Genomic DNA, 60001 nt, shown 5'->3' on the forward strand with positions numbered 1-60001 from the left:
GATGTATATTTCAATTGCCTAAGTTTCTTAAGTTAAACAACAAAACATACTACGACGATGAGATTTTATCGTGAGAACTTAGCGTCAAAAGACATTAAGTGGAAATACCAAAAAGTAAATAGTTTTTTTCTACAACAATCGCATGTCATCATCATCATCATCATCATCAGCCTATATTTACGTCCACTGCAGGACGAAGGCCTCTCCCTGCGATCTACAATTGCCCCTGTCTTGCGCTAGCTGACTCCAACTTGCGCCTGCAAATTTTCTAACTTCATCACCCCACCTAGTTTTCTGCCGTCGTCGACTGCGCTTCCCTTCTCTTGGTATCCATTCTGTAACCCTAATGGTCCACCGGTTATCCATCCTACGCATTACATGGCCTGCGCAGCTCCATTCTTTCCGCTTAATGTCAACTAGAATAACGGCTATCCCCGTTTTCTGTCTGATCCACACCGCTCTCTTTCTGTCTCTTAACGTTAGGCCAAACATTTTTCAGTACATCGCTCTTTGTGCGGTCCTTAACTTGCTCTCAAGCTTCTTCGTTAACGTCCAAGTTTCTGCCCCATATGTTAGCACCGGTAGAATGCAATGATTAAATGAATGAATGAATGAATGAATGAATGAATGAATGAATGAATCTTTATTTTTCCACAACACGTGTACAATACAGTTTTGTGGTGGGAAAGTGGGAAAAAAGCGGCTCGTGGCAGCTTGACTGGTCCCAAGAACCCAGAAACATCCGAGCAGCAGGGTGGAGCAACATATCTCGTAATGACTGTATAAAAAATTGCGACTATATAAATACAAAAACATTGATCATCTAGTCAATAAAGAAAGGCATATTTGAATCATAACTGAATCAGACATGGTTTAAACACAAAGAAAGACATAACTGAATCATTTAGAGGCGTGAAAAAAGTTAAAAAGATCAACTGGTGAACCCAACAGTACATCAATTTCATTATTCAACAGTTCATTGAGTAGGCTAGGCAGTCTTGAACATAGCATTTGCTTGACGTAATGGGTACGTGAGTGAGGTGTGTACCAGCATTCCGGAAATCTGGTTGCATAGATTGCTTTACGCTTGTTGAGTTGTGCTATTGACTGTATAAGGCTTATATTGCTTTTGTGTTCGTTTTTATAGGCTATTGCCAGATGGTATTCCATAAGATTAGTAATTTTCCAAGTTTTAAGCTCTTGAAATAAGCAGGCAGATGGCAAGTCGTACAGCTTGTTACATATAGCACGAACTGCTGTCTTTTGCAGTACGTACAACTTCTTAATGTTAGTTGCAGAAGTCGTACCCCATACAAGGCAACAGTAGTTTAAGTGGCTCATGAATAAAGAATTATATATCAACTGTGTAATGGAACGGGGCAGGAAGTTCAGTGAGTAGATCAAAGCAGCAATTTGGATAGTTGGCCTGCAAACAAATCTGTATGATTATTCCAGGTCATGTGTTGGTCAAAGTGTACACCTAGAGATTTTACAGATTCAGCGACTTCAATCGTAGAGAAATAAATCCTGAGGTCTTCTTGCAAAGTGCCTTGCATATTTTTAGCCCGAAAAAGCGCTCCTTTAGTTTTTGAGGAATTCCTACATAAGGCATTTTCTACTGACAACTTATTTAATTTCTGCAGTACGATATTTGCCCTTCAGACTTAATCATTTGGATTTTAGACGTAAAAAATAACGTGGTATCTTCAGCATAGATTATAAAATGTGAGTCTCCATCATTGCTCAGTAAATAGTTAACATAAATATTAAATAGAAGGGGCCCTAGAATGCTGCCCTGTGGAACACCAATATTAACTGGACGAGTTTGAGATGCCCTATTGTTCAACCTTACAAACTGTTTTCTGTGATTTAGGTAGGATTTAATGAGGTCAAGGGCACTGCCACGAATGCCCCAACATGTCAATTTGGAAAACAAGAGCTCATGGTTAACAGAATCAAAAGCTTTCGAGAAATCTATAAAGACCCCCAGTGTAACCAAACCTTTTTCAATATTATTTAAGATAAATTATTTTTGTTCTAGTGAGCGAGGTGAGTCGATCTATACTTGCGAAAAGCATACTGCTTGTTCGTTAACAGATTATGTTTGTCCAAGAAGTTAATTATCCTGCCAGATATAATCTTTTCTAGGCCTTTAGGAAGATCCCAGACAAGACGTCCAACTCCTGGCTGTCCAGAGGGCCCGTGAACGAGCGGAGAGGCACGGCCTCTCTGTTCCGACATGGGACTAGCCAACGGCTAGCAGGCCCCCCTGCCTAGCTTCTCAGGACCCAAATAAAGTGTTTACTACTACTACCGACACCGGCCTGTAATTGGACAACATGGTTACATCACCCTTTTTAAATATTGCGGTTACTTTCGCCATCTGCATTTCGCGTGGGAATGCTCCTGATAAGAGGCAGATATTATAAATATTGTTACGGTGAAGGGAAGGAAGAAGGGGACACTAACAAGAGGAAGACGAAGACTCTGGTCGTTGCCTGAACGCCATATACTTCGCTTGCAAATTGTCACAAAAAAACGCGTAATCCAAGCACGCGCCGCGTGTCACGCAAGCCAGCGAAAGAACACGCCGGCCCCGCGGCAACTTCAACAGAGCGAGAGCGCATACGCCTCAGACAGCAACGCGAACAACGGCGCCTAGACGTCTAGAAGAGCATCCACGAAGCGACGTTAACCGGGGGCAGAGAGAGAACGCGGGCGCCGAGACACCTTCTCACTCGGCGAGTCGAGAGAGATTGCTAGAGCGTGAGCGTGCGCCAACGGGATGAGCCATCACCCCCCCCCCCCCCTCGACGACGCTCCGACGGCGGTGGTCGAAGGTACGAGAAAAGACTCGAAGATTCCCAGGCTTTGGCCATGCTACGAGATCACGAGTCCGATAGGAAGGTTCGAGAACGCTTGTGGAAGCTATATAACCACCGTGCGAGAATCATCAGGGGAGTTCAGTCCGCCCCGGTGAAGTGATGCAACGAGAAGACCGAGTGTCTGCGGAAGAAGGGGATTCCCCGGCAAGCTAGTCGACGAATTCATCGAGCATCTGAATTTCCGGAAGAAGTTCCTTCTTCGAGATTTGCCGCGAGCTACGACGAGATCGTCTGACTCCAGGACCAGCACGGTGAATACGATTGGACACTTAGTGTTCCTATTCATTTTGTAATTTACGTGTTGGACTCTTAGTGCTTGTCGTGAATTATTTTCTTTTGTTTGTTAATACCCATCAGAATTGTATTGTGTTGTGTCTAGCCTAAGTGTGCAAGTGTGTGTGTAACAGCCTTGCGTGAAGATTATATTTTGTTGTGTTTTGACAACTCTGGGCTCTGACTCGGTCTTTGGACAGCAACCGGCGTTCGCTGGCGCACCAGAGGGCCCATTCTTAATTGTCCTTGCTTTCGTGGGATTATTTTCGGAAGCTGATAAATCGGCTTTGGAATTTGGTCCGGCGTCTGCGCCTTGTTCACGGGGTCTGTGACACAAATATACACTCTTCGACACTCGTGGGCCAGCTTTCTTCCTGCAACATTTTGGTGGAAGGGGCGGGCAACAATCATGGAACTTCACAGCGGACGTCATCTACCTGCCGCCACAATATCAGATCAACCGACCCAACCGACAACGCCTCAGCAGTCCAATGCCAACGGTCATCCTCACTCATCCGCGGGACCCGGGGACATTTTGTGGCACGGACAACGCCGACGTCGAGGACAGGCTGGCGATGTACGAGCGAGTGTGGGATCCAACAATAATGCTGACAAACCTGATGTTTTATCTGAGAGGAACTGCGAAGCAATGGCACGAAACGCATGAAGCTGACCTAACAAGCTGGGATGTCTACAGAGAAAAAATGCGAGACCTGTTTGGCAGACCTGTCGGTCGTCAGTTGGCAGCAAAAAACAAACTTGCATGCCGCGCTCAGACGTCCACAGAATCCTATGTCATGTACATACAGGATATGCTGGCTTTCTGCCGCAAGACTGATAAGACCGAAGCAGACAAGATTGGTCACATACTAAAAGGTATTGCAGACGATGCCTTCAATCTCCTGATGTGCAAGAATTGTGCCACTGTGGATGCAATTATAAAGGAGTGCCAGCGCTTCGAACAAGCGAAAGGCCGCCGCGTCCCTCAAAATTTCGAGAGATTGCCCAATACCGCCGCGACGTCTTCGTGCGAAGACCCACCGCGATTCGTTCAGCCGACAGGACCGCAAGATATAACGCGTATCGTTCGCCGTGAGCTTGAGGCCATGGCTCCGGCTCCAGTTCATTCCGACTGTCGGGAAAGCATGCCCGCTATCTCGCTTATAGAAGCGGTCGTTCGGGAAAAAATAGCGAGTTTGGGCATTCCATCTCTCTGCTCGGTCACCTAACACGAACGAACACCTACCAGATTTCTCCGGCCGCTCGCTCCCAGATGCAAAGCCTTCCGCCACTCCGTCGCAACCCAGCTGACTGGCGCACAGCGGATGACAGACCCATCTGTTTTAATTGTTCTGGTATTGGCCACATCGCCCGTCATTGCCGTAACCGCTGGACGTAACATCCTTGGTGGTCGTCTCCGAGTCACTACCGCCAAGTACCAGACAATCGCACTTTCTCGCCCTACTCGCCACCTAGGAACATCAACGCCGACAGTGCTCCACCAAGATCCAGCCGCACCCCGTCTCCGCAAGGCCGTCGGTCCCGTTCGTCTCTCGTTCACCGCTCTTCGTCCCCATCTGCAACCGGTTGCTTTCCTTCGGGAAACTAGGCGGTGCAGCTCCCGGAGGTGAAGCTGCAACTCCAACCCAACCCACAAATCCTCTGTTAACCCTGCCTACACGTGAAAACCGACCGTACAGTGAAGTTGATGGTGTTCCTGTTACATCTCTCGTTGACACAGGAGCGCAGCTTTCAGTTATGAGCGCTGCTCTCCGCGGAAGGCTCAAAAAGGTTCTGACGCCCGCCGTATACCGTGCACTGTGCGAGTCGCCGATGAGAGTACTTCACCTGTTCTTGGAATGTGCACAGCACGTGTGACCATTGCGGGCCATTATAGCGTTGTTTTATTGATCGTCCTTGAGCACTGTACACACGACCTAATTCTCGGCCTCGACTTTCTTTCGAAACACTCTGCCCAAATTGACTGCTCCGCAGGTGTTGTACAGCTGGATCTGCCAATTACTGCCGACACAACAACTTGTGCTTCACCCTGCTTATGTTCTGCTGAGTTTGCAAGGCTGTCTCCACAGGCGGCTACAAATGTCCTGCTGACGCCCTGTCCTCCCGTACCTGATGGCGAGTACGTCGTGTCGCCGCTTACTGACGTGGTTTGGTCACGCAATATTGCCCTACCGAGCACTTAACCCGGATCCTCGAAAACTGCGCTCGCGTGCCCATCCTCAATTTTGTATTTTCGACGCATGTGCTGCCACACGGTATTGCCATAGCACTTATCACTCCTTTGGAAGAATTTGAGATTTCTTCTTTGGCCTCTGAATCCTTCCTCAGTACCAACGGACCTTTGTCACCCACTCCTTCGTGCTCGACGCCTGCGGACGATATTTGTAAGATGATTGCCCTTGACCTTCCTTCCGAGCAAACAACAGCTCTTCGTCACCTCGTGTCATCTTATCGGGATATCTTTGATTTGGACGACCGTCCACTTGGTCAGACATCTGTTGTCACGCATCGCATAAACACCGGTGACGCCAGCGCCATTCATAGGCGGCCATATCGTGTCACCGCAACAGAAAAGGCCATCATACAGAAAGAGGTCGACAAGATGATGGACAAAGACATCACTGAACCTTCCAGTAGTCCGTGGGCATCACCGGTTGTCTTAGTAAAGAAAAAAGACAACTAGTGGCGCTTCTGCGCTGGCTACCGTCACCTCAACAAGATAACAAAGAAGGATGTTTATCCCCTGCCTCGCATTCACGACGCTGTTGACTGCCTTCAGGGATGTCAGTATTTTTCATCAATTGACCTCCGCTCCGGCTATTGGCAGATTAGCGTCGATGAGATGGACCGCGAGAAAACCGCCTTCGTCACACCGGACGGTCTGTACCAACTTAAAGTCATGCCCTTTGAATTATGCAATGCACCAGCTACACTCGAGGGCATGATAGACTCTCTCCTGCGCGGCTTGAAGTTGTCGACATGCCTCTGTTACCTCAACGATGTGATTGTGTTTTCGTCGAACTTTGAGAGCCACCTGAGGCGCCTCACGACCGTAATCTCCGTGTTTCGCAGGGATGGCCTTCAGCTAAACTTCTCCAAGTGCCATTTCGGTCGCTGTGAAATTACCATGCTCGGCCATCTCGTAAACGCCGCCGGAATCCCACCTGATCCACAGAAAGTTCACACAGTGCGAAATTTTCCTGTACTTTGTTCAAGAAACGATGTCCGTAGTTTTCTGGGCTTATGCTCTTATTTGTGAAAAATTTACCGACATCGCTCGCCCTTTCACTGACCTTAAGAAAAGTGTCTCTTTCTCTTGGGGACCACTGCAGGAGAAAGCCTTCTCTACCCTGATCGAGCGGCTTACAACTTCCCCCATTCTGTCCCACTTTTACCCTTCTGCGCCCACTGAAGTACGAACTGACGCGAGTGGTTATGGCATCGGCGCTGTCCTTGTTCAACGTCAACGGGGCCAAGACCGTGTCATCGCTTACGCCAGCCGCCTTCTTTCCATGCACACCCGAGCGAAATTACTCCATCACTGAGAGGGAATGTCTCGCCCTCGTATGGGCGGTCGCGAAATTTCGGCCGTACCTTTTCGGTCGGAGCTACTGCGTCGTAACCGATCATCACGCCCTCTGCTGGCTCTCCTCTTTGAAGGACGACTAACTGGACTAACTGGACGACTTGCACGTTGGGCATTGCGTCAACAAGAATATATATTTTCTATTATGTATAAGTCAGGGCGCCTGCATAAAGACGCCGACTGCCTGTCCCGTAATCCCGTGGATCAACCGGACTATACCGATGCAGACTCGGACATCAGTATTCTGTCCCTCCCCGGCTTTCTCCATATTGGCGACGAGCAACGCCAAGGTCCTGTTCTTCGAACGCTTATAGAACGCCTAAGCTCCTCGCCTAATGACCGACCTTGCGCGATGGAACTTTCTACCGTCTTAGCGTTCGTCCTGATGGCCCAGAGCTCCTCCTAGTCGTTCCAAAGCACCTTCGACTGGCCATGCTCCAGAAACTTCACGACGCTCCTACTGCTGGACATCTGGGCATAACTCGTACTTACGACCGCCTACCGCGCCGCTTCTTCTGGCGCGGCATTTATCGCTCTGTGCGCCGTTATGTCACTTCTTGCGACCTGTGTCAGCGCCGGACGACGCCTGCTATGCCTCCTGCTGGTTTGCTCCAACCAACTGATATCCCTACAGAGCCCTTCTTCCGTGTGGGCCTCGACCTTCTTGGCCCCTTAATTTCCATGAAATGAAACAAATGGATACCTGTAGCAACAGATTATGCCATGAGATATGCAATTGCACGAGTGATGCCAACCAACTGCGCTACAGATGTCGCCGACTTCTTACTATACGACGTCATCCTGCACCATCCTCGCCAGTTACTCGCGGATCGCGGCCGCTACTTTCTATCGAAGGTCGTCGATTATCTGCTCCGCTCCTGTTCTACAGAACACGAGCTCGCTACCCCATACCACCCTCAAATGAACGGCCTCACCGAACGACTCAACCGGACACTAACTGAAATGCTGGCAATGTACGTTTCCGACGATCACCGCGACTGGGACGTCTCTTTACCATACATCACATTCTCATACAACTCGTCCCGTCACGACGCGGCCGGATTCTCCCCATTTTACCTTTTGTAAGGCCGCGACCCCACCTTGCCCTTCGACACGTTGCTACCTTCCGCAGTTCAAACACCCAGGACTGGTTACGCTCGCGAGGCTAATGCCTTAGCCGCCTAGGCCCGAGAAGTCGCCCGTCATCGCCTGATAGTCTCGCAAGCTTCTCAAAACCGATGCTGCTATCTTCGGCACCGAGACAACCATTTTATTGCGATAGCAATTATATGGACACTTTAACCGGATTTCTGCCGTCGCCGTCGCCGTGAGGTTCCCTATAGATAAAATCATCGCCGCGCGCCGTACGCCCGAGCGGAAGCGTGCGGGGACGCGCGCTATCACGGAGAGCGAACGCACTCAATCTCCCACGCGCAAGCAAGGAAGCGGGAAGCCAGCGCTGGAGGGAGCGCGGGGGAGGGGGGGGGGGCGCATTTCTACTCTGCCAACAACCGCGCTCGTCGCTCGTCCGCACCGTCTCTTATCTCCACACGGCTCTGACCTTTATGCGCCGTGCATTCGCCGCTCAGTTTCCGTTGAAGTGATAGACCGCACGTACCTTCGCCCGCTGCGGCGTATGGGCTCGCTGCCAGCGTTTTGACAGTCGTTGTCTGCAGTCATTCAGTGTGATCTATTCATGTTTGTTTGTGCGCGCTCACACCACGCTTGTTCATTCAGTTCGTAATTGTTGGGCCACATTTTCCAACGCACGCTACACATGCAATGCTGCCCGGATCGGCAGTGCAGCACTACAGATGTGTCCCTTCGCACGCGCTGCCCACGGGAAGCGCTTCTCATCAACACCACCGTTTCACACGCGCCTTCTCGTGGTCATCGAGTCTCTCTTCATGTCGGTCTACTTACGCCGCAGCACACCTGCTTACTTAATCAGCTCATGTTTACTACAATTCATATTGCTACCAAAGCCACTTCGTATGACATTGCTGTATTGCTATCGCATTCATTGCTTCGCCCTTAGGGTGAAACTGTGACATTTTTTTCACCTGGTTTCCTTGTACTTCTCTGAACGCCTTCACGTCGCGTCGGCTTGTCGGAAAAACTACTTTCCCGTTATTCTGGTCCATACCAGATCTTACGACAACTGTCCGACGTGACATACGAGATCGCCCCAGTCGTTCAGCCTTCAGCGCCTGCCAACGTCACCAGCGATGTTGTTCATGTCGCCAGGCTCAAGCCCTATATGTCCCCACATTAAGCGACGCTCTATAACCTGCACCGGGACGGAGCTCACCCCACCGGGAGGGTGATGTTACGGTGAAGGCAAAGAAGAAGGGGACACTAACGAGAGGAAGACGAAGACCCTGGTCGTTGCCTGAACGCCATATACTTCGCTTGTAAATATACATTCTTCTACACTCGTGGGCCTGCTTTCTTCCTGAAACAATATGGACTAATGCTGGTGGAAATATTTTATATGTATCGTGACAAAAAATGCGCAGTTCCTTTCAACTGCATGCATCTTTATTTGATACTTAGGCCACATATTCGAGCGCTCTACTGATTGGGGGCTTAGCCAGCGATTTGAAACTCACTTTGCCATTACGTCTGGGCCCTGTGTGTCACATTGTGCTGGAAGTTAAGACAGTAAAATGTGCTTCACGGCACCATAAAGGGCGGTGAATCTCGGCGTTCAAAGCTAACACAGCGAGCATTCTTCTTCCTGGGGTTTTACGTGCCAAAACCAGGAGTGCTATGCAGGATGCGCCGAGTTTGTCGAAACTCGGGATCTTCACGAGCTCTGTCGACGCCCCAATATGAAAGAACTAATGGTAACAAGACAAAATTTGTCCGTCGGCACGACTCCAGTTTCATTGGTTTATCTAGATTCACTCTGTGTGGCTATAAACCCTTGGGCGTTGCCATATGGGCGGTCGAGAAACTGGGGCTCACGTGATCATATGGTCGGTGCATGGTTGGGCCTTCTTTCACTTGTTTGTCGTTCCACCGAGTGCATTACAGGCACAAGCAAGTTATAAAATATATGCATTTAGTACAATAATAATAGTGACATTAATGTGGGTTATAAGCATTTTAAAGTTTACAAGATGTACACTGACTGTGTATTAGACTAATTTGTAGTATAATACGTTTCGCGTTATACCACGAGGGAACGCTCATGTTCCTCTTTTTTTCTTTGGATTGGACTGGCGCGGCCCGCTACGTACTTGCGCTAGCATTTCCGAGCACCGATTGGTGTGCGCTTGGTTTTCTCACTGGGGTTTCAACAGATTGCTCGTCGCTCTTCTCTTTCATCTGGATTGGATTGGTGCGGCTCGCTACGTGCTTGCGCTCCCATTTCCGAGCACAAATTGGTGTGCGCCTGGTTTTCACACTGGGCTTTTAACAGATCGCTCGTTGCTCGCGCTAAAGTATGGATGCGAGACGAAGTGAGTGAGCGCCGGCTAGCGCAGAAGTGGTTTGCCGCGAGCTTAGCGTGTAAGCACTCAGGTACGCCGGAAAGCACTCATACAAGGGTCAGAAAACTACGCTTTATTTTCTTTTACTTTTCGATGCACCTTCATACTGACAAGCGTAGAGCGATGGCTTCTAACAACCGCAGGAAAGAGTCTTTATACTGGGTAGCCCGAGCGGTCTGTGGCTTCTAACAAACGCAAGAGAGGGTCTTTGCAGCGCACGTGGCCGTTGAGTGCCACCACATCCATCCCAAGTGGGACAGCATCGGTGCAGTTACCCTGTACGCATCGCTGACGAGGTGGCTCTTTACTTTTTGACAATAGCTTTCTATTTTCTTTTTTTTTTGCGTGTGAACGCCCGTGATGGGGTCCGCAAAGTTCACGCTGTGGTTGACAATTTCCCAATGCAGATTGAGGCATAGCCCCGTCAGCATCCACTAAATTTGTGATATATTTGTATGCGGCCAATTCGTCACTATGCATGATGGTCCCCGGTTGAACATTGGCTGCAATAATGGCGCCTAGCATCGCCGCCTTTCGTCGGTCGACCTTGAAAGTCGCAGCACCCCTCTGGTCGCGCAGCACATGTCGCAGACCCATGGGCCACCATCTTTAACACCGCCGTAATTTTGGCGGCTCGGCGGAAAGTTGTCGCCCCACATTAGGCGGCCTCGATTGTACTTTTGCTCGCCGCGAAGAAGGCACTCGTCTCCCCGGGGACACCGAGTGGAGGTTGCACCAGCAGCTCGTTTCTCGCGAACTTACGGGGGTAGTTCCTCTAGTCAGCGATGGCGCGCTCCGATAGAGGAAACAAGTCGCCGGTCATCTCCTTCAACAGCCATATGTCTACGCTTTGGCTCAGGCAGTACGTGAGCCAAATCATTTGCCGCCTGGAGAGGTGGTCGTTCGGACGGCCCAGGCGGTCCGTGTTGGCGAAGTAACTTCCTTCGCCTCTCCGCCCGTGCAGTGCAGCGGTACCGTGTAACTGCGAAAACTGATTTCGGCAGCTGTGGCACCGGAAGGCAGCCCAGCGTCCATTCTGAGCATTCCAATATAATGTGACCGCTTCGCCTGCGCAGGTTGGTTGGTCCGGGTTGAATCCCAGGGGGTCGCAGGTGCCCCAGTACTCCGATGATGACGCCGGACTTGGCCTGGGGCTGGGGCGCGGTGGACGAGCAGTGCTTGAAACAGGAGAGAGCTGAAGCGATCGGACGAAGTTTTCCTCCGTAGCCTAGTCGCACCACTCTGCGCTCGGAAAGCACAATTTGCCCGCCACGCTGTCTCCGCAGACGACGGCCTTCGCCTAACACGTCACACAGCCAGCGCACTGACGTTTTGGAAAGGCAAAAATGACGCGGAACTCTACGTCGGTCATGTAGGTGAACGGGTCCAGACGGTCATATTGACGCTTACTACCGCTGAATGCGATGACACAGGCTGCTGCTGCCGCCGCCATGTTCATGAGTTCAACTCGAGGGGGGTTTCGCGATATACGAGTTTGGCACGAGTTCGCCTGTCAATCAAAACCATAGGTCACGCCCCACGCGAGGCATGTAACTCTTGTGCGCGCCCACCACGGTTGGGCCACGCCCAACTTATTTTTCGGCAACAGCGACGTCGTGCGGAACTGAGAGGTGTTAAAAATCTTGACCGGCGAAATAAAACCCGCACAACGCACTGTCGTCGATGATGTACTGAGCACCGCTATAAAAAAAAGAGCGTCGACTTTCGCGGGCTCATGCATATATCTTCTTGGGCTGTGATGGCCCCACAACACGGTTCATTGCCTGCATTGTGGCGATGTAGCGCACAGCAAATAATTATCGGCAGGTCACTGTAGCTGCTTGCAAGGTGTCGATGCGCCGCGGTGGACGACGATCCTGAGCAGCGCGTAGTGTTCTCCAACGACAACGTGTCGCAGCTGTCATTTGAGATGGCTGCTCTGTCATCAGTGATGTATCTGACCCGCAGTGTCACAAACACGGTCAGCGGTCAGCGCAAACGCACCCAGTGCGATGGCATTTCTTCATCACAAGCACGACACACTAAACAATTGCAACACCTTAGTGCGTTCGAAGTCTAATTTTCTAACTGCACCCAAGAGCCCTCACCCGCCAAAATGCGATAACTGCGCTGTCGTTACGATATCCATCTGCGATCGCTGTTAGCTCAGCAGCAGAGACAATCGGCAAGCACATTGGAGTGAACAACACATTCTGCGTACATGCGCACGGAGGCACCTTCACTAGGCAAGCGGTGACAAGCGATGCATCACACGCAGATAAACTGGTGCATTTTCACTGTGCTGCGTCACTACGGACCCTACAATACCGCACAGCAATTTTGCAGCGACAGCCGTTGCCCCCGTCTCTATGGCTAGAGTGTCGTTTCAGTTGGTAAAGCGGTGGCCTTAATAGCCACCTCAGTGAAAGCGCCTGCGGTGAACAGCCATGCCGCAGCGCTGCGTTGCCATTCCGCTAATAGACAGGGAATGGACAGATCATTGCCATGACTGACTTCATGTGTCATTGTCGCATCGATTTTATCGATAATGGCACTGCAGCGCCCCTGGCGACTGCTCCCCGTATGAACTCCCTCGTGCGTGCGACCCTCTAGAATGTATCCGCTTGTAAGCTTTCGCCTCACTGTCGCCACTCGGGGCAAAAAAGTGCAAAATTTAATCATTCGCTCGATTTCTGTTTGTCATCAAACATTTATAGCATTCGAAACGAAAAACAAATACTTCAAGAAATAAAGTGTTTCTTATTTTATTTGTTTTATTTTAACGTAATCGATTGAGGGAAAGTGTAGGCGCAACAATGCACCGCATGTGCCCTGTTCGCGTTCGACGGAGGATAGAAAGATAATACTCGAAAGTGGAGGCACGCCCTTGACGCGCCCGAGAAAGGCGTGGCAAGTGGCTCACGGCAAGTGTACACATAGACAGCGGGACAGTGACGGTATTGCTCAATTGCGATACGTTGATAACAATACGCGCCGCTGGCGCGTTTTGTTGCGCAGTCCTCTGTGCTTGAAGCACGGAACACTGTGCAGCGCAAGGTGCGATCATGTTGTCATACGCGGCTTGATCTCGACATTTCTTTTTGTCTGCTGTTATTGCACGTTCCTTGCTATCTCCGTTCACTGACTGCCATCGAGCAAACTCGGGTAAAACTCGGGCGAACAAGAAACTCGGCGCATCCAGGGCCGCTATTTTGTAGCGATGACTTTAAAGTAATAATGCCTTTCCGAGTTATCGCGCTTTGTTAGTGGTCAGAGCGACGGTCCGCTCTCGTTATCAACGTTGATATCGTGAGCGGACCGTAGCTCTGATCACTGACAAAGCGCGATAATCGCTAAAAGGCATTATTACTTTAAAGGCATCGCTACAAAATAGCGGCCCGCATAGCACCCCAGTTCTGATTATGAGGCACGCCGTAGTGGAGGGCTCCTGATTCATTTTGACCACCTGGGGTTCTTTAAATTGCACTACAACGCAAGCACACGGGCGTTTTTGTATTTCTCATCCATCGAAATGCGGCCGCCGCGGCCGGGCTTCGATCCCGCGACCTCGTGCACAGCAGCGCAACGCCTTATAGCCGACTGAGCCAACCCGGCGGGTAACACAGTGAGCAGCTTGAGGGGCTCACTGTCCATGTTGGATGGCTATTACGCGCGCGTTCCGTACATCAGTGGCCTATTCGTGCAAAGGGGCTCACAACAGATTTGTATGCCGTTGCACGTAACGAATGTGTTTAAACGCATATAGTGGGCATTCTCAAGTGATGAACGCCAGGCCTCCTGCTATTCTTTAAAAGAAAGCACACGTTGAGTGCACTCTGCCTGCGGAAACCTTCGGTTCCAAAACCTGAAGAATACTTACAAGCTTTAGAATCGCGCAAAGAGTGATTGTATGAATGAATGAATGAATAAACCTTTATTTGAAGCAGTGAGTTGGCAGTCGAGGTGGGAGGGTCCCTTATTCCAGGAACCCTCTGGCTTGGATCGCCCTCCGGGCCCGGGCGATGAGTTCGCGCTGGTCGACCAGGTCCGGCTTGGAGATCGCAGCCTCCCACGTCTCAGCGAGAAGGCTGGGGCTGCGTCTGTTGCTATTGGTTGTGTCGTTGTGATGCTTGCTCAGGTGTGCTTGCATTGTAGTAGGAGGTGCGCCAGGGTGTCTGGCACGTTGCAGTGTGGACAGGTGTAGCTGTATAGCGTCGGGTGGAAATGATGCAGTAAGCTTCCATGGGTGAAGGTATTGCGCTGGAATCGCCTGTAGTCGGTGCCTTCGTTTCTCGTTAGTTTTGGATGTGGTGGAGGGTATACCCTGCGTCCAAGCCGATAGTGCTGTAGTAGTGCTTGATAAGTTAGCGGTATTGTTTCCGTGTCCTCTGCTGATTTGGGTGGGTGGGACATGTCGAGGATCTCGTGCGGGTAGGCCTTGTTGACGCTTGCGCGGGCCGCGGTGTGTGCCGCTTCATTCCCCTCGAGTCCCTCATGTCTCGGAACCCATATGATGCAGGTCTAGGGGGGAGGAGTGTCGCCACGTTTCAGTATGTTTATCGCTTTGACGGATATCCTGCCCTTCATGTAGTTGCGTGCCGCTGTGTGAGAGTCAGTGAAGACCACTATGGCATCCTCGCTTGTATGGGTGGCGAGTGCTAAGCGGCCTCCTCTGCTGTGCCTGCGTGTTTGGCGAGAATGGTCGCCAACGCCAGTGTCGTTCTTCTGTAGTCTCTGACGCTGATGGCGAAGGCGTTTCGGCCCGGATTCTTGGCTGCGTCCACGTAGCGCGCCTGCGGGTCGTTACGGTGCTTGTGTCTGATGGCGTTTACCCTGGCGAGCCGTCTGCCTCGATGGTGTTCTGGATGCATGTTCCGAGGGATCTGATGAACTTGTAGACAATCTCGGAGCTTCGACATGATCTTTTCCTTACGTTCGCCATCAAGTTCTAGGTTGGTTGCGTATCCTGTGCGTCGGAGGACTGCTCGGCCTGTGGTTGTGAGCTTGAGTCTATCGATCTGGTTGATGAAGTGCGCTTCCGCGAGTTCTTCCCAGGAGTAGTGAACTCCCATGCGAAGCATTCGGTCAGTGGAGGCGGTTGTTGGCAGTCCTAGGGCGAGCTTCGTGGCCTTTAGTATTAGGAGGTTTAGCTTTTGTTTCGCGGCTGTCTTCAGGTTGAGGTAAGGAGTTCCGCATGTAATGCGGCTGTAAAGGAGGGCTTGTACCATTCGCAAGGTGTCGTGCTCTTTGAGGCTATTGCGGCGATTTGCCACCCGTCGTATCAGATGAGTCAGCTGTGCCACAGTGTTCTGTAGTCTAGGAAGTGTGGCGGAGCCGACCCGTCCTTGTGTATATGGAGTCCGAGGATTCGAAGTGAGTCGACCTTCGGTATCGGGACTCCCTGAAGAAGGACTTGTGGGTCTGGTGCGTCGTGGCTTGGGGGCCGGCCCCGCGTGCGTGCCGCGTGTACTAATAGCTCGGATTTATCCGGGGCACAGTGGAGGCCGCAGGTGTTCAGGTACCGTTCGATGATGTTGACCGCCTCCTGAAGACGGTCCTCCTGTTCGAGTGATGGTAGTGAAAAAAATTTCAGCAGAACCGATCTCACGATGAATGGTGACGTTAATTCGATTGGTATTGAAGCAATGTATGGACACAAGGTAGCGTCAAATCCTTGACTTGTTTAATTTTCTATCACCTACACCTTCTTCACTTCTCTGTCGCTCAGTGCTACTCGCTTAAAGCACGTTCTGGTCACACTCTCTTCACCTCTTTCTCCGCATTTGGATGCTTCGAGGCCGGGTTTTGGTCTTCGCTGTAGCCAGAGAGAGAGAGAGAAATAAACTTTATTGCTAGACCAGGCTTCTTGAGCCCAAAGGTGGGTGGCCTCCTCAGTCCAGCTAGCCATGGCTCACTGCAGCCGCCCGATCCCTGTTCACCAACCCTAGTTGGTTGTCAGGGTTTTGCGTCACCAGCAGAGCCTCCCACTGGTCTTCCGATTCTTCCTTGGAATCTGCTTCTTCCTGCATGTTATCGCCTGGTTGTGATGATGGTGGTGGTACTTCTTGGTTATTCCTGCACCCCAGTAGCCAACGTCTTCAATTTTGTGTTGTCGACTTCTTCACTGCTTCTTGCATCTTGTTCCGCTTGTCTGTACGGACACCCACCCACTGGCATGTATGCGTTCGCGAGCATTGGCCGAGAACGTTCGCAACCTAGTGTCACGTGCCCAGTTGCACACACCCAATGGTCTAAGTTGTCTATTCAGGCACGCACACAACGTCACATACGCAGCGGCCCACGGCACACCGAAAAGTTGGTTGTTACCAAAGATTGCTAATCGCAGTAAATTGATAGGCGCAGCAACATTAACGTAACAGTCGACAGCTATGTTGTTAGAAAGCAAACATGTTGAGATGAAGTGGAAAGAATGGAGCTTTGCAGTCCTACAAAATGTAAAATCCGCGTCGTCTGTATATATGGTACCCACTGCCACATCGAAACGATAGGTGCAGATCTTATCGCATAGTATTTATGAATTGGACCAACTATTGAGCGGTAGCTTTGTGTCCAAACTTTACTCGCAATAATTCTTGCGTTTCACCACCTCAAACGAGAACTTAGCGGCTCTCGGGATCCACAACACCTTCGCTGAGTTGTCGGACGCGGTAATGGCCTCGCAAAAAGCCAGACTACAGAACACGGTGGCGAGCAGAGCCACCCTCCACCGGACGGGAACGGCAACGGAGCTTCGTGCCCTCGATGGGCAGCGATCACTCCCGCCCGAGGTCAGGAGCAAGATCAAGACGAACCCCATACCAAAGCACAAGAGTCATAAATTCCACGAAGGACGACAAGGCTCGCGTCGACAGACAGCGCCGACAATTCAAGGGTGACCCCTACGTAACGTACGTGGACGTGGCGGCGTACCCTGCAGGGGGCCTCTTCGCGGTAGCCGCCGTGAACGGGAGAGACAACTCCTTGAACCTTGCGGCCTCCGTCAGGGCAGAGACCCCAGCTGCGGCTGAGACCATAGCCGCCGGGGCGCTAGTAATAAAACAACATGACAGGGTAGGCAGGGAAGTTCATCTCGTTACCGACTCGCAAGAGGCCTGCCGTAATTTTACGAATGGACGAACACCGCTGCTAGCGGCTCAGATTCTAGGCCCGAGGCTGCAAGAATCCCATCAAATCACGTGGACGCCGGGTCACACGGGAATGGAGGGGAACGACAGGGCAAACGCCTTAGCTCGAGCGCTAATCAACCGAGCTGGGCAAAACCAATCGTCTCATCAATCCCCACCCTTTACCTTCGTGCCCTTTCCATCCAATTACTGCGACCGACTCGAGATCCAGCGACTCAACCGCAGGATTTATCCTCCCCCTCACAAAAAGCTCAGCACTGAAAGAGGCAGGAGCTCTCAGGCTTATACAAACGAACACATTCCCAAACCTACACAAATACAGCAATATATACCCACAAACATATCGTGGCATCTGCCCCTGGTGCGGCGACACACGCCACACACTCTTTCACATCTCGTCGGGGTGCGGGGGCAAACCTCAACACTTAAAGACGCCTAGCACGTCATTTCAGCGGTGGGAAGTACAGCTGACCGGCGATACCCTGGCGGGACAAGAAGCTCTCATCTTGCAAGTACGTCGAGCAGCCATGGCCAGTGGAGTGCTGGAATGAGGACTCCACCCACTCGTCCTCAAGATCAACGACCTAGATGATCCAAATAAATGTTTTTTCTCTCTCTCTTGCGTTTCATCGTTTCATAAATCATTTCATCAATTCAAATTACCCCTCATACTGAATAATTTGGTTTATGCCAATGTTAGTCTACACAATATCAGTTATTCCGTTTTGGGGACTAGTTTATATCTACACATAATGTGGACCTCACCTAACCATGCTTCTAATTATTATCTTTTTTTATCTGCACTTGATTGCTTTTTTTTTTCTTTCGGCGCCACAGGTTGTAAAGGTGTTTTGTTTGTATGATCCTGTAGCCGGGCTTTGTGCTCCACTAGCATACTCAATCATTTTGTATGTACATAAGATGGTCCTCATATTTATTTCACTATAACAGCGGCAGCTTTCTGTACATATATGCCTGTTTTTATTATTATTACCTATATTTAGCACGTATGATGTAAGGTTATATATGCGCCTAGTTGCATGTTCCCCTTTTTTGTGAGCACTGGCTTTGCCACCCGTCGTCACCCCCTGCCACTGTCTCCTCTGAGAAACGGGTGGGAACCTTGTGAAATGTTTTCTCGCTTTTATTCCTGCCTCCTTTGCCAATATGTATGGCTTGATGTAAATAGGCATAATAGTTATTATATGGTGGCATTCCGCTTCGACGCCATGTAGGAGCAACAAAAACGACTTCATGAACGCTTCGAATGGGCAAGGTGGTCAATTACGATGATATTGAGCTGCGAGAGAGTTACTGCATTGGAACCTATGAACTCCTTGTTTTCATCTCTTTATTCTCCTGTTACAACACCCTCTTCAGTGTATTCAGAGTTTTCTGAATGAGACGTGTGATGTCAGTCAGAAAAATAAATTTGCTTTATGCTTTCATCAGGAAAGAATGACATTCTAGTCGTTTCCTTTGAAATAAGTAGTAACCAAGCATTTGAATACTTCTACGGTTATGTTTCCTTATTACAATTGACATATACTTGGTTCGAGTTCAACTGAGTGCAAAAAAACGTAACCCTGTTTCTTGTTTCTCAGAAGGGAATGTTTTTGCCACCTTGTTTTAGCAGAATTAATAACGCTGCAGAAAGTGTTGTTACTGACAAAGTATGACATTGCTGCCAGCTATTCAGATCAAATTTATAAGCACCAATGATTAAGCTTTTTCCAAAACGATAGCAAGATTGTTATACGATTCACATAGGAATATTTGCGTTAACATCTTTGGGTAACTTGAAAACGTAAGCGCCACGATTTACAGCAGATTTAAAACTCACTTTCTAAGTCTCACCAATGGATAGTTGTTATTAACGTTGTTACTATGACGTTGACATGGTTGCTTTCCGCAAGTGTATCGTCATCAAGCGCAGTAGAAAAGGCATACATCCGCCCGGGCAATGTTATTTTATTACTGGCGCGATTCAATCAGCGTGTCTCTTCCCGAGCTTTATATTTAACGCCAACGATATCGCTGCCTTCTTACAACACTACATAAAAGAAACTCAAGAGCAACTCGAAATAGGAAAGCAGCGCTCTCAAATGTGCGTCTTACTTTTCCGGCCTCTCAAGAGAAAAAGACGGCTCAGGGACCGCTACTTATGACCTCCCTTTTCATTTCTTAAACCTTTTTAGGTCATCAATTGGCAGTAAAAACTTTTGCCCCAATAAAAAGCACACAGAGATGAAAATGTGTGAAAGATTGTGGGTAACTCGAGAAACTCAAGCGGAAGTAGATTGGCTCCTTTCACGATCATGGAAAACCTCTTCGGTTTTCTTCTTTCCCACCAATTTGCATGTGTTCTACCTCCGTTACGAAAGTCTCCGCTCTTTTGGGGCTGAGTTTTTGCAGTCTGCAAATCAAGCGAATCGAGCGAGTGCTTTGCAGAATAGGCGCATTCTTGTTCCTTCTATCACTGCTCCTTTTATACTCGACTGAAGACTAACCTCCCAAACAGCTTCTTGTGATTGTCGTACCTCTATTCGTTTGCGGCCTTTCATTTTTCCACTTCGGGGCCAAGCAGGAATTCCCCTTCCTCATCATTATTCCTGGTCGATTCTTTTTTCACCAAGCTTATACTCCTTTCCATCTTACTCGCTTTTACATCTTTCATGCTTTTCGTTTTATTTGCCTTATTTGTTCTTCTCATTTTCAGACGCAGTTCAAGCCCACAAAAATACGCCATTCAGGGTTCCGGCATTGAGTATGGAATGACAACGCAGAATGCTGGAAACACTTGAGAATACATTTGCCGCAGAAGTGCAATGAGCCAGATGGATATCGCCTTTTTTGTGACAACACTGGGAAGTAGGGTAACCTTTCTCCAGCATATTTCATCAACAGCTGACGGGAGGAGACCGTGCATGGCGCATTACGTTATGCCACCTGTAAAGCTGTCGGGTCTGCCTAGAATAGCGAGGAAATGGCCACCGTTATACGAGTATACTGACATGACGTTTTTTATGTCTCACTTCATGCGCTACATGAACTGTCAAAATAAACCATTCAAACGCTAGAAAAAATACAAGTGTCAGAGCCCCCTAAATATTTCACTGTATTAGTCGTTTCGGTGCCCAGGTACTTGATGCGTCTTGGCGTCATGGTACATTGACGCACTCCGTTTCTGTGATCGCTGTGGCGGCCAATCGCGAGCGCAGCCAGGAGAAGTGCATCAAACACTGTTCTTCAGTTTCAACGAACAACGTCATCATACGTAGCGCCAGTGTTACACAATGTGAGCAAAATTAGATCCGCGTCGATCGGCCACCAATAATGAAATTCGACGAAGTATTTATTCTGCCGTTGTAAGTGCCATATCTCAAACTCGCAATCTTGTGATAACTGTTTTTTAATCTGATATATTTACTGTTAGCCTTCGGTGCTAACGCCAACAGCACGCGCCCTTTGCACCAGTGCATTCGTATCGGCGACGAATATTCGACCACGGCACCACCAGCCACGAAAATGGGTGACAGGACCAAACAAAAGCTAATCGCATTGATATTTATTGTAAGGAAATAATAATGAGACGGTCTGTTTAGTCCGCCATTTTAATTAACTTCTTCTTCCTCCGTGCCTCCAGCCCTAGTCTAGGTCTTCTTCTTCCTTATCTTCAGGGAGGTTCCACTTCAGGCTCTTCACACCCTCCGCGGCTTTGATTGTCTCCCCTCCTGGGGTAATATGGAATCACGTTGCCGATCGCGCTGGAATCAATCATCTCCCCTGGTGCTTCATAATAAATGGCCTTCAGAACGCCTTGCTGTTTCACGGTTTTGGTCACCATGTAGAGGCCGATGAATGGCGACATCGAGCAGTCCAGTCCTTTGCGTACAAGGACTAAGTGCTCTGCTTCGATGTCTGGAATTTTAAACCGATGTTTAGTGTCGTAACATTTTTTCATTGATAGCTTGGACTCCTGCTGTTGGTATTTTGTTTTGGCACGTTCTTGTAGAATTATCTTGCCTGCTATTCCCAGGCGATGATCCGCAGGTAGCCATGGGCTGGTTCCGCAGGCAGCAAAATGAGGTGTGCAACCAAGGCCAGCCGTATAGGAGCGGTTGTGATGCTGGACAGCAGCTTCCAGAGCGCATTTCCAGCCGCCAGGAAAATTTGGATAAAGTGTAATGTATGTCTTCAAATCGTGAATTAATCGCTCGGCCAGAGCGTCACCCTCAGGCTGGTAGGGTGTAGTGAACTGTAGGGTGATCCCCCTTTCTTCTGCCCAAGCCCTTAGCCTATCGCAATGCTGGACCGTTGTCGCTGACAATGACTTTAGTATTATTAAACATTTCCCGTTGCATAAGAGAAATGATAGCGTTGGAGTCTTCGTTCCCTGGTTTCGCGGCTGCCATCCATGTACCTTTATTAGTAGTCCTTCTCAGAAGACTATGCGCCGGTCGTGCGACGGTGGTGCGCTTCTGTTAAACTTCATAGAAGCGGTTTCAATGGGGGACGGTATTGAGCCTGGAATGACAACGCAGAATGCTGGAAGCAACGGCTATAGGGTGAAGGCATTAGTCTTGCCAAGCAGTATTTACGTCTCTGCCGTCAATCGCCGATGATACTGTCTTTGTAGTGTCACAATTTTTTGGTGCACTCTACGCTAGCCATAAATAGTGCCAAGTTAACGACTGCTACTTTTATGTGATATGTTTCGTCGATCTTGTAGTATGATTCGGTTGTTCCGGCATTTTATTTAACCGATGAATAGTAAGAAGGGAAGGTTAAATGTAGTTCTTGTCATTCAATACTGAATTTACTACAAAGAAATTCACCGACGATTAAGATACTCCCTAATGCGAAATTTGAGCGCAGCTGTATGCGTGTTTTCATTTCGCGATATATTGACTGGCGCGGACAATATGTCTCGTGCGGCACGTTGCGAAGGGAGAGAAATGTGGGCGATGCACAGCAGCAGCCGCAGGCAGACCTCCGCTCATGCAGCGTTTTGTTTCTATGTACGAGTATGGTATCGGTTGACGCGCTGGCCGCATGCCTTATCGTTGGCGTCGTCGGTGAACAGACGAGGTGCGCTACTGTGGCGCCACCTCGTAGTCATCGTCGCCGCCGAGCCCGTCTTGCGCGGCACTACGCTTTTCTTCTCACGCTTTCGCGATACCCTCCTCCTCCGCTTACCTCCTTGCGCTCTCTTCGCTATCGCCGTCTTTATCCCTCGCTGCGCTCCGCGTTCGCTCTTTCATCCTTCGCAGTGCTCGTTCGCTCGGTTACCCTCCAGGGATGCCTAGCTCGCTGCTGGAGCGGGCGCCTAAGAGCTGCGCTGTAATAATTACAACGTGACTTATTGCAGAGAGCGCCATGCATAAAAATGGTTGAGTGCGGGGCAGAAACATAGAAGGTGCCCCAGTGTTTCGTCTGCGCCGCACTGTGTGCAGGCTGGTGAGTTAGTTCTACCCAGGCGGAAGATCCGGGCGGTTGTCCAATAACGAAGACGACGACGCTCCTCTTCACAACCACAATCTCTCTCTCTCTTTCTCTCTCGCACAGCACGAGCGTACGAACGCGCCAGCTGTGGCCGAAGACGACGATGCTCGAACGCAATCATATGTTTCGCATAAATGCATGTTCTGCAAGCATGGCTGTATAAGAAGAATGTCAACCAGCTTGGTATCCACTTTTGATAAGGTGTTTAACTTCCCCTTACAAGTTTTTGCTGTGAAGGACGGTGTTGCTGTGTGTGACGTTATCTTCATATGGACTTCTCGTTGACGTTTGATTACTTATGTCCACCTGGTGCTCATATTATTGTAAATAGTTCCTGTACATACATCATTTCATTCATTGTAATCAATACCATGTTAAAAAATGGCTGTATAGCCTAGTGGTTACGACGTTCGCCTTGGGACTGGGGGTACGCGTGCTCGAATCCCGCTTCGCCAAGAAAGTTTATTTTCTTTCTTGGTAGTTTCTTGATACGCACCACGAACCACAAATTACGGCTGGCTTAAACAGCTTCGCTGTTAATAAAGGGGAGTTCGATAACAGCCTACACTACGGCGAGACATTCCTTCTCCGTAGCTGAGTAGTTTTCCTCAATGCACGAGAGGTGCTCTTGAAATGCAGCTTAAACACACGATCACGTCATCTAGGTGCACCAAGCACGTTTGCCACTTTAGACCTAATAGCACGCTGCCCATTAGACAATGAAAAGTGGCTGGCGCAGAACACAAACCGAAAGTCAGCATTCTAAATTCTTAAAGACGGTCGGGCGTCACGAAGGCGCTTTTTTTCACGATCTCTTAGAGACATCGACTTCAATCTGCCAATACAAGCTGCCTAGGCCTAAAAATAACGTGCGTGGCGCAACTTCTCTAGTTAATCGTCTATGCGTGATAATGAGTGCACGCCCTTCTATGTTACCTAATTTAACTCTCGGTAGTCAATACAGAAGCGCAAGCTGCCGTATTTTTTCTTGACCAACATCATGAAGGGTCGCCCAAGGACTCTTCGAAGGCTGTGTCACATCATCCGTCAGCATATTCTTCACATGCTTCTGAATTTCTTCGCGTTCATTCGGGGCCACGCTGTAGGAGTTCTGTCGAATCGGTCTCGTGGAACCTTCCGTTGCTTGGTCAGTGGTGTTTGCTTGACCTTGTACGTGGACGAAAAGCAATCATCCAACTGCTGTATCAGTTGTAGTAGGCGCTGCCTCTCGGAGGGCAACAGGCTAGCGTCGACACAGTTGCCGGGGCCGGAACTGTCGTTTTATTCATTCCATGATGCTGCCCAGCGAAACAGCACTTTACTCGTGCTATTTCGTCACAGTGCGCAATTGCAGTGCCCTTCGGAGTGTGGTTAAGTTCGTCGCTAAAGTTCCTAAGAACATGTCCCCGTTTTAATGCCAGAATACCCCTTTTAATCGAAAGGCTTTGTTTGAGCAGTAGGACATTTATGTATTCCGCTATCGCATCAACATGGAAAGGTGTCTCGCTAGAGACAGACACAAGGCAGCAGGTTCGCGGTGGTATCGTCACGTCATCGGCTAGTCGTAAACGCCCGCGCTGTCCCTGATTGTTGCCGTTACATGTGGGCTTGCGGAAAATGTGACCAGACACTCCGGGACTTTCATTGCTGCGTCATAATCTCGCAGAAAATACATCCCTAAGATGAGTTCCTTGCAGCGCTCGGGGAGCATAACGAACGTGGCAACAAAGCTGGAATCACCGAGGCGGAGTCTGGCGGTACATTTACCCGTAGGCGTCATTAGCTGAGTTCCGGCACTTCACATGTGTGGCCCTGTTCATGGTGTTTTCACCTAAGGCGGGCCACGGACACTTGATGCATAATCGAGAAATCGGCGCCGGTGTCCACAAGGGCTGTCACGGGATGTACATCGATAAAAATTTACGTAGAATCAACTCAGGGATCTGAATGATGCGTAAACATTTCGTAGTAACGATGTGGTCTTGAGTGCGCACACTCAACACTGCCGGTAATCCTAGCACTGCTCAGCGGCTGCGGTCATGTTCCCGCCATTACGGAAAATGTGACAGCGCTGCGGTGACACGAACTGCTGTGGAAGGCGCCGCAACGCGAACTGATGAGGCAAGCAAACTACTGCAGTTGATGGCGCCAGGTGCGCTGATTATGTTCCGATCCGATGCCACGTCTGCTCCACAGTTCTGGCTTACTAAAGGTTTGCCTGGTCAATGCCTCCCCCCAAAAAAATCACCGCATATCCACGGGGGTGAATGATGATGAGTTGGGCGAAGCTCCGGAGGGAATCATTGGTAAACCGTGACTAAATTCAATACCTTCATTGCCCACCAAGGAAGAGAGGACGTTGTAACGTTGCAACAATAAATCCCCTTTCCTCGCCTGATGCGTTTTGCAGACACCTCACGAGCTCTCGCTGCATCGGGGTCTCCCTGCCGATACGCGCGCTTTCTCGCCGCTTCCCGTTCCCTGACGTTCTGCAGATTAGCGCACTGCACGGGCCTGATTTTTCAGCCCGAGCCCGGCCCGCGCCCGCTTTACGAGGCTTGAGCCTAGCCCGGGCCCGTAATACAAAGCCCGAGTCCGGCCCGGGTATGGGCGTACATGACCCAGACCGGCCCGGGCCCGGCCCGGGCCCGTGGTTCCAAGCCCGGGCCCGACCCGGGCCCGTGTTACTGAGCCCGAACCCGGCCCGGGCCCGGGCGTTCATTACTAAGCTTAGCTAGGGCCCGCGTGTGCATGACCAGGCCCGGCCTGTAAGAAAAAAAAATTTTTGTTTACTTACAGATTGTACCGTATCTGTCAGCCTCACCTTCTCTAGGTTTAATCAGCTACAGTATATAAGCAATAAAAGGCCGAAATCTTTGTTTCTCCCACGGGAACATCAGTAATCCGGCCCATTGCCTGTGCTACTATTTTTCTGGTGGTGCGCATGCACTTACTTTGATTTGTAAGATATGGTTCTATGATGTCATTTAGCATGCAAACATACAGAGTGTTTCATTTTAGCTGAACCAAATTTTTAAAGATTGCATGTGGCAGATAGCACAGTTATAATCCTTGATCTAAACTACTCGATGAGGCGGCCATTACTTCCACGAGAAATCAAAACGCCTACTTGAAGAATCAACATAATTACGCTAATCAACGTTTTAATTAAAGATTTTGTGGCACATCTTTCAATCTACGAATTATATGCGCCGAGTTCGCAAGGAGTATCCACTTGGAACAAATTCTCACGACTAAACCAGTTTCGAGATAATAATTTTCAAAGCGTCCGACGAAATCAATCAAATCAAATCAATTTATTGTCCAGTGTACATGCTGGACGGTCAATTTGGACTAAAAGCTACATATGTAGCTTGACGTGACCCAAAAGACCAGGCAAGGCAATAGTACAGCAAACAGTGTGCACACGTGCACAATATTTAACGTATATTTCCAGCTATCGCTGGAATTTCTCATGCACGGAATAGCTATGAACGGAAAGACAAAGAATATTTGCGTCATGGCGAGTTAACAGAACTGGAAAAAGTTTTAACAAAGTGCATTTTAAACAACACTACAATAACAATACTAGCTATACAAAACAACGCAACACCAGCTATACAACATAGCATGAGACTGAATTTTACAAGATCAACATTTGCTCAGAAAACGAAACAGGATTTACATTATATACTCAGAACCATACACAAAGGCTGAATAATAATCACATCAGATACATTACAAGCGACCAAAGTGTCAGCTGAGTTCTTTCTTACTGAAATTACCGCCATTTTTGTATCTGTTCAAAGTGAATGGTAGTAATGTATTAACGACTGATGCTTATAGAGAGCTCTGAAGTATGGAATTGACTATATCTCAGGATTTATTGTATCCGCATTAATGCGATGATGCTCTAAGAAGGCTAATTGTTTTATGTAGCTTTATCAGCTGTATAAACTTGGACATGCAGCAGCACCGGCAACACGCAGAACTGTTGTCGACGGCGTCGGCGTTTTGCCCACGTTCGCACAAAATGCGTGCGGCGTTGGTGACTGTTGCCGGAGCCTCTGATATAATTAGGTACTTGGTGCCGCAGCTAAACGTCCCCTCCCTTCCCTCCCCCTCCTCCCCCCCACGGCCTTTCGTGCGTCAGAAGAAGGCGCGTTTGCTCTACATATATGGTGATTGTAAAGGAGGAAAGAGACGCCTACTTCTGCAGCCCTTAAGGGAGCACGGCACAGAACGCGCGTTTGTTCTCCGCCGTGTGTTCACTCCCCGTGAAAGCGCGCGTCCCTCGCGCCCTTCCACTCGCACATACAGCGTTCGGCGGCGCGCGGCGACGATTTCATCTCCATTGACGTCATACGGAACCTCACGGCGACGGCGACGCCGACGGCAGAAATCTGCTTTCGAGTGTCCATACAATAAAATGACAGCTTCATCTGTTTTACTATTTTATTATTGCGATAGCAATTATATGGACACTCAAAAGCAGATTTCTGCCGTCGCCGTCGCCGTGAGGTTCCGTATGACGTCAATGGAGATGAAATCGTCGCCGCGCGCCGAACGCTGTATGTGCGAGTGAAAGGGCGCGAGGGACGCGCGCTTTCACGGGGAGTGAACGCACGGCGGAGAACAAACGCGCGTTCTGCTCTGTGCTCCCTTAAGGGCTGCAGAAGTAGGCGTCTCTTTCCTCCTCTACAATCACCATATATGTAGAGCAAACGTGCCTTCTTCCGACGCACGAAAGGCCATGGGGGGGGGGGGAGGGGGAAGGGAAGCGACATTTAGCTGCGGCACCAAGTGCCTTGGCGCTGAGCCGTGCTCCCTCAAGGGCTGCAGAAGATAGCGCCAACCTTTCCCTTTCCCTCAAGAACCACTTATCATCATCATCACCAAGTGCCTATTTATATCAGAGGCTCCGGCAACAGTCACCAACGCCGCACGCATTTTGAGCGAACGCGGGCAAAACGCCGACGGCGTCGACAACAGTTATGCGTGTTGCCGGTGCTGCTGCATGTCCAAGTTTATACAGCTGATAAAGCTGCTATCATTACTCCGTATAGCTCTCTTCAAATTTGCTATCGCAATTGATGCTTCACCTTTCAGGTGAAACTGCGACAACTTTTTTGATAAGATATAGTCATCTGATAAGATATACACTAAGGTGTGGATCTGAGAACAAACGGGGATAACTGATATTCTAGTTGACATTAAGCGGGAAAAATGGAGCTGGGCAGGCCACGTAATGCGTAGGATGGATAACCGATGGACCATTAGAGCTACAGAATGGATACCAAGAGAAAGGAAGCGCAGTCCAGGACGGCAGAAAACTAGGTAGGGTGATGAAGTTAGGAAATTCGCAGGCGCAAATTGGAATCAGCTAGCGCAAGACAGGGTTAATTGGAGATCGCAGGGAGAGGCCTTCGTCCTGCAGTGGACATAAATATAGGCTGATGATGATTATGACAGTCATCTTGCACGTGTCACTTCAGCTTGGCACAGAATGCATTGAACCATGCAATGCATAACGGTTGCGCGTGCTCGAAGGCCTACTTAGGCTCTTCAATGTGCGGGCCCGAGTCTGGCCCTGGCCCGCGGCCTCAAGCCCGAGCCCGGCCCGGCCCGAGCCCGCCGACAAACGCTTCGGACGGGCCGGCCCGGGCCCGTGCAGTGCTCTACATTAAATTATATATATAAGATGCTTTTGCCTGCTATGAATATTATTTGTGCGAATGAGAGTTTTATTTCCAGTATTGACTAATCAGTGTGTTTGTTACTGCAAACACGTGGGCTTATTCCGGTAAGGAGTTCTCACTTTTTCAATTATTGCATTTAGAATATTTGGTGTTGTTTCCCTTACGTATATATATCGTAAATATATATGTCTATGTACCCTTTGATTTAATTACCTAGAAATACATTGGTCATTCTTCGCGCCACGCAGTTAATAAACCTGGTTTATTTCACTCTAATATTGTTTTCTTCGATCATTGTCCCTGATCAATATCCACCAACAAGAAGTGCGTGTAAAATGACACGATATCAATAATAAATTTTTCGTACGTAGCCCTCATGGTGCGGAGATACCAGTTACTTTTAGAGGACAGTGGTAAAAACAGCAGTTCACCTAGTTAAAACTACATTTGGCACGGGCCGTCAACAGTCATGGGCGCACCGAAGCAACTAAACCATTAAAAAAATGTACTACACAGAGGTTCTGCGCGAAAAACTGGGCCTCCACCAGCGTCCGCGTAACGAATGCGCGCTCGCTAGCAGACGACGCGCTTGACAACACAACGACAGCAAAATTGAAGACGTCGCGTTGTATATACTATGCCTCAAATATATATGTTTGGCAAAATGATGTAAACATAAAGCTGCAGTTGAAATAAAGCGCTACTTTAAGAGCGTACTATGCGCAATCGGCCTCGGCGCCCGCAGCGAAAGTACATTGAATATGCCGCGGAGCGCGTCTCCACCTCAATCCAGTTCGCTCGCAGCGCCCTCGCACTAGTTTTCCACACGCGGCGCCTCAGCGGCAGAGCGCCGTTCGGCCCACTCGACCATTGTCTAGTACACTCTAATGCGAAGCATCTTATGCTCGGGGATGTGTCACTCCCTGGCTCCCTCCATCCGCCGTGTGGCGTCCACACCCCTACTGCGCATGCGCATCCTCCTCCCCCTACTCACCTCTCCTTGTCTCATCTCTCCTCAACGACGCTCCTCTCCTCTGCGGATTGCGCAACGAATGGCAACACATGTGGCTCCGCGCGCGATAATGCGAAGCAGCTTAGGTTAGAGGCGCGACGGTAGGCGCCCCAGAGGCACCGGCAACAGTCACCTACGCCACGCGCGTTCGGTGCGAACGCGGGCAAAACGCCGACGGCGTCGACAACAGTTCTGCGCGTTGCTGGTGCTTCTGCATGTCCTAGTTGATACAGCTGATAAAACTACCGTGAGTCGGCCCCATGGCTGCTTCGCATACTACTGAGGGTTTCCCTACGGGAAGATGGTGTAATTTTTATTTGTTTCTTACTTTCAATATTTAGTTTGAGAAGATATAAATAAAAGGCATGCGCTGCCGTTGTTTTGTTTCATGTCATTTGTTTGTGGGCTGTCATTCTCACAATTGTAAAGAGTATAAGACAAGTGTGAGCAACTTTAATGGTAAAACATTGCTGCTGGCTCTATCTGGAAAGCGATCCTCTCACGCGAAAGACGGACAGTTTTCTTCTTGGGTAACCATAGAAATGCTTACGCATATAAAAGTTTAGGTCGGCAAGAACAACTTCGCCGGCATTACACTCTTAAAAAAAGTTAGTAAAAAGGTAGTAACGGAAAGCAAAAAGGTAGTAACGGCAGCGGTTGCTACCTTTCTTGGACATTTACTAACTTCTTCCTACCTGTTTACTACCTACATTAGTAAACAGTTACTACCTGCACGCAAAGAGGTAGCAACTGCAACTGTTACTACCTCTCTTGAACTGTTACTACCTTTTTGCTACCAGTTTGCTACCTACATTAGTAAGCAGTTACTACCTGCAAGGAAAGAAGTAGCAACTGCAATTGTTACTGCCACTCTTCAACCGTTACTACCTTTTTGCTACCTGTTTACTACTTACATTAGTTAACAGTTACTACCTGCATGCAAAGAGGTATTATATAATGCAACGGTTACTACGTATACCTCTCTTGAGTCATTACTAACCTTTTCCTGTCTATATTACCAAAGACTTGGTAGCTACATACAAAGTGCAACTGCAACGGTTCCACCTCCTTTGAACCGTTAATAACGTTTTGCTACCTGCTCACTACTCAATACGTACATAACCTGCGTTACTACATATGTGTGCTAAGTTAGTAAATAGGATTATATCGAAATATCGCTTTTTAGCGTGCCAGCTGACAAGGACAATGTCTGAAAAATTATTCACAAACTCACACAAAAATTAAAAGGCCGCTATGTCAAAGCACCCTTTGTGCTATTGTGAAAGTGAAGTAGTAAAAAGTAACGAAATACACGCGCAACTATACATACCAACGAATAGACAAAAGAGGAGGCTAGTGTGCCCCTTCCACTAGTTGAGTGTCAGCAACGAGATGGTACGAGAAGCAGCAGTAGTATAATAACTTTCCATATTCCAGGGGAAGCGGGGGTTATGCCATAATGTTGCTTCTTCTTGTGCAATTTGCATGCTATGCGATGTGAGTGCCCATAAAGAACGCCAAGTGGTCAAAATTTTCAGCCATCTCCCACGGCGTCGCTCTTTTTCTCTACCCCTTTTCACTCAATTCCCTTCCCCCAGATGCTGAGCGTGCTACCTGTAAGGGTTGTAGAAGCAGCGTCTTTCCCTCTCCTCAATCAGCCCCCTACCTCCCCCTCCCCTGCAAATTTTTCACGGAAATGAGCAGCTGGTTGTGATCGGGAGCCTATAAAGCTCGTAAAAGTAACGTGTTTTTGATCAAGTTACTGTGTTTGTCCAAGCCTTGTTGAAACTAAGTTGAATCTTCGTATAGGTATTGTGAAAAATGACATGACCGGGAACCAACATTAATCCTGCTATGTAATAGTATTACAGCCGTATTTATGCACAAAAGAGAATGAAACCGGCAATTGGCCCTTTTGCTGTCCGCTTGTTTACGCTTATATCAGAGAGGTTCAGGGCCCGTCTGTGATTGCAGTATTTCACTATAACCCCTCCGTTCTCCTCAAAACTTGCACTTTGATAAGGGCACAAAAATATGAATGCTGCTACTGCAGTAAAAATTCGATATGAAATTAATTTGTTTAGTTGAGCTACACTTGGTATGTAAGTCCCTTTCCGAAGCAATGCAGCATTCCTGTACACTTCCGAAAAAGCTAGGATGGACTCGCAAGTTAGTGACAAGCGTATAACTGCGAAGTGTTACTTTTGAGTATTTTAATAATACAATATGTTTACAGTGATGAACAAAATATGGCTCTTTTATGACAAATCCAAAATTTTGTTTTTAGTTTATGCCAAAATCAGTTACAAATCATTAATTTTCAGCAGCTGTTTGTGTTTGTTTAGGCACCGCACAAGTCACCAGTAAGAAGCGTTTTTGTCTTAATTAACATCCGTTGTCAACATGCCCCCTTCTCTTAGCACTCATTACAAGAACAAACCATGTGTAAATCAAGGTAAGAAAATCTGAAAGAACCCAGATGCAAATTTCCACAGCTGTGCATTTTAATGGCTCCTTATGCAAACATGCCAGATACAGTAGCTCAGTGGCTGCAGCGTTCTGTTCCAAGTTAATGGACCAAATTGTAGGCACATTGGCCATATTTCGATTAAGGTAGAAGACAAGAATGCCAGTTTTTTAACAGCAGAGTGCACATCAGGTAGTCAAAAGTAAGTGATTAACTGCTCCATTGCTACCATGGAATTTAAAACAGCATGAATTACTGCTTTGTGAACAGAACTCCAATGGATATTTTTGTTAGTATGGAGTAGGCGACATTCTTTCATGGTTGATGAACAACCAATTTAGATGCTAATAAGTAAACACAGCAACGACATGCATAAGTTGAAATCGGTATATATACCACATCAATGCAGTGGCTGCTAGTGCATTTATTATGACAAAGCGACATGCGCTTTTAAGAGCATTACATAGGGGGGAGACTAATAGCACTGATAAAATGAAAACAATTAAGAAATCTGGGTGACAAACAAAGCAGATCTACACTAGGTACAGTAAAAGACAAATGTAATACAGCCAGCACGACAAAGCGAGACATTGGACAGTAAAAGACAAATACAAGAAAAAATATGGCGTCTTGATGTATTTCACAACAAAATAATAAACCTAAAACCACACAACATTCTGCACATAATTCATCAACCATAATTTCTGGCCTTAGCACCAGCTCAGCTCCAAAATAGAGGTCAAGAACTTGAGGTGATGGAAGGTTGAAGGGCTGTACAAGTTTTTGCTCGTCTGTATTGTGAACAACATATGACCAGCAGTGACGATTAAATGTGACTGTTGTGAGCACATCTACAAGTAAGAAAAGGCTCCCGCAGTAGATATACAGCCTTCTTATTTGTCCAAAAAGTGGCAGCTGGTGTTTCTCCAAGATAACTACATCCAACACTTTGAAGGTCAAGTTTTCCACCATTGCAGATCCAACTTCCCACACTGGGATGTCAGGAGAGACAACTTCACACATGCATGAGCACAAGTCCTCTTGCTTCAGCTGTCTGGATTTTGTAGTCTGTATGCCCCTGTGCATTTCCAAGTTGGATAATTCAAAGCTCTGCAGTAGTTGGTGCCGTTCTGCGATAGACTTGCATATATTTATGAAATTTTGGTTGCGTCGTGCAATAGTTTTCATATACTGGTGCTTTGCTTCATATCGCATGCACCAATACTGCTTTAATGGGCCAAGTTCACCAATCAGCCGTGGGTAACGTAACATAAAATGCAGCTTCGGAATTACTGCGCCTGGGTATAGAGCAGCAAAGGAAGATAAAAAAAATCGAATTTGATCTTGCAGATATGCTAGATGGTCATGAGGAATCACGTCAGCAAATGTAATGTCTACAATACTTCTAAGAAGTAGGTATACTTCCCAGTGCTCGTTCTGTTCAGGAACAATATCTCCAAACATAAGGGAAAAAAATCTGAATAGGCACCACTTCTGAGAAGCTGTACCCTTGTATGCACTTTGCCCACTAATAAAGGATTTCACCACTTCTTCAGGTTTGTTCTTTTTATCGTGGGCACCAAAAGTGAATGTGCGGATGCGATCAAGGTCCGAGTACCTAATTACCCCACAACTGAGCAGGCCTTGCAAAGTGTGCCTTAATACATGTGGGATGGCTCCCTCAAGCACATCGTGCATCAAGTCCGGTGGAAGTTGCAATGTCACATTGAAATACGTAATATCCGTGAGTGGAGATTCATCTTTAACGCCATAGAGAGCTGTGCTTAGTGGTTTATTTATCTTCGCACTTGCAACATGGTTTTTGTGCAGGGGCAAATTTCGAATCTGAACGTCGCTCTCGTGAAAGGCAATGTTAAACGCTGACCTTGGTGCAATACAAAACCTGCATGGATGACCACGGCTGAAAGAACAAGTGAATCCGCCAAGTCTATTCATTGAAAGGTTATCACCACAAAAGGCTACAAGGATTGCTTTCACCTTTACTGCAACAGAGTTCTTCCAAACAGTGAAACCAGTCATCCATAAAGCTGATACATCATCAACAACCGGCTTCAGAATAACATCGATTCCGTGCTTGATTACAAGTTTATACGGTGCAACTAGCACTACATGGATAGAGCTTAGCTGTGATCTGTACTTGGCATGGATGTTTAACACACTGAAATACACAACAAAAATTTTGTGAATCCCCCGTTTTGACCCCAGTGGGTTAACGATCTCCACTTCGTCACTGTACAGCACAAGAAACAGCGTATACTGTGCGCCATCCTCAAGTAGTGCGTGCAACTTTTCCTTGTATATGTAGCCATCACTAAAACTGCGCAGTAGTGGTGAACACACTCCTATCGATAAGTCTTGCTCGATGTGGTCGCAGAAACTCTCAGACGACATAAGGTTTCGCAAGACACCACTTATAGGAACAAACTGAAACGTCTCACCAGCACCAAGGTCACGTGCTTCGGACTTTACATAGGGCAGGTGGCGCTGGGCGAATTGCTCTCGCTTATATTTACTACTTGCTGCTTGAAAAATGTCATCTAAGAATTCACCAGCGAGTAACTTGCGCAACTCGGTTCCTGCTGACTCCAGGGCGATGTTTTGTTCGACGACAGAAGCGAACGCCCGAATTATGTCGAGAAAAGTAACCTTGAAGTCATTGAACACACTTTCTATCGTAGAGTGTGGTAGCTTGTGCACTTCAGCAACACGAAAAAAAAGTAAACACAGCTGTTTCTTGATCTTCAGCGCGAGGTCGTCGATTGTACCCTACTGAAAAACCCCCGTATTCCCCATACCTCCTATATCCAATAACATCATATGACATATAGGAAAAACAGGTTTTTGTATAGGATCCTATATGTTGCATATCGGATTATTGGTTATGGGGGTTATGGGGCATATGGATTTTTCAATAGGGTAGTCACTCGAACAGCGGAATCAGAGTCCGCGTCACATCCGCCTTCGGTCGTATTCGACGAACAGCCCGATGAAAACATTTCAGTGTTGTCACTCATCGCGTTTTTGTGCGCAGCGCAGCTTGGTGCAGCACCCACCGACGATTCTTCGAGGACCATTTGTTCAACGCCGGCTTCTTGCTCCGTCTCGTCCAAGTCCATATAGTTTCTATGCACACGATAAATGTGCCTCCGATAAGATTCGAACTCATTGTAGGTCTTCGCGCACCCATCCACACCGCACATAATAGAAAAACTACTGTCGTGGCGATGGTCTCTTAGGTGCCAGACGACCTGGCAGAACTTCGTGGACGAGAACGCACATCGTGGGCATGTGTGTAACATGTTCACTCACGGCACTTACGGCTCGATGTAGATCACACACGGCCAGCGCGTTAGAAGGCCAGCTCGTCAAAGTCCACATGTAACCGCGAGCAATGGATACCGATGCTATCCATACCGATGCCAACTTCGAAGCACAAACAGAAAAAAAAGAAAAGAAAAAGTTGACGACGTTGTTACAACACTGAAAACTGAAAACGCTGGAACACAACAAACTATTATTTTATTGTCTTTTTTGTTATTATCATCTCTAACTTCTTTTGTGGTGTTCAAAGCCGAAACGATTCTCGCGCCCGAGATTACTTCCGCTGCCGAGAACCAGCAAAACATGGCCTTCAAAATTCGCAACTTCAACTACAGAGAGCGCAGTTGTTTGAGTTGCCTGGAGTTGCCCTCAGAAGAACAGACGAAGGTTATATGATTGGTGGCTAAAATCAAGGCAGGGGTGAAATTTCACCCACCACAAAGTACAAAATATGTTAATAGTCTCGGCTAGGTGGCGTATGCCACCACCCGATTAAAACGGTTCAGCCTCATCCATCCATCCACGGGCTACTATACGCGCCGTGTCACTCTGTCAGTAGTGTTGCGTTTATTTTTGTATGTACGTGCTGCTTTTCTCTCGCGCCCACGTGCTCGTGTTTTCATGGAGCCGCCACAATTTGAATATTTGGTGTCCTTCCGAGACCGCAAGAAGTTACTTTCTGCTCATGGACAGACGGAGGCCGATCTTTTGGAAGCCTTGAAGAGGACAGATTTTGGCTATGCCTTGCCTACATGCCGGATTGAGGTATGTTGTTTTTCTTTCTTAATCCTGAAGCACATCGAGGTACTACATGCACCATGCCAGTGGCCTTAGGAGCCCTGATAATGTTCTCTTTGTCGCACATGCTTCAACAGTTTCATCATGCATGCGCTCGTGCTTTTTAAATGTCTTTTTTTTTTTCGCTGGTGCTGTCGGCGAGCGAAGCGAGCACGTTGTCACGGCGGCGCCGACCGCAGATGTATACCATCTTTTGTCTCCGCGTCGGCGGCGCCCGACCGCGCATTGCTGCCGTTCGCGCTGGCTTTGTCGCGACGGTAGGCTGGCGTGGATCGGCTTTCATTTGCCACGAGTTGGGCAGCGCGCTTGATCGTCATACTATCGAGAAGGCTATGCTCCGAGACACGGCGGTGGTAAGGGCCCATTCACATGCGAAGACACCCGTGTATACTTAGGTTTAGGTGCACGTTAAAGAACCCCAGATGGTCCGAATTTCCGGAGTTGCCCACTACGGCGTGCCTCATAATCAGATCGTGGTTTTGGCACGTAAAACCCCATAATTTTTTTTGCGTTGCGTTAAAACATTATTTGCTGTAGAAAACCAATTTAGAATGCCTGGAATAACTTCGTAGAAAAATAATGTTTTTGACTCTTATAAGCAATCCACTGCCATATTGTAACCGGGTAATTCACATTTTATGTCACAGCTGGCGTCAGGCTTTAGAAAAGGGGTAGCACTCTTCTTCTAGGAGGTTAATGAACATGCCTGGCATGCTGTTGTATTCTACACGCCTCGTGTTCAGGAGAAAGCAGTAAACTATGGAGTATATGCATTCATATAAACCAATTTAAGCAATCGTTTGATAGTTAAATAAGCAGTTGCAATCTCCCAATAACTACACATTGTGATACACTGTAGAAGAGAATGTTTAATGAAAGAGACGTTGAAAAATGTGCTGCAGCCTTACGGTGCGAGCAAAGCAGCCTAAATGGTACCTTGACGGTGCAAAAATATAGCCTTGCAGGTAAACTGCATGCAGGCATCTGCCATCAGGGTAAATTTGTAGGTGGTGTAAACCATGAAAGTTTTTGTTACACCACAGTGATTACTTTCTGCTGGTCAAGGAACAGTTAAATTTTTTTGTTTCGTTCTGCATGATATAAAACAGTGAAATCTCAGTCAGCATTTCAGAAATTTTATTTTTCAAATACTGCATGGCGAGAAGAGAAATTCATGACACTCTAAATGAATACATTAAGAGTTGCTTCATGGTGCTGACTGCACCAAGATGATATGAAGCACAACGAGGAAAGCCAATTCTAGTGTGGTATTCGAAGGAACACTTGATAATTGCTGCATACTTCAGGTACTATGCTTATTTTGGTAACATTATGCGAATGTGAACATCTCAATTCCTTTCAGGTCTACAATGCCCGATATGAGGAATATATAGACCCGCCAGCTGGCCATGTCTTCTCTGATAAAGACAAAATTAGGCTTGTGTGCAATGAAAACTTGCAAATGTACTGCAGGTTAGTAGCCACATTGCAAATTTACATCGATGTTGGAAAACTTATGCATCACTGACTAGCTTCTCTGTTTTCAGCACAAGTGACAAAGTGACGGTGGTACCTGGAGGTAGCCTGCCTGAGAATGGTGAAAGCAATGGGCAACAACCCAGTCAGCAGCTTACCTGCACTGATGGCGAATATAAGCTGCCGCCTGTGCCTTTGGACATTAAAGATGCCATTGACAGAACTGAACCTGGGAAAGTGTCCAGCAAAACAAAATCTCGAATTGTTGGATGGATTGCGAATCATTTGATGACTATAAGAGTGTAAGTAGGCATGTATATGTAAGTGTTTAATTCGGTATATGTTTTTAACTTTTGCTTTTTCTACAGCTACCCAGGAAGCCTTTACGAAGCAGCTTCAAGAGCACTGGTGCTGGAATATCCAGCACTCAGAGACACAATTGGCACAGGCTGGGTGAGTACTAGAGCAATTGCATTCTTGTAACTATAGTAGGATGTCATACATGTTAGTGGGCCAGACTGCGGGTGTCCAAGTTCTTTCAACCTAAGTGGAGGAGCACGTACAAAAAGTTGGAGCTCGAGATTTATTTTATTTGAATGCGAAGTATACATGTTTTATATTTTTTTCTTCCCAGCGTGAATATGGCACATGTTTACTTTCGAACAACATGACTATGTAAAAAACTAAATCCTTATGCTCATTCCATTCATATCACGCATAAGTCGAGTTAAACTTGAACCTGGTTGAAAACTGTAACACTGGTACAACCATGAGACTGAATGCACAGTTAATGCGTCACTTCTGAGTCACTAATGGCAAACGTGCTTTGAAGTCACTGCTTGAATGTAGACTTAACAGAAACTCGCTTCTGCAACTGAGGTGCCACGATCCATAGCCTCCTATATTTTTCCATTTTTTAATGCCCGCCGAGTGGCGAGCAGAGCAAGCTCCGCCCGTACCTTCTAATTCATGCGCTCGCCGCGCTGCCGCCCCATACCCAGAGCAGACGACGCGACTACTTTGTTGCGCGCGTGCTTGTGGAGAGAAACTAGAATTTATTGGGCGAACTTGTGCCCCTAAAGCAAGCGAACTCGGCAACAGCGAAAACAGCAAGTGCGCGTACGGCGTTCGTCAGACTCTGGCAGCACGAGCGGTGGACCCTTATTTATACCCTCTTGCGTCCAAGATCGAAACGCGTCAAGCGACGCCGCTCGCATCGGCAGGAACGCGAGGCGGAGCTCACGTTCCTGCCGTATGGGGTGTGGGGTGCGAGCGCCTCTTGCGGAGAAGGCAGGCGTAAATCGAGGAGGAAGGGGGAGCGCAGCGGACGGCCTCCGCCGCTCCACTCCGCGGGCATTAAAAAATAGAGGAGGCTATGCACCATCTTAGGCATGCCGCTTGGCTACAGCACACATAGTATGCAAGAACCGGAGTTTGGAGTCGGATGATAAAGTTAAAATAATGATGGAGTGATAACACCAGCAGAAGCTAAATTTACCAGGATTGACAACTGTGGTATCATAGGAGGTGAAGTAGCTACAGTGCATTGGGGTTCACAGAGAGTGCTTGGCATTAATAAGTGGCCTTGCTCAATGATGACAGTGTCCACTGTGTGAAAATCTTTTACAATAAAATCATTCTTTGCAGGACTCGTGGAAAGTCTCCCTCAGATATAAATTGGGATATATGAGAAAGTCTCTGTGTACAGTTCCGGCTGTTCAAGCAGCAAGGGTTGCTTATGGCAAACGCAAGGACACACAAGAAAGCCTAAACAATAAGCGGCACTGTCATGTGGTAAGTGAAATTTCAATTGTGCAGGGTACTTGAAACCTAATTGGAATGTTCAGCCACTTTTGGGTCTGCTACTGAAGTGAAAGAATTTTAGTTTTGAACAATATAACATAATGACTTCAGCACATTATGAAGCCAGGTAAGTATACGGGACATTATTTTCAGTTGAATTGCAGCAACTACAACAGAGGAAAATAAATAGGGTGAACAAAAAAAAATTTCATTGCCTGTGACGAGCAACCCAAGAACCTTCGCATTGTGCGTGCGATGTTCCAGTAACTGAGCCAAGATGGCCGCTTCCCATCCAATTTATAGATATTTCTGTATGTGTAAACCTGGGCATTTCAGGAAGGGCCGTGGGTATATGTTGATTCATTCTCCATGCTTTTTCATTTTCTAGCAAGGGTCCCGACCTGGCCACTTGATGCCTTCAATTAGTATGCAACAGTTTTATTGCTCAGGTGCCAGCGCATTAATGACACGCTACATGATGCCAATTAACTCCAAAATTTATGTTCCACATTCACCACCATGGCTACGATTGGCACTGGTTGGCACTCCCAGGAATAAAATTGCATGAACACCAATTAGGTGGATAGCTAAGCTGTAGCTCATTGAGTAGAGCATCACATGTTACGTGAAAGTTGTGGGTTCAGTTCCAACCAGTGATCAGCGTGTTTTTCATCCGCTTAATTTTCCTTTATATTGCAATTAGTACACTTTAAATGGACACCACAAATAATGCCCTCCTTACTTGGCTTCATTATCAGTCTGTTCTCTTCATTAAAGAAACAAGCCCCTCAAACCATTCCTTTTCCTTTGTTAACTTAATATATGTATATAGACCTATTTTGTGACATAGGTACAGCAAGGTGGAATCACTACGAGAACTGTCCTGTACTTTTTTTTTCTGTTGGGAATATGGTAACAGATATTTTCACAAGGGAAAGGTCAAGGCAAAAACTACAAATCAATTTTTAAATAAAACCACAGGATAAAAGAAAGTTTACAAAACTGAATATGCAACCCTTTTGCCAAAATATATTTCAGATCAGTGGACTGCAGAATGCCACAACCAACAGCTTGCATGCACCATGTTCTCTTAAGACGTTGCAAGTCTTGTATTCTTTTGTCAATGCAGCATGTTCGCTAGCCATTTGCACGACAATTCGTTCCACTTACATCCAAACTAGTTCTGGTACAGCTAGGTTCTGAACACGTGTTATATCCATGTTCCTTGTAGCATAATGTATGTAAATATATGACGAAGTGTTCTAGCTACTGGTATTCCTATAGTTGTACTGTGAAGCATTCATTAAATAATGTGAGCATACCTAATACAGTGAGTGATTGACTATGTAGGACTTATAAGAGCTGTTTCATTGGGTCACACGTGATACCAGGTGTCACAGATGGGTAATTGTGGCAGTCCATTACCTTGTGAACATTGATTAGCAAGGTTCCTGAGAATATCAGACGTTTTTCTCACAATCCTGTGAACATTACTTCTGCCTCTTGTGCTTTATTTCACTGTGTTAAGCAGTACAGTGTTCTGCAGTTATATTTAGCATCCTGATGAGTAATACAGTGTTAGGTTGGCTGAATTAGATTGTTGTGTTGGATGGTGTTTGTGCCCTAGTTTAAGCATGACATTTCTTGCCTGTGGCCACTGGCATAGCCACCCAACCCCCCCCCCCCCCCCACACACACACAATTTTTGAATTTCACATGTGCATATATATACGCACACATACAAACACATGCACAAACATAAAGTATGGTCGGACTCTCCCCCCCCCCCAAAAAAAAAAGAAAAACACTTCTGGCTGCGCCCCTGCCTGTGACAATGGTCCAAAGGTGCAGGTAACACATAGTGCTTAAGTTCTTTCTCCTTGGTCAGCCCTCTAGCTTAGTGCACACTAGTAATACATAGGTCTAATTGTAAAAAGGGCTCCAATATATTTTAACTGAGGAAGAGAAAGATTTATATTATGCGTCTGTTTTCGTGTCATTTGTAGTGATCTTTTCACTGTGCAACATCATGTTTCTTTCCTGTTAGACTGCTGACCTGTCGCAGCACGTCGCGGCTCAACACGATGCGGCTACAGTGAATAGCCACGTAGAGTTTATGATGAACGAAGTAAAGCGGCCTAACTCAGATATGATAAAGCTCCGTGACTCAATGCTGCAAACTCGACCAGCTAGGCAGCAATGGATAAAGGAAATGCGGCCGCCAACAGGAGATGTGCTAAACAAATACCCAGCTTTGGCAAATGCCGAAATGGTGAGCATAAACAACTGTTGTATTTTTGTTGCAGGCAATGCTTAATTATTCAACTGGAATCTATCTATGTAAGACTGTTAAGCCATTTTCAGTTGTTTATATGTTATGAGTATTGGCTGGTAATTATCTACAAATTTTGCCATCATTCTAGCTTCACGAGGAGTTCACCGCCCTCACTGGGGTGAAGTTGGAAGAAAAGATTCTGCAGTTTATTAACCAGTATGGGAACCGCCTTTTTGAGCTTGCAAAATGTCGGCGGTCTTCAAAAGAAGCTATCGCAGGAATTGAAGCGGAACTTGACAAGTTGGAAGGTGATGAGAAGAAATGTACGTATACAGGCTTGCCAGCTTTTCCATTTTTTCCAGGGGACATCCGTATTTTTGTGTCTTTCTCGTAAGCAGTGATTCCACTCCTGCGCCAAAGTGCGCCAATTGAGATTTACTGCGCCATCCTGATACAATCGACGAAAATTGCGCCTAACTGCGCCAAACAGTCTCGGATTTGACGATGTCTTTCGCCAATTGCACCACCGGGGAATTAAAACGTTCAACGTGACGATAGGGCGAGCCTTAGTTGCAACCTTAGCTGCAAACAGGAGACAAGAAAGCTCTAGCGCGTACGTCCCAATTAAAGTCACTGGAACCTGGAAAGTACCGCAGCTCTTTTCTCTTAACCGCTGCGCCGCCGATTGGTCAGTTGCCGTCAGGTGATCACTTTCCGCTATTGATGGCGGATCTAAGCCGCGTCGGAGGAGATAAGCAGACAGACATCGCTCGCACACGCCGCGCGTACGAGTCATCAACGAGGTCAGATTTTGCATTTTGTATAATTTAGTGTATATGTAACTTTCGTAGACTTAAAACAAAACGAAAGGAAATGCCCGGGTGCTGCACGTTCGGGTGCAGAAACCGCCGGGAGTCCGGGAAAGCGCTTTTCGCGATACCAGTTAAGCGGAAAGAGCGACAGCAAGCGCCGTGCTATCTCTGGCTGCACCGGATAAAGAGCGACAAGTTCACTCCCACTTGGTGAACTTGTTGATATCGCAAAGCTGAGAAGCTCCTTGCGGTATTTCATCGAACTCCCTAAATGCCATAATGTGATGGAAAAGCTTCTTCGCGCATTCAAAGACTGCGGTTTGCCTTGAGTAAACAAACCGAGGAGATGCTCAGAAATATGCAGAACCGAGCAAACCGAAGAGTGACGCAATACGGGCGGCTGTGTCAAAAATAACAAAGTGTAGTGAGAAGATCGATCGACCTGTCAATGTTGAAAATTAAAATATAGATTTTCTCGTGTGTTGTTTAAAACACGAACATGACCTGGTAATTCTGTTTTAGCATCCCTTTTCTTGTAGTGCAGTCAGGGACCGTTCATTTTTGTAGAAATATATCTGTATGGAACATTTCGTGCGCGGTTAAATCAGTAGCCACGTTAGAAAGCGATAATATCCACGCGTATAAACGATTTTGTGGCAGCACTTAATACCTAGTCATCCGAAAAAAAAATCTTGTGTGACACACGAGCATCGGGATCGCTTTGCATTTAGAACGGGTGGCGCACAGTTGAATGCTTCACTTTCCGAGTGCAGTAGCCGACCGATTTTCCGGACTTCGTGGGGACTGAAAAATCGAGCAGTCTGCAAAACCGAACAGTCCGAAAAACTCGTCCCCCCACCCCCTAAGAGAAAAAAATTATGAGGCTTAGAGCGGCTTAAGAAAAATGTCGCACTTTCGCCCAAAAGGCGGAGCATCGATTGCGATAGCCAATTAATAGACAGCGGTACGGAGTAAGGATGTTAGTTTTATCAGCCGTATAAAGTTGTAAATATGCGCTTACTAACTAAATAAGCACGGTGTCATGCGCACAGGTTACATGAACACATCTCACTCGATGACCGCGGGCATATTGACCTTCGCGCTGTCTATTCTGTCGCTTCAACGCGGACGTCGAAAATAAGGGGGGAAAACGGTGCATACGAAGCTAGTGGCACTCGGCGCACTCCCTTTGTACCCATCGCAGATCGCGGGCGCACACTTCGGCCACATAGCAGATCGCTTTCAAGATACGGTGCCTGCACGGCAGCTCCGTCGGCAGCTGCAAGAGCAGAATGCAACTCCCCACTGTCTCCGCCGCCTTCTCCCCATGCCCCGCGAGCGAACGAAGTCCGCGCGCGCCTCCGGCCGCCTTGCGGTTGCTGGCTGACCCTCGCAAGCTTTCACCCGCAGACAGCGTACGGACCGAACAAAAAAAAAAGAAAAGCAAGTGCAGCTTTTTAGAACGTTTTGTCGGCCAAGGAAGAGCGGGCATGGCCTCGGAGACGAGGGCATAGCGTGCGTCTACGGATCTTCAAGGCTATACAGGGGGGCACTGGAAGCCAAGCCAGCGGATAATCCAACATGGCGGCCTCCAAGATCGGGTAGCGTGGTTCGGAGCGAGCGATTTAGTCCGGAAAATCGAACATTGGCTCCTAGATTCGTCCGAAAAATCGCTCGCGAAAATGCATTAGCTCTATGGGAATCCTGCCGGTACATCTATGAAGTCCGGAATATCCTACAAGTCCGAATTTTTGGAGTCCGAAAAATCCGTCGGCTACTGTACTTGTAATTTACATCGTATCTAGCTAAACGAAATGCGGTTTTGTTTGTGGATTTCACAGGGCCCACTGCGGCAGCCATCGTGCTGTTCTTCCCTGTAGCAAGCCTAGAAAACCCGAGGAAGAGCTGCTCGTCTTTTCCGCGCAGTGTTGCCTGCGCTCGCTCCGGCGGTTGCGGTACTTCAGAGTTCCAGGTTCCAGTGACTTTAGCAGTGCCACGCACGGACGCCGACGCGGTGTCTGCCTTGCAAGGTGGCTCGACGGCAAAGTGCGGTTTCTGCCGAGGCTCGCGGCTTCAAGGTTAATTGGCGATTCATCGGCGGACGTTATCTACTCCGGAAACGCAGCTAGTAGCTTGTTTGAAGCGCAGCATGACGTGGTTATAACTGCGTGCCGCCAATGTGTCCATCATTTCTGTTTCTGGATATTACCGATGGCATCTGGGAAAACTAGCAATATACGAAATGATATCAATTTGTGTCTGTGTGTCGGATGCACACAAGTGCATTTTTTTCTCCATGAGATCTGCAATAGATGGAAATGTTTACGAAGCTTCTCGTGAGAACATAAGAATTATTCAGGTAATTGAATGTAAATTGCAACTCGCTTTTTCAAAATACTTCAGGATGTGAAAAATCAGCTGCTCCAAGCTGCTCCAAAATGCCAAATTGCCTGCTCCAAAGTGCTCCAAAATGAAATTTCTGATGCTCCAAAAATTGCTCCAAATCATAAGTGCGCAGTAGCATCACTGCGTATGAGTATGGCTGCAAATACCACAGGCGTGCCCAGGCTTGCATTTACGTGATGTACAAGTGATTTGTGTTCATTGTGTTTGTCATTGCCTAACAAACTTTTGGGCAACAGACCGCTTTGCAGTTGGCGTATTTGAGCTGCTGCCATTTCTCCTCAAGGAGACACCTAGATTTCTGCAGGGACCGGTGAGTCCCTTTTGCATTACCTTTTTCATATGAACTAGTGTATTTCTCATAAGTAACGCTGATTTTCTGTATTCCTTGTTTTACAGGACACCTACCCTGCCCTTTCATTCAAGGGCGCGTGTGCTGCTACGGCGACCGACATCATTGCTAGTTTCGAAGGGTTTCAAGTAGAAGCGGTAGATATAATAGCAGGCATGACTGCACTTATAGAACTTTATTGGGTTTTTGATGTTAAGTACAGCAACGTCAGCAAAAAAACGTTCACTGTTCTTGAACATTTTTGTGGCCTGCCACCTACAAGCACAAAAAAGATGCCACTAGTGATACGCCTGATTTCATCACTTGAACAGACTGCATAATTGCTGACGTGCCAGCAAAAAAGGACAGCATAGGAAACTTTATTTCCGCACCGCGAGAAATCGTGTGTTCCACGTTTTGGGGAACCATCAAGTGTCGAAATATGCTGCTATAATAAATATTTTGAAATGTAAATGCACTGTGTGGCACATTTTTCTCCCGTCCCGTCAATTGGAACGATGCATACTTCTGTTCCTGCTAATGCCAGCAGTATAAACTTCTGGTTGTTTCTTTGACACTTGGCACTGTAATCACAAGTGTGTCCATGGCTTCTGTGTGGTGTGCTTTGTGGTCTATATAATATATTTACATTTAGATATTTCTCCGCTCGTAACAGCTAGGTGTTTTGCATCAGGCTGCATAAAAAATGTCTCCTGGATACCACAATTCTACCTCTTCAGCTTGATGACTTGCATTGGCAGTTATTTTACCTATATAATGTATACCTATTAGTTATTTATATGCTCATAGTTTTGTTATAGTCATTACTACTATCATTTTATAAGCAAAATAAGGCTGCCACAATAATCAATTCAGTTAAATAGGTGTGCACACGATTATGTATGCTAACTGCTGCAGGCATCTGGTATGTATACCTCCTGGTACCAACCGCAGTGAGTATATAGGAACATAGCAGCAGTTGCTAACATATGTTCATTTTATAACTTTGGAAAAAGGTAGTAGCATTTCCTACTTTTGGGTAGCAACGGCTAGTCACATGTTACTACCTGCTGTCAGTAACAGCAATTGAGGGTAGAAACTGTTACAACCCTTGCTCTTACTAACAGAAGGTAGTATTGGCAATGGTAGTAATAGCTACTACCCTTGTCGTTACTACCCTGCAGTTAGTAACAGCAAGGGTAGTAACAGTTGCTACCTTTGCTGTTACTAACAGCAGGTAGTAACGACAAGGGCAGTAACAGTTACTACCGTTGCCGTTACTAACTGCAGCGTAGTAACATATGTGACAAACCGTTACTACCCAAAAGTAGCAAGTACTACTACTTTTTTTTTAAGAGTGACACGCTGCAAATAGGTGGCAACGTCGATATTTTCTTCGTCCGAGACATCCGGTAGCATGGCGTCAAGCGTAGTTGCCGGTTTCCTTCCGTAGACGAGAAGAAGGTCGACAGCTCGCCCGCCTGCGCTTCAAGAACCAGCAGAGAACCTACAGCCGACACTACAATCTTCGACGACGCTACGTCGAGCACCAGCCCACAGACCGTGTTTGGGTCTGGACTCCGATACGCCGACGAGGACTTAGCGAGAAACTATTACGTCGCTATTTCGGACCATATAAGATCATCCTACGTATTGGCGCACTGGACTATGAGGTCGTGCCAGACGGTATTTCGCAATCACAGCGGCGCCGCGCACGACTTGAAGTCATCCACGTGGTGCGTCTTAAGCCTTTCTACGCCCGCTGAATAACTTAGGTCCTTTGTTGCTTTGTTATTTTTGTCCCTTTCTGTACGCGTGGTTTTGTTTTCGCTTTCGTGTTTGTAGCATCGGGACGATGCTTTTTAAGGGGAGGGTATTGACACGTATACGTGTTTATCTTTCACCGGTGGCCGCTTTCCACCGGCTAACAAATGTTAAACGTTATCGCTCGGCGCAGGACGCGCCTGTATCGGAAGTTTCTAGAACGTTATCGATGCTTCTTTCCGTTGCCGGTTTTCACCGACGCTTTAATTATCTGATTGTATGACCGACGCGAATTGTCTAGAACTTTCTGGAAGAGACGCAGGCATCGGGGATGAATCTGGAACCTTCGATGACTGATCAGATTTTCGACGATCGCCGACTGTGTTCGCCGCTATCGTTGTGCTTTGAGTGTAGCTTGCTTTTGTGTGCACAGATTCGCCCAATAAACAACCAGTTTCGTCATACACAGTTTGACGACTGTTTGCTTCACCGTCACTATACTACGTGACAATAGTGACTATTCGATTTGGGGACCCCATGGAATTATTTCGAAACGAGGCCCGAATCAACTCGCAGAATACTTGACTATTAAATAACTTTCGAATATTTGCACTACACTGTTTCAAATGCGCTCATCCACATGCTTACCTGATGATAGGTTGAGGACAATGAGCAGTGCGATCACACCACAATTGGAAGCGCGCTAGGACATGTTCGTGGGACCTTGCGGAGGGCCCTAGGCGTATTTTTAGTGCCGAAGCAGAGTTCCCATACAAAGAGGGCCATAAACGAACCATAAACACAAAAAGTGAGCAGAGCATTTGAATTGTTTGAACATTAATTATCAAAAATTCTGGGAATGCTTTTATGCAGCCATAAAAAATCAGCTCAACCCATGTCACAATAACTGTCGACGGTAATGCATTTAGCATTAAATAAGTACACCGACGCAACGTATTGCCACCATCAAAAAATATTTATATGTTTATTTGAGGCGTCTACTGCACCGTCCCTCATTCGCGCTTTCTAAGAACACTCGGTGCCATCTATCGGCGCCGCCGTGAAGCCTCTATGTGGCCTCCAAAATTTGTGGCGCGTCGGTGCCTGCTAACAATGAAAAACATTCAATGTAACCTATCCCTTGATGAATGTGGACGCTAATGCGTTTGCCATTGAATCAATATAGCCACACAACGTGCTGCTACAATCTAATCGAGTTATGTATGAGGCGTGTACTGGAGTGGGATTCCTCTTTGATGCATCCATAAGACCTCTAATCATCATCTAACACCACTAATCATCATCTAAGCCTGAACGTTGCGTCCAGAATGCATGTTGCGCCGGTGTGCGTGAAAGCTGAGAAACGCGTTATTCGGGAACCGGGCACCTCTCATGCGCTTCTTTTTGGACACGGTGCGTCACCTAGTGACGCTGGCGTGATGTGCGTGCTTGGTCTACGGGACAACATGCATGGCGGGCCGGGGACTTCGAACGCTGAGAATGGTTCCTTTCCATTGCCGCACACTCAGCGACACATAATTAGTGACCAAAGTTGGCGAGCAGTTCATTGAAGGGAGGCACATAACCCATGGATTCATGGTGCAGCTCGCTAAAGCGTTGGCGTGAAGTGAAATACGTTCATTGAAAATAATTACAGAACCAGCGCATTTGTGACACAGCCTTCTAATGCGCCGGGTTGCTTTCCTCGAAGAAAACTTGTGACGGGTGCTTGATTCCACTCAGCAGGGGGTAAATTTAAGGGATCGTTTTCCTCAAAGTATAGTGGCACATTACCAGTTGCACATACATAGTAACTCAAATTGGCGTTCAAGAAGTTCATTGAAGAGTGCCACACACCTACTGGCACATACTCAGTGAACAAAATTAGCATCAAAGATGTTCATTGAACACCAGCACAGACCGTGTTTTACATACCCTGCGCTCCAAGTCAGTGTCATAGTTTCTTAGAACTAACCACTGCCGCCTCTACAGTGAGCCATGTCGGCGTGAAAGAGATGGGTCGAAGAGTGGTCCATATATAAACATTGCCACATATTACGCTGCCCAATTCGTCCGACGGTTGGCTTCAAGCCCGGTTACCCTAGCACTGCTGCCCGATGCGCCACGCATTGGACCACGGATTACCCATGGCGACGCAGGTAAGCGGGGAAGCGATTGGATGCAAAGATGCAAACATACATCGTTAGCTAGATAATTACTTGGGCTTCGCGAAATTCGTGAAGTACCCTAAGAATACAAACACAACAAAATACGTCATGCGGCAGACGGGCTGCTTTCTCGCGCTTCTTTATGGATACGATGTGCGGTAAAGTGGCACTCCAGAGAAGTCTACGCGTGCCTTCCGAGACGAGAATCGCGGCCCGTCGGCGCTCGCGAGCGACAATAATTGTTCCCTTGCCTGGCGCACACCCTGTGGTACAAACTCAGTGAATGACCCGCGTGGGTGCAAGGGTAATTGAAGAGCGGTACATAGCCAGTTCGTTCATGACGCGGCTCGCTAAAGCGTGGGCGTGAAAGAGGTTTATTGAAAAGTGGCCCATATCCAGTGCATTTGTGGCGCAGCCTGCTTAGGCGTCAGGTAGCTGGCCTTGGGGGAACCAGTGTGACGTGGTTTCGATGACGCCCAGCATTCGAGATATTTAAAAGGTTTTTTTGTTATTGTAGAACGGCACATTCCCCGCGGAACATACCTAGTTTCCCAAGTTGGTGTCACATACTTTGATTAAAGAGCGTCACCTACCTACTCGCACATAGCCTGTGACCCAAGTTGGCCTCAAAGAGATTCACTGAATACCAGCGCAAACCTTGTGGCACCTACACAGTGCTCCTTGTCGGCATCAAAGAGTGTCAATAAACAGAGTTACATACCCAGTCCCGAATCTACAGTGATCTACGACGCCGCTAAAGTTGTTCGTTGAATAGCGGCACATAGTGGCACATTTCCCCATACTCAGTGATCCAAGTTGGTGCGACGTGGGTTTCGAACGCGGCTCCCTCATACCAGCAGCCCAACTAGCCATTGGACCATAGACAACCCAGTGACCCAGACAGGCGCGAAAATGACTAGACACATAGAAACACAGGTAGATAGATAAATAGATGGTTAGCCCCATCAAAGCGCGTGAAGTTCCCTAAGAATGCTAACTCAGTAAGCAATTCTGCGCTGGCAGCTGTAGTAACCATTTGCAAAAGCTTTTCGCGCTACCCTATCGTTGACCGAAATGTTTGTAGCAGTGATCATAATGTTTTTCTGTAACAGCCAGTCCACGAGAGAAGTTCATGGCCAATTAAGTAACATCCAGTACTGTTACCTGTTTAGTACAGTTGGCACAGCCACACGCACGCCTTCTTTATTTAGTGCAACGTGCAAACTTTTTACTGTCCACCGTAGTAAAAAGACTGTAGTGCGTGGTTTTCAGAAAAGACAATTTATGGTGGGGGACGTTTATGGTGTTTCATGCACGTGCTTTCAATATACGAGGTCACAGGCTCAAAAAGCGCCTAAAATGCATTCTGTGTCTGCCGTCATACTTCAGGAGGTCTGCAGTAGTAGCGTCAACCTTTGCTTTATGATTTTCAGCGCAAGTTGCGTATTCTGGATATGCTGGATTTATACATTTCTTCTTTATTCGACGGCCTCCTCAGTAAAATATTAACACAGCACCCGCTATAGCGGTCTATGCTTAGACGACAAGAACGACGATAACTGTGCGATTGTGATGATGATGTTGGCGATAACAGCTGCACCAAAAACGTGACGCGTGATGAGACTACAACGGCGATGACAAACACAACCACTACCCGAGCAAAACGATGCCCTTGTTGATGGCCGATGATGGCACCACGGTGGCTAGATGATGTGTGCAACGACAATACGGCGGTAAGGAATTGAGGAGAATGACAACTAAGACGACACAAGGTTTCACGTACCGGACACTTGCGAATCGCGGAGTGGTTAGTACCATGAATTTTCCCATGTGACTTCCAATTGTAAAGAAGAACGTTTGTCACCAACATCATGGCAATATCCGCGAGTGGCTTCGGAAAGTTCGTCTGAAGCTCACAGCGGCCGTCTTCTAAAATAATGCTTTATTGGGATACTTTTTTTTTGCATACGAGCATTTGCTGTCATACGCAGTTTTCTCGCGAATATGTCCAGTCACCCAGTTCACTACAGTAGATCAAGAATTGGCTCTATTGCAGTTCAGCCAGGCGTTCGGGCCTGTTCGGGAACACGTAATAGAGAATATACTCTACGTCTACTAGTGGATGCCGGCTTCTAGAGCTAAGGACCGTCACCTCTAGAGGTGTGATTCACTCTTAAAGTACATTTCCGAAATATGCCTGTCCATTTTCGACAAATCATAAACCATGGCACACAATACGTGGTACTATACGCTTGAACAAAATGTTGAGAGTTTGATGCCTGTGAAACTCCAGTGTAAATGTCTTACCAGAATGTGCTCAAAGCAACGTGCGGTTGATACGCGTGAGCAGCGTCAGTTCACTGACTGCGAAGCGCCAGCATAAAAAAAAACCGTGGGCGCACACCGTAGCGTCCAGCTGTGCGCTAATAATTAGTACAGCGATCATTGAACCAGGAAGATGGGCACTCTCTCCAACCATCTCTCGGTACAACTTTTGTGTTTGTTTTGATGATTCAACATTACATTAACTGCGATGGATGTACAGGCTCAGTTTGTTCTTGTGTGCTATAGAAACATTCCGCATAACGCTCCAACACTGATTAGGCTGAAGCACCGTTGGCAGCAACCCCTCTGTTTTACCGTAAGAAGCTTGCGTTGTAAGGTAAGTTGAATAGAATAAGGTGTACGATTCACAATATCTCATTTTTTAAGAAGTGTCTGAGTTTTGTTAGCTTATCATCAGAGACCAAATTTTGTAGCTCGTGATGGCTCTCACATTCGCCTAATTAACTTAGTGAGTATTTAGAAGTTAGTAGGTAGTCATCCACACATAATAATACATTGCGTAGTAGTGTGCAAGTCTACAAGTTCCACTGTTACATTTTATTATAGAGTAGTGCACTTTACGTGTAATATTTTCAAGTTTCATTGCTCCCAGTTGCATTATTGTTGCTTCTTATATGTTATTATTTTGGCATACAAGGAAAGCACTTCATATGTTTTTCCGTTAACTTTGAGAAATACTTTTGTGTCCACATTTGGTGCCCATTTCTAGAAAGGAGAAACTTTACGATCGGAGCAACATTGAGCTTATGCGCTAAATTATATGTTTAGACACACCATTGTAAAGAATGAAGCCGAAAAGCTCCAAGTAGCATCATTGCAACGTAGGGCTTGAAATGTCCTACGAATGTTTGGTCAGGTGTCAGACCATGACAAGGGATTTACAGTAAGGCTGCGTCAAATGGGAAAGCTCCAAATTGATGCCATTTTTTTTTCATTTTCATAAAATCATTATATTTCTTGGTTGCCTGTGTCTATTGGATAAACGTTTTTATATGATCTCCATTAAACAAAAATTATTTTTAGATAGACATACATGTCTAGTTCTGCCTCAACTCCAGGGCAGAATAAGGGACGTAGAGAGGACAAAATGAGACGTCAAGAATTACCACAATTCATAGCTCTCAAATAAGGCATGTTTAGCAGTTAAGGTGGACTCCAACGCATGCTCGATGGGCACGTTAGCTGCCGCCCACGCACTGCATTCATACAGCATTTAACACAACTTGTATAAGAAGCACTGCCAGTTCCACTTGGTGTGAGTCCTGTCATTATCAGAACATTTTTCCTTAACTCGCCTGTCCACTTTAAGCCTATTTTTGCGTCTACTTTTCTGTGAGCGAGACTCCAAATCTTTCGGAATTCTTTACCAACAAAGCGGCCTTATGCGGATATGACGTGAGAACTGTGCTTAGCTTTGAATTATTTGGGTTAGCTTCTATTTTTCTTGAAAAAAGAGAATTTTCACGAAAGCTTATTCCTAGGTGGTTCAACGCTTTTTCACGAACTCCTCTCTGTTGTACGAAATACTTTTGTCACAGACCAAATAAAGCGAGTCGTTTAATGGGTGGCTTCATTGATCGTGACATGTCAGTTTCGATGAAGTCACACTGGATGTCTTTCTCTTGTACCCGAGTACGGTCTTTGACAAGAACAGAAGGTTGCTGTAGAGTAGCAACAAGGCAATGAGATCCATAAAATAATATTAGGGGTCCAGGAAACGGACTTGGCGCGTTTTCCCCTGTCCGAGAGCATTATACCTAAAATTCTAGCAAAGTAAAAATATAATACGCACCGAGAAAAATTGGCTGTGGCTTCACTCAGTTATCCCTGGGTGTGCGTAGCGAGAGGTACGGTTTATCATATTGTGTAGCTTGGTTCTCTCTACGGTAACATCTTTATCGTTTAGCTTCATGCGTCATAGTGTTTAGGTAGGTTGTTACATCTCGTTAAGTTATGGTTACATTAAAGACTAGCCATTTTTAAAGTGTAACGCATTTATTTTGAAAGTTTTCATCTTGATGTTTCTCAATTGCCACAAAGAAGGCCTGATGGTCGGTGAGGCGGGAGGTTAAGGGGTTGTCGTCCACTGACTTGAACACGTTTCGGGTGCTATCCTCATCTGAATCCACTCGCCTGGCCGCTTCGTACTTACGACACTTCTCGAGGCATGCGGCTCGTTCTTCCTCCGTCTCCTCGGCTCGCTACCTCCTCTTGGTTTCGTCCCGACGACGAAGCCTGGCTTCTTTCCGTCTCCCCAACTCACTTTCCATATCTGCCGATGAATCCCACCGAGCCGCCCTTTCTATATATACAATGCAACGCCGGCTCTTGCTCTGTTGCAATGCGGTTTCACCGGCTCCTCCTCTGACGTCATGCCAGATGCAAGTGTCGAACGCTTGCAACACAACTGCGGCGGCGGCGACGCGATGCCGCGCCGTGGTAACTCTAGCGGAAGACGCCAGATGGCGCAGCGAGCGGTGCTGCCAGCTGCCGCGGTTCCTAGGCAATGGCTCAGCTCGCGCCGCGACCACCGGCCACAGTGAAACGGCGAGAATGTGGGCAATGTAGCTCTCTCGGCAAAATGTTTGTGAAAGTGTATCTAGTGAAGGGAAGAAATAATAGAGAAATTGCTGTTGGTAGAGAACAGTACTGGGACTGCGGTGTATTTGTTCGAAAGTCTTAGCGAGCTCATTGATGGTTGTTATTTGTGGGCTTCCTAATCACGTGTACAAAGTTCGTATTTTGATTTATCTATTGTACATTGCCAAATCAGGCGTGTTTTACAGGAAATCATACTGGGTATGTAAGCGCATCTGTAGGCGAAATATCACGGCACTTAGAATGTACAGTGTAAAGGTAGTGAGTGGTAAGTTAAAAACGACGCGTTTGGCGACGTCTCTCGTTTTGCCCCACCGTATCCTATTTGGAGTAATAATCATGCTACTTATTACTTGTGCACTGGTTCGCTCCACAGAAGTGATGTTCTCAGTGAAGCCAACAGCAAAGACTCGATAGAAGCTATATGGCTTGATGATTACACTGTGTTTTTATTGTTCGTAGAAATAACTTTTGTGGAGTCAGCCGTTGCCAACTCGAAATAAGATTTCACTTTTGGAAATAAAACTGACTGTATTTATATCCACGTTATATCAGGTCTCTCGGAAACACTTAAGTTGAAGCATTTTCGGAATGAAGTGAATAGCTGCTCCTAATTAGGCAAAAACTGCAGAAGAACAGTTGCATGCTGTAATTTCAGCACTATGTTTCTCCTTACCCATTGACTAAATAAAGCCAAAGGTATAGAGAGGAACTATTCCTTTATCATCTAACCTAGCATTAGCCTTAAGTATATAATGCTAGTTAAAGGCAAGCCTCTCTGAGATATACAGTTAGCAATGTCCTACGGCCGAGCAATGCGTTTTACGGTTTTATTTTATTGCGATAGCAATTATATGGACACTTCAACCGGATTTCTGCCGTCGGCGTTGCCGTCGCTGTGAGGTTCCGTATAGATTCCAAGGGCGATAAAATCGTCGCCGCGCGCCGTATGCGCGAGCGAAAGCGCGCGGGGGACGCGCGCCATCAAGGAGGGCGAACGCACGGCGGAAAGCAAACGCGACCGTCCCGCGAAAAGCCGTTGGGGTATGGGAGGGAGGGTGGCGGGGCGGCGCTGTGCTCCGGCGCCAAAGGCGTATCTTAACACTCAATCTCCCACGCGAAAGCAAGAAACGGGAAGAGGGAGGGAGGGAGGGGGGGGGGGCAGCTTCTCCTCTGCCAACAACTTCTCTGCCCGGCGGTCGCCCGCACCGTCTCTTATCTCCACACGGCTCTGACCTTTGTATGGGCTGTGCATTTGCCGCTCAGTTTCCGTTGAAGCGATGGACCGCGCGAACTTGCGCTTGCTGCCCGCGTTTTGACAGTCGTTGGCTGCGGTCATTCAGTGTGATCTATTCATGTTTGCTTGTGCGCGCTGACACCACGATTGTTAATTCAGTTAGTAAGCCAATGTGTCCAAGTTTATTCAGCCAATAAAACTACTATCCCTACTCCTAATAGCGCTCTACTAATTTGCTATCGCAATCGATGCTTCGCCTTTCGGGCGAAACTGCGACATTACCTCATCACTTCATTTGTTAAGGGGAAAGCCTTATATGACTCATGGTGAGGTGTTCGTTTCCCGGCCATTTCAAAACCGCGTCGTCGACACGAAATGGTCCTCTTAGGATAACAGGCGATAATGCGCACAATACAGCGAAAACGGATGGAAGAGTGATTAAGGAAGTGAACTGTAGTTAAAATGGGTATACAGAGAGGTAAATGAGGTGAATTAAGAGTGGATTGATGGTGAATTAAAGGGGTTGATTTGGTTGATAGGAGTCAAACGAAAGGCAATCGTGAGATAAAATGAGCTGAGATTATAGAACAGTAAATAGGAGAGAATTAAGAGCGAAGTGAATCAAGTGATGATAGAGTGAATCATGAGTGATAAATTTGGAGTAATAGAGGAAAGCAAGTGTTATAGAAATAAATACGAGATGATAGAGTCACTCAAGGTGAACCAAGCTGCGATAGGGTACATCCAGAGTGAATCAAGTATCAATTAAGAGCGAATCAAGGGGTTGTGAAGGAGGGGAGTGACTTGCAACAAAATATATGCGAGATTTCAGGGTTTAAGTGAGCGTGATTCAGCAAAAAAAGTGCTTACTCATGGTTGGAGTTTTGTGAATCATTGAGTTAGAGGCGCTCGGGCATTTGCTTTGAAGTCATCTTATTTGTAGCATAAGGGACGCCTAGTAATTTTTTCAACTATTATAAATGCACTCATCTCGGCTACACCTAATCTCGTCTGCCATTCTTCTGACGGTGTTGTCCTAAGTTTTCTTTCTCTGCTACACCTCATGCGGTTGGAGTTGGCTAGCTACTGCATGCATCCTAACCACAGTATTTTCACAACGGTTTTACTGACGGATTTCATGCTATAACGAAGTTGTTGACTGTTCACCAGACCAGTGCCTCGCAACCCAGTCCATCACTACTTTTGCCGGTGGTGGTGCCGTCACCCAACATTGACGGTGACCGCGTTGTTCATCAGGTCATGCAAGTCCGAAAACTTGTGCTCAATGGTTATAATGTGCTGCAGTGAATGGCTCCTGTTCCGTGAAGTCACATTCTCCATGGCAATCACTACAAGGGTTTCTACTGCTACAGGACACACAATACAATGTATAGAATCCTTTTAAACTATTTAGCTAATCTTACGCATGGGGAAACATACCCGCAAGCGCCACAGAATGCTAAAAATATCCAAATAGATCGTCCTACGAGGTGAGATCAGTAATACGCAGAGGCAATAAAAACGTAAATAACTTTTATTGTTTCACTGGCAATGAAAGATGTTGAAAGTGTTTGTGAAGATTGTATGTATGCGAATATGACATCCTCGATCACTCAGGCCAAACGCTACACAGCAACCTTATACGCAACCCAGTCGCCCCAGGGATGTCTCGGAGCGCAGTTTCTCTGGAGTGGCTGGGCGTAGTATTGTTCACGAACGACAAAGTCTGTGCACAAGTTCTTGGCATCAGGAACACCTGTAATGAAAACGCAAACTTATAGTGCAAGAAATTAGAAATATGGTTAACTTATTGCACGCATCATTTTTTTATCCAGCGGTTGCGGCAACTAGAATCTGTGCAGACTGATTCCTACTTGCTCTGCAAGGCACGTGTGTGGCGCAGCAACTGTCAAGTAAAGCGGCCATAGCAGCGGCTACGACTGTGACGTCAGCATCCAGAAGAGGGTGCCTGTTAACTTGACGCCACCAACAAGGATTTATTAGGACGCTACCCGGCGACACACATCATTTTTGAGGCAGCTTATGCGGCAACTAGAAGCTGTGCTGACTGATTCCTACTTGCTCTGCAGTTACCTGGGTGCAGCTGTCCTCAAGGCACGTGTGTGGCGCAGCAACTGTCAAGTAACGCGGCCATAGCAGCGGCTACGACTGTGACGTCAGCATCCAGAAGAGGGTGCCTGTTAACTTGACGCCACCAACAAGAATTTATAAGGACGCTACCCGGCGACACACATCATTTTTGAGGCAGCGGTTGCGGCAACTAGAATCTGTGGTGACTGATTCCTACTTGCTCTGTAGGTTGGTGTCTTTGTTTTCTACACGCGATTGTTGGATTGTCCTTGCCGTGACTGCTGCCTCCTAGTACGTTTATTTTTTCGTGGGTGTTTTTGCTACCTTTGCTAACCATGCCCTACAATGCAGAGCTGGCAAAAAAAATGAATTACTTGAGTCACTGCTTCGCTCTAGTCTTGACACTCTTACTAATGATTTAACAGTCATAATTAAGGAGAAGTTGGCTCACGAAGGCCTCGGGGAACATGCGTCCCTAAGGGAGAGTGTGCGATTTCTATGTGGCAGTTTTGACTCTATTGAGGTGAAACAGGATGATTTGACCCTAGCGAACGAGGAACTTGTTGCGCAAAATGGGGCGCTAACCAGAAGAGTTGCGGAACTCGAACAGTACTCGCGGCTAAATATTGTTGAGAATTAAGAGCGTACCAGTCACTCAGGGATAGGACTGTGCGGCCATTGTGAAGCGGTTGGATGAAGCTATTCAATGTCCTGTCACGCCCAGCGACATTGATAAAATTAATCGCGTCTCAACTAAAACAGATCAAAAGATCATTGTCGCGAGGCTTTGTTGCCGGGACAAGAAAAGCGACGTTGTCCGTAAAGCGCCTAAGGTCCGTCCGAGCACTTCTTATGTTGGCGTCTCTGGCAGCTGTGATAGGGTAATTTATCTGAATGATCACCTGTCGTCCGAGAACAAAAGGTTGTTTGCTAGGGCTCTTACACTTAAAAAAGCGTACAAATGGCAATTTCTGTGGACAGAAAATTGCAATATCAAGGCTCGTAAATCTAGTGAAAGCAGGGTATATCGTATTGTCAAAGAAAGTGACCTAAGCATCCTTGCTTAGCCACTGGATTCTGTGTTCATATTTTGTTCCTAGCACTTTTTTTCACTTCCATCCTTTCATCATGACCCTGCTATCTCCTGAAGAGGCGAAGCACATAGTAACTGAATGTAATCGTTTCTTGGTTCATTTTAACGCACGAAGCCCCCGCAAAAATTCAGATAATGTCTATAACTTCATAAGTTCACTTGCTCATTCCTTCGATATTGTTTGCGTCTCTGAAACTTGGCTCTGCACGTATGACGGGAACCTTTTTGGCCTGTCATCGTACGATCTGAGTACTGTCACCGTTCATCAGGTAGTTATGGTGGCTCAGCAAATTTTATTGCCTCTGATATACCCTACACCCGCCGACAAGATCTTTCTTTTGACGTCATACATTGTGAATCCGTGTGGATTGAATTAGATCAGTCTTTTTTAATGATAATAACAACGTTATCCTGCGGTGCATTTACCGCTCTCCTTCCTCGAACGTGAGGGATTTAATTTCTGGCCTGGACACCATTTTGCATAAGTTATCATCAGAAAACAAGCGTGTTCTCCTAATTGGAGACATCAACATTAACTTGCTTAATATCGAAAATACCACATACACAGAATATTCTGATTTTTTCAGTGGCTATTGTTTTGAATCTCTCACATCATCTCCCACTAGATGTCTTCTTCTTGGTGGTGCTTCATTGCTGGATCATGCACTTCGTTATATCTCGCCTTCTCCATATGCTGGAGTAATAGATGTCAACATTACTGATCACTATCCCATATTTCTTGCATTCAACATGGTCAAACCCTTTAGGACACTTACTCATGTTACTTCCATATTTGACCAGGAATTATTCCTTAATTCGATAACTACAGCTGATTGGTCTAGCCTTATGTCGTATGTGATGCAGATCAAAGCGTTCAACAAGTTTTCTTCTCTTTTTCTCAAAGCCGTGCAGGAGTGTACAGCAACAATAAAATGTATAAAAGATACAAATATCCCCAGAATCCTTGGTTATCGCCGGGATTGCTAAAAGGTATGTGGCAGAAAGATAACATTTACAGAAAAGTTAAAAGACAACCATTTAACGCTGCTTTAGCTTCGCGCTATAAGAAGTATTCCAACACTCTTTCGTGTCTTCTAAAAACTGCGAAGAAATATATTACGAAACTCAATTATCTAATGACACAAACAGTTCTAAGAAACAATGGCAGCTCTTGAACTTCTTAAGTCGATTATCACATAGTTAACCTTCACAGAAAGTAATATATAATGGCATTACACATGACAGCCCTGACAGTGTTGCTTACGCGTTTAGTAACTACTTTTCGAAATTTTCAGTCAAAAACATAGCACTTCGCATTGTAACCTAATTCGTTCTGACCACTCCTTCTTTCTTTTTCCCGTGACACCTGCTGAT

The 60001-nt window shown here is 47.0% G+C and overlaps 1 protein-coding gene across 4 annotated transcripts; it reads left to right on the forward strand.

The window, feature by feature from the left end:
• The first annotated feature begins 35911 nt into the window (after window positions 1-35911).
• LOC125941891 (uncharacterized) lies at window positions 35912-46496 on the forward strand. Of its 4 annotated transcripts, none has more exons than XR_007464663.1 (9): window positions 35912-36197; window positions 37594-37703; window positions 37778-38008; window positions 38075-38159; window positions 39354-39500; window positions 41557-41781; window positions 41933-42163; window positions 45118-45312; window positions 45399-45456. XR_007464663.1 is itself a non-coding variant. In XM_049659759.1 (9 exons), the coding sequence occupies exons 1-9, from the start codon at window positions 36054-36056 to the stop codon at window positions 45669-45671; spliced, it is 1464 nt and encodes a 487-aa protein (XP_049515716.1). In that variant the 5' UTR covers window positions 35912-36053; the 3' UTR covers window positions 45672-46490. The 4 variants fall into 4 exon arrangements, 3 of the variants coding, with proteins under 3 accessions (XP_049515716.1, XP_049515717.1, XP_049515718.1); XM_049659759.1 differs by having other exon boundaries at window positions 41933-42107; window positions 45239-45312; window positions 45399-46490; XM_049659760.1 differs by lacking the exon at window positions 39354-39500 and having other exon boundaries at window positions 41933-42107; window positions 45239-45312; window positions 45399-46496.
• The last annotated feature ends 13505 nt before the right edge of the window (window positions 46497-60001 follow it).

This window comes from Dermacentor silvarum, unplaced genomic scaffold (assembly GCF_013339745.2).
Source record: "Dermacentor silvarum isolate Dsil-2018 unplaced genomic scaffold, BIME_Dsil_1.4 Seq550, whole genome shotgun sequence".
Classification (NCBI taxonomy): domain Eukaryota; kingdom Metazoa; phylum Arthropoda; class Arachnida; order Ixodida; family Ixodidae; genus Dermacentor; species Dermacentor silvarum.

Excerpts from the sequence above, each read along its gene's own strand:
- LOC125941891 (XM_049659759.1), top strand. The coding sequence starts at position 36,054 with ATGGAGCCGCCACAATTTGAATATTTGGTGTCCTTCCGAGACCGCAAG. Across the intron at positions 37,704-37,777 it reads AACTTGCAAATGTACTGCAG|CACAAGTGACAAAGTGACGG; the intron begins GTTAGTAGCCAC and ends CTCTGTTTTCAG. Across the intron at positions 45,313-45,398 it reads CTAGATTTCTGCAGGGACCG|GACACCTACCCTGCCCTTTC; the intron begins GTGAGTCCCTTT and ends CTTGTTTTACAG.